The sequence below is a fragment of the Haliotis rubra genome, unplaced genomic scaffold (genome assembly GCF_003918875.1).
Source record: "Haliotis rubra isolate DU_JTF1 unplaced genomic scaffold, ASM391887v1 Scf1782, whole genome shotgun sequence".
NCBI lineage: Eukaryota > Metazoa > Mollusca > Gastropoda > Lepetellida > Haliotidae > Haliotis > Haliotis rubra.
In genome coordinates, this window is record NW_025765761.1 from 4937 (window position 1) to 77025 (window position 72089).

The window sequence follows — 72089 nt, forward strand, 5'->3', positions numbered from 1 at the left end:
AAACCACGACGTTTATGAGTTCAAACAATAATGTCTTCTTCATCATCAATGCGCCCATATACCACCAACCTATGTCAATATCAACGTTCATAATATATCGTCGTCCAATATGATGGTTGATGATTCGGACGTTAACAGTTCGTCGATCAATATAACGCGTCACGCACGTTCCGGTAATATGCCGTTCTTCTTCAATATCAAACAATGTTCAAACACGTCCAGGTAATAATGTTCCATGAAAGCATGTATCGATGACTTGATATATTGGTCCGATCAATTATCGGTATATCGCCGTTCATGGTAACAATACCGCAGTCCCATTAATTTCCAGGAAGTATGGTATTAATAACGTTCCATCACGCACTATCATCATCGCCAGTCTCCAGGAACATACAACAGCGAACATGTTCCATCATCGTTCAGCGTTGAATAAATATCGTTCCATTTGTTAATCATCGTTCCATCAGTCAATGCACGTTCGGGTCATCGTCCTCATTTACCATTATCACCGTATCGCCCATCGCCCGTTACATAGTATAATAACGTTCCACGCCCCATCGTCAAAGCCATATCGTCATCGTTAACGTCACACGAACAACGTCATCATCATATCATTATCAACCATACCGTTACCACCACGCATATCGACGTTCCACGTAGTACATTTATCCATGGACGTTCAGTAAACACTACGGTACGTCTTCATCATGTTCATCTACGGCACGTCATATGTCGACATTGTCGACGCATTCTCAAATATTAATTGACCGTTTCATATCATGTCCATACCACCAATACGTTCCGGTTAACGCAGCAATACACCCGAAGTCAATGACGAAGTACCAATAATGTTCATCGTCACGCATCGTTCAATGTTCCATTACCATCGCCGTATTTAACCATCACGCAACGTTCATCATCGGTACCGGTATCATCAATGCCTGATGTAGCATAACATACCACGTTCCATCAATTCATTTATCGCAGCGGTAAACCATCGAAGACCTAATACTGCGTAGGTGCCGAAAGATTAGGATCTTCAGCATCAAAACGCCCCGAATAAGGAAATATCGATCAATTACGTTCTGTAATGAAACAATGCATCAAAGTTATTGATCAAAATGTCGCTGGCAATGAGCACTGATAATCGTCAAGTTAATTGATATTTCACAAAGACACGTCAATCACAGCGATCACCTACCACTATCATACAATATTCCGCAAAACAACCGTCTTCACCCGACGCAGTGGAATAGTCAGCTAATGAAACATTATTCAGTAAATCTAAATAAACAAAATATTGCCCAAAGTAGCACGTTAGCATACGTAAGATTACATCTGGGCATACCGCGTTATCAATATTTCATCGACGCACAAAATAGCATATAAACGTACGACGTCATCGCAGCCAATCATGGAATAGCTGGTCATTAATATACGGTACCAATACAATCATTGCGGTATGGGTATCAGCACCACGTCAGTATATAACAGCGTACGCAGTCAATGCAACGATATTGTGTAAAACAATTTCAAAAACAGAAAATGTACCATAAAGCAACGAATAAAACGCCTGACGTGTTTCACCGTTTCATGAAAGTCTCATGGCGTCATGTTTGAACATCAACAAAACGCGAAAATTGAATCGTCAATCGTATTGATTAATATTTCAGAAAACCGGTCTGGTATTAGCGGCGAAATCAATGGCGCTATTCCATGGTGTCCCAGTAGTTGCGTAAAGTCGCCTGAAAGTCTTCATCGAGTCATTGCAGGTCTTCTTCCAAAGATAGCCTACCTTTATTAGCCCGGTGAATGTCAATGTCAGTGCCTGTTCGATAGCTCGTTAAATAAGGCATGTTTCCTTTCCAAAGAAAATCAGTAAACACCAGCTTCGCTCATCATTACCGTTACGCCGCAGTTCTTCGGCGTTGTTCTGAACACTTCGAAGAACTGGTAATAGCAAAGACGTGTTTAGAATATTCGCGGGCGAAATGACGTTAGCTCAAGAAGTTAATTACGAGGGTTACAGTCGGGCACAGAAGTGGAATCCACGACGATTGATTAAATGCCTGGGCGGTCATTAGTCAAAGCCGCAACGTTCGCGGCGCCAGCTGATTTCAGCCGAAAATGATTTGCCGAAATCGACCGCACGAATGCTTCCAAACACAGAAGTATCTGGATGACGGCAAAACAGCGCTTCCAGCCATGTAATGTCGACTGAATTTCATATTCCACCGTCAATAATTAACCGATGTTGCTGGCAGCACAGCGGTAACGAATACGTATAAAAATAGCGACAGCAGATCCTCGATGATATTATTCGTACAGAAGCGCCAGGTCAGCGCCTTCAATAGTCACTTCCGTTTTGGTAAAATCGATTACTGAGTTATCGTTACAGTGTAGATCTTCAGGCCGAATATTCCGTGGATCGAGTGCCAGGTATCACTGACGATAGCAATCGTATTTGCATGCACGCAAGCCGAAGATAGAAATATCTTCGTCGACCTCTCCCGTTATTGAAATAGCGCTGGACTGAACCAAATACTGTCATCGCCATGCGCATTACTCAACCTCGTTATTTGTCTACGTTGTTGTCCCCATCATTGCTAGCGTTAAAGATCAGTACGATGATTTAAGAAGAGCGAAGCAAATATTTCAGAGCAGTTGAACAAGGATCATCGGTGGTGTCAGTTGCAGATTGGGGCGGAACAAGAACTTTGAACCACCGCGCTTGTTCGAACTGGCAAATGAGGCATTGTTATCATTTGCGCGCAGTTCAGAAATTGACCGCGAAGTGCCTTCCGGCATTTCCAGCCTTCTAAAAGAAAGGAGTCGAAATTGCGTCGTATTGGCGATTGATACGTATCGTTCCGAACAACCGAGCCGTACGCGGTCATGAAAGTCGATAATTTCCGTCGATCATCAAACTCCGAACAGCGAAAGAAGGTCACCGGCGCCATGTTAATGTATCGGGCGTGACTTTTCTCAGATGAAAGCCTGCGTAAGGTTTCTGGTTACCAAACAAACCGAAAACCTTTAATAGCGCCCAAAGTCCTGAACGCGGATTGTTACAGCCCGTGCCAGCTTATCGCCTCGGTACCTCGAAGGGAACAGCGAATAGAGCGAGCGCACAATAAGAGAGTGAAACATTGTCATCGCACCCTATCTAAAAACGTTTCAGTATAGCCTATTCAAAAGAAGGACCAAATAAGACATTGAGCGATACCGGTCAGTATAGCCCCGGATTCAGCAGAAATGCTCAGACTTCATGAAGTGAAAAGCGTCGACGTTAAAATTCAAATGGTTACGAAGTAGCAGGGTATTGTATCAGCATGACCACGTCTTCAACTTTCGATCAGTAATGCCGCATATTCATGGTGACTTCGGCGAAAATACCGTTCACTAAAGTCTGAATCTGAAGCCATGTTCACATTTCAATACGTGAGTACTATTGAAAACATACAATTTAAATTACTCTCTGGTTGTACTGTATACAGCCCGAATGAGCGTGGCGATTTGTGAAAATAACTCGTTATGAAACAGATTTATTAGTCATTAATCGTCGCCACCGTTGTTACATGCAAATTAAAAGTCGATCATTTTTTATCAAATCAGCCGTTCGCCGATTGTTCATTCTCGATGACGAGGACACACCCAGACAAAGCTTGCGTCAGCCAGGCGGGCGATATAAGCTACAGCGAGCTGAAAGAATCGCACTTTTCTCGATGTGATTTCTGCTTCAGCGATGGCCTGAAACCGCGAGAAACTGCTTGAAGCGAAGCGCACGAATTCGAAATCGCGTGCGCTTTAGAACCTCGTTTATCGACATTGCCGGTAAGAATGTCGGAGACTGAAAGTTCACGTGGCTTTCAGGTCATCGTTCAAAGTCTGACGCCGACAATATAGTTTTGAAATAGCGAATTTAACCATAGAGAGGATGTCATCGTTAGACGTCAATCCGAGGTAGATCATAACAGGACCATGTATCGTTCGTTATAGACGCTTCAGCAATCGAGGGTAGATCGATAGGGGATCATGGGGCCTGCTGGTAAATATAATAAATACGTATGATAGACGTCAATAACCGGTAAACAACATACAGGGGAATCATGGGGACTTCATTGAGCATCAGTATATAGCAGATCGCCGTTGAACCGAGTGGTGTAGATCACCGATACTGTGAATCATGGGGACCACAGCATTGATATATATAGATCATGGCAGATCACAATTGAATCATGTAGACTACTCAGCCACCCGTATAATCCCTTCCGATTTAGACCCCAAACAGTCGCCGGCGATCGTAGAAATGTTTGAAACATATTTTACAAAATAATACGTTTAAACGGGGTAAGTTTAGATTAACTTTCGAAGTTTCAGATCCTTTGCTCCATTCCTTCAGTGAGAACAATAAGTTGACGATACCCGTCATCGCAGCCGTCAATATCAACATTTCATACAAAACATATCAAAGTCATGTTCATATTTCCTTAACACCAATCATTAAACAATAATTATGTTAGCAACAAAGATCCTCAATCGTTTCGACATTGAAATATTATCCCACGTGATATGCGACACCGGGAAACATGAAACAACCGACCTTCAGGTCAGGTTAACCAACCAGCCCTTCATTGCGTAACAGTTCAAATTACGTCAATAGCGATGATCATCATTCAAAGCGATATCGAACAGTAGTCATCAATCCATATCAACTGGTACTTCATGCCTGGCTTTTGGTCAGGAGTGAACATTCCTGTTATAGTAAAGCCTAAGGATAAACATAAAACGCCATAAAAGGAAATCAACTGGTTAACAAAAAATAGCAGGGAATCACTTCGAGAAAGTTCAACGGAATCACAGAAATCACACTGAAACATGGAATTGTAAGTCAAAAATATCCATACGATACGTTAAAAGATTATCGACGGAAAGCGTTTATTAGCAATTCAGTACTAAGACATCGTTACGTAAACATCGTTCCTTTCATATTGTTTATCGTGCCGTTTTCAGCAGTTGCCCTTCCAATTTGAGTATAACTAACACTGGCTCTGAGTCAACTGATAGCCGATATCTTTATATATTCACAGGTGTTTCTTCCATCGATATGGTGATATTTTCGATTTTGAGTCGGTTGACGACATTTTAAAGGCATTCTGTTATCTCAGCCTACATAGCCTTCAGTGTATATTGTTATAAACACATTCGTCTTTGGTTTGTTCAGCAGGGTAGCGTCTGATAAATACAATTACGAAAATACTTCATGGTTTCGACGATCGACATTGCAGCTTCATTCCTCGGAGAGTATCTACTGATCCGGTTCAGTGAGCGGTTCACTAGAGATCAGAGTTATTATGTTTACCTTTTGAAATGATCGCGCCTTCAGCTTCCGTGCCGTAGTAGCACCGATGTTTGAATCAAAAGACGTTCAGCGTCCAACGATCGCATTTTATGCTCGCGCCTGCGTCTGCGTTATGCGTTGCGTGGTGTTGCGTATCGCGTCGCGTTGCGTGCCGCGTTGCGTGTTAAAAGTTGCGTGCCGTAAAAGTTATACGTTGTTAAAAGCCGCGCGTCAGCCGTATGTGTTGCGCAGTTGCGTTGCTGTTAACATCGTTGTTGTTGTGCGTATGAAGAAACAATATATTGGTGAAAGTACCATTCGCCATGGCAACAGGTGATCTACGGCGTGATATACGTCGGTAAACAGAACAACAATTATTTATCAATATGAGGAGAGAGAGCCAGCAACCAACTGAAACAGCGTTGATTGTTGTCATATTGATGATTACCTCTCCGGCAGAAGAGGATCATATTGCGTCAGCATTTACAGGCAGTGTGTTCGAATATTCGATACCTATACTTCCAGTAAGACGTTAAGCCGATATAGTCTTTCTTCTTTCAAAGATACGGCAGATTGCGAACAGATTATCAGATAAGATAACGTAGCTCGGTTATCAGTTATACCCCGACAAATTTTAACATCGTCATCAAGATTCGTTCACCGGACACAAGCATAACATAACGTCCAGTTGAAGATCATCGCTCGTTCTTCTGTAGAATATTGCCATTACGCTCCAGTTCAAGGATATGCTGTGCCAATACCCACCTTGCCAATTTGTCTCTATGTGCCGCGATTATGACAGGCATATGCCGAATAAAACATCTTAAAAGTAGAACATAACTATTGTCTTTCAAGCACGGACGGTGGTTGCAAATTCCTTCACGTATTCTTTCGGATAACACAATATATGCATATTAAAAACAAAGAATACAGGAGGAATACCCGTCAATCCTTAGTATGTTAGGAAAGTTTAATTGAGGATCGCTCATCGTCTTCACTCCATTGTACGATTAAAATGCAGTAATAAACGTTTCAGCAAGTCGTCCATCATCACGACAGCTTCCGATTTTAAGCATATTGCTTGAGCTCCCAGGGAGAAACATATACGCGATTGAAGGATTACATCGACACAATATATTATTCATATATGAACATGTTAAAAAATGGACCAAACCATCAGAACATACAGTTTACCACTAGTAAGAATTCCGCAATTCAAATAATCTATGAGGAAAGCAACCTATGACAGTACTCACAGTTTCTAAACACTTTCCGCCAATAATACAAATATATTACTGTTTCATTCAAAGCGAATTATTTCCGCATCGTCATCAAGGTGTCGTTATCTTCCTTCCTTGCATCATCTTCGGCATATGCCAGATTCACTGCATTATTATCTGTAGATTAGCATATCTATTGCGCTACGAAATCATCAATAGGCCAAACAGAGTGGCGAGCAAACAGCTCGGCCAAACCGCAGAATATCGTCGTGGATAGGATCATCATCAGATTTATGATGTAGTTTCAGTACGTCAAACATTTATGCCTTGTGTTGTTTCTCCCGAACGCTGATTCATGAACATAGGCTTTTAAAAATCATCGCTGCTTATCGAGTTACGTATCTTCTTCATCTTTGCGCAAGCTCTTCTATATCGGACGACATCGTCCACTTTCTAGAAGGGATCTGTTCTTCCGTGAAGTCCTCTGCGAGTCACTGAGTCATCGTTAAAACAGATGTTTTCGCCCGACACTGATGGAACGAAAGCCAGAGAAAACATCGATTGTTCATAGAACAGTGCGTCAGTCTCGTTGGGGATCTGGTGTCATGCTTTACTCCTTGTTATTAACAATGTTTCGTTCGCTCATCAATAGATATAGTTGAATCTCCGAGACGATGAGATTATTACTAATATCGGTTATTCCTTAAAAGATTAGAATACGCCGATTGCGCTTAAAAGGTTTCATCTTCGTGATATATTTAAATGCACACTTCATGCGGTTGTTCAGCCCCGCTATTGGTTTCAAATTCATCCGAATTAACATAGCATGTTCACGTTTGAATTGTTATTCGAGAGTTCTTCGTCGATACGCCGTACGCGGCTTGAAAGTCTCCTTTCATAGATTAGTTGTTGATTACTCATTAACTCATGCCAGATAGTTCACTTTTCGATTCTTGGATTCGCGGGAGAATATACACTTCCGATGACTTGGGAGTATCGTCAGCACAGATTCAGAGAATATCGACGAAGTCATGAAATATCAATTTTTTCGCTTCGCTCATTCGCTGCGGAGATCATCGTTTCAGGCATGTTATCGTCGAGTTTCAAACAAGCCATTTGTTCATATGCGACAGAGATATCTTCAGATTATCGTAAATGACGGCTCTTTTGGGGTTCCTGTTCATCTGGCCAGACAAATCCAGATAACTCTGCGGAACGAACGCCGTCGATTTTACGTACGTCTCCCAGAGGAACGTCGATTGCATCAAATGTCTCAGTATGAAGACTTAAACGAACTTAAAGTGACGTAAGGAACCGACCCACCGAAATCGCCAATTGAGCGACCGCGTCAGATCAAAGTGAACCGCCAATCTACCAAATTCAGACCTTCCGACCGGCAACTAACACATGAAATCCATTTAAATCTCCGTCTGGCTTATGCGCATTTGGTTTCAGCGGAAAAATTATGACGCCCAATCTCTGTACACTTTCACACCATTCGATGTCTCTGAATATATTGCTGACATTACGTTTCTCGAATCTATATTTAGAAACGTATCCGAGTGAGATGCATAGAACCTTCCACCAGACCGTGTTAGCTGGGTGGAGTCCGTACTAATAAGAGACGAAGAAGTCGAAAGAATGGTGGACTAATGAACTATCTATAACTATGAGCAGTGGAATGAAATGTGCTGAGAAGCAGTGGTAAATGCAAAGATGTATAGAGGAGACTTTTAAACACGCGTATATCCAGCAGCGTAAATATTTCTGACAGACGAAGAGAGACTCAGATTAAACAATTCAAAACGTAGACATGCTATGTGGAAAATAATTGCATGAAATTTGGAAACCACCAGGTAAGGTTGGTGGGGCACGAGAGATAGAAACAGATTCCTATGGTGTGCTCAAAAGACGGGTCTATATGCAGATGAGAAACCTTTAAACACCTTGGAAATCAAAGTGTATTCTAATCTTCAAATTGTAATGTTATGGAATCCTCATCGATATCCCTGTCCTGAGGGGAGATTCGGAACCAACCTTATATCTATTGGATGAGGCGTGAGGCATTGTTATTCTTAAAGGGAGGTAAAACATGGCCTAGACGAGATCCCAACAGAAGGACTACTGAAGAATGACAACACTTTACTGTTCCTACATAGACTTTTAATCAGTGTTTTCTCTATGGCATAGTTCCATCAGTGTATGAAGAGCGTCATAACACCCATGCCTAAATCATCAATTTACACCCTAGGACCCCCGGCCAGAGGCATCAACCTTGTAAGTTCTTTGTTGCAAACTGTACGGTGGTATACTAACAAATAGACTTTACATTTTCACAAAATAACCAGCTAAGTTAGTGACTCACAGAACGGGTTCCAGGAAGGGTAGATCCAAATTCCAACATGGATACAGTGTCACATTATAGAGAAAACACGGCAGCGGGATGAAGAAATCAACATATGTCGCTTTGTATTGATTTTAGAAAGGCCCATGATTGCATTAGATCGAAACGTCTGCTGTGGGAGAAAACCCAAAACACAAAGGCATAAATGGCAGTATGCGGAAATCTCTTCTATCCTTTGTATAGAAATGTGCAGTGCTGTATCCGACTTAATAAGTTCTTCTGACACGGTTTCGAGTTACTTGTAGGCTGCTCACCCTGTTTATACCTGTATATTGGTGATTTGTGACGCACAATAGATGCTTCACTAATGGGCACAAGATACCAATACAGTGGAAATCTAAGTATATGCGGATGATATCATTTTTGTTGTTCAAAAGGAAGAAGATCTTAATATCCTACTCTGACTGCTTGCGTAGCTAGTGTGTTTCAAACAGAATGACTGTTAACAGTGCAAAAATCGAAAGTAATTCACTTTAGATCACAGACTATACCAAAACAAGTATCATATTTATGTGTGGGAGAGAGTGTTTTTAGAAACTGTGAGAGCTACTGTCACTTAGGCCTTGGTTCCTCATAGATTATTTAGATTACGCAAGGAAAGCCAATTCTGCAGCTAATTGGGCCAGTAGGCTTTGGCCTTTGATATCTTAAATACAAATTGCTTGGTGGAATGGAATATTGCTAACGTTCACACTAAACTGAAGCATAATAATGGTTTGGTCCATTTTGGACTATGGTTCATGCAAATGGGCTCTTATAATATGTCTTGTGTCAATGCGTTGTCAATAATCAAGGGCCATGTGTTTCTCCCTTAGGTCACAAACAGTATGCCCCAAATCAGGCTGTCAGTGGTGAAATGGCATGGATACTCCCCAAAGAATGCCACGGAAGCACCTTAAGATTTTATAAACTGCTTTATGTAACCTGCATTTTAGTCATTAGCCAAAGAAATATTTTTATGGAGGAACGATGTACATCCGCCCATGTAATTTTAAACTTCCTAACATACTAAGTTGACGGAGTTGGGACTAGCCCATTTTATCCCCTGTGAATAACTGTTTTAATATACATATAATTTCGTCAGAGGTATCCAGCTGTGTTGTATCAAGGACATGTCACACAAAGTGAGATGTTACATTTTACAAGGTCCGTGCCGAAAGGAAGGTAATAAGCTGAGATTGGTATTCTACTTTTAAGACACAGTTTTATTCCAGCATACATTATGCCTGTCATAGCATCAACACGACACATAGAAGTGCATTGGCAAAATTTAGTTGTGGCACAGCACCAATCAGTATTGAACTGGGCAGATATGCCAATATTCCTACAAGAGAGAACATGTGTTTTAATTGTGTGAATGTAACTGAGGACGAATGCCATGTTGTACTTAATTGTCCAGTGAACAGTGTCGAACGAAAGAATCTTATTGATAATTGTCTTAGAATTTGTCAGGATTTTATGAATATAAGCAATGCTCGGAAAACTGCATTTATCTTATCTGATGAAATCTCATGTTCTGAAAGTGACCAAACCTGCCGTAATATTTTGAAAAAGAGAAAATATGTTCTATATCAGTAACATGTACAAATTAGGTTATATCGAGAATATTCAGATTTTACCACCTGTAAATACTTGTACAAATATAGTCCCTCATAACTCTGTACGGAGTGGCCCGTGTATTGATGTTTTTATAATGTAATTGTAATGTACCTTGTAACGGGGTGAGACGTAAACAAAATCTCTCTCTCTCTCTCCTCTCTCTCTCTCACATATTGTCACAATAATTGGTATTCTCTGATTCTGTTTAGACCTGACGTATATCACACCATAGGTCACCTGTTGCCATAGCTAGTGGTACTCACTAATGTGTACGTGAATTTGTTTCTTACTCACATACACACACACACACACACACAACAACAACAACAACAACAACAACACACACAACACAACACACAGCACAACACACAACACATACAACACAACACACAGCACAACACACAACACATATAACACAACACACAGCACAACACACACAACACAACACACAACGCAACACAATACACAACACCACACACACAACACACACTAACACAAACACAAACGCGAGCACGCTAAAAGGAAATACCAGTCCGTTCAGACACTGAACATGCTTTATTCAAACACATCGGACATACTGCAGCACGAAATTTGAAACATTTCGGAATTTCTGACTCGATTAAAATTTAAACATAATGCTCTGATCTCTAGTAGGAATTGCTCCACTGAACCGGACTGTAATTAGATCTCTCTCCGAAGTGGAAATGTAAAGAGCTGCCTAACAATATGTCAATCATCAAAGTACAAAGCTAAAGTATTTTCATAATTGTATATATTTATAGACACACTACTCTTGAAACAAGATGGAAATATGACAATATCAACTGAAGAAAGGTAGATATGTTTATAACAATATACACTGAAGGAAACTGCTCTTAAGACAAGATATGAATATAACAAAATGTCAGTCAATACAACTCAAAATGTCAAATATCACCATTACAATATCAATTAGAGGAAACACCTCTTGAATATATAAAGATATCAATATCAGTTGAAGTCAAATTATTGTTAGTTATATAAATTGAAGGAGCAGCTACTCTAAGACAACACGATGGCAATATGACAATAGAAAAGGCAAGTATTTACATAGCAATGTCACCTTAAGGAAACACTGTTCTTAATAAAACACTCCATCAATGTCACAACATGTCAGTATAGATGTACAGAAACACAATTCCATGTTTCAATTGTGACTCACCTAGTGACTCCATTTGTGACTCTCGAAGTGACTCCCTCTGTTCCCTACTATTTTTTTGTTAACCAATTTGAGATTTCTTTATGCGTGTTTTATGACTATCCTTAGGCTTTACTGTCTACAAATAACAAAGTGTTCACTTCCTATTAAAATGATTAAAACTACACTATATTGGGCACCGTGAAGTTCCCTCCCAGTTATTGAAGCATACTTAGTTGAAGGAGATAACTACTGATTTGTCTCCCTTTGTGACCCTCACCCATTAAGTCAAGGTGTCAGGGATCTCTTGAGAAACATGAAGATTTGAAGACAATTTTATATGAAAGGGCTGGACCTAGTTGAAGCCTGACCTGAAGGTCAGTTTAACCATATTTCCAAGTGGCCACTATCACATGGGATCAATATTTCAATGTCAAAACAGTTAAGGATCTTGTTTATAACACTAATTATTATTTAATAATTGAATATTTAAAGGAAATATGATTACTTGATAACTTTTGAATAATATGTTTTGTAAATAGATAAATGGTATTTTAAACATGGTAGTATAAATTAGCAACTGCGATTGGTAAGGTATCGTAAACTTATTGTTCTCCTGAGAGGATAGGTAAGTCCCAAAACTTTCAAAGTTAAATCTAAACTTACCCCGATTTTTAAAACGTAGTATTTTTGTTCCTTAAAATATGGCTAAACATTTCCTACAATCGCCAGCGGCTGACGGGACGCTGTAAATCCAATTAGGGACCATACAGGTAGCAAAGGTAGTCCCCATGGTCCCTAGTATGGTGATCTACCCTCAGTTCTTGGCGATCTATATATATAATACTGTAAGTCCCCATGGTCCCTAGTATGGTGATCTACCCTCAGTTCTTGGCGATCTATATATATAGTACTGTAAGTCCCCATGGTCCCTAGTATGGTGATCTACCCTCAGTTGTTGGCGATCTATATACATGTATATAGTACTGTAAGCCCCCATGGTCCCTAGTATGGTGATCTACCCTCAGTTGCTGGCGATCTATATATATATATAGAACTGTAAGTCCCCATGGTCCCTAGTATGGTGATCTACCCTCAGTTGTTGGCGATCTATAGCCTGCTTTTACATTGTATCCTCCTCTATAGTTTTAAATTCACTATTTCAAAACTATATTGTCAGCTGTCAAAGAAGACTTTTGAACTTATTGTACAAACCATAACGTGAACTTTCAAGTGTTGATCTCCATTCTTGTTTAACAATGTCGACTAAACGGGTTCTAAAAGTACACACACACGGTTTCAAACAGTTCGGTGCACTCATACAAAAACGGGTTCTAAAAGTACACACACGGTTTCAAACAGTTCGGTTCACTCATACAAAACAGAATCCATCAGAAAAAAGTACAATTCTGATTTTCGAAGCTCATACATAGCCAAAATTGTCCATATATAACAACATGACACAAGCTTTATCTAGATAACTGTCCCTCATTCATCGAGAATAGTTTTAATCGGCGAACAGCTGATTTGATAAAAAAATGGGGAATCGACTTAGTTTCGCCATACTCAATAACGGGCGTCTGAGCTCTGACGGTTAGAAATAATTTACAAACTAATAAATCTATTTTCATAACAGAGTTATATTTTCTAAATCGCCACTCCTTCGAAACATATACAGTACAACCAGAAATTATTGAAAATTTAAATTGTATATATTTTTTCACTCATTACTCACGTATTAAATGTGAATATTAGCAGAACATAACTCCAGATTCAAAGACAGGTGAACAGTAAGTATTTTGCCAAGTCACCATGGGCAGCAATGCAGGCTCTAATGCGGCGGGGCATACTACTGATCAAAGAAGTTAGAAAGACGTGGTCCATGCTGTCCCAATATCGGACCACCTCTTCTTTCATTTCAGCAATATTTGTCAGATTTTTCTTATTGACACTTTCCTTCATAAGTCCCCAAACATTTTCTACTGGATTTAGGTCAGGGCTATACCTTGGCCAATCTAATAATGTCATATTTGGGTCCGAAACCAGGCCTGTGAATGCTTTGAACGATGTTTTGGGTCGTTGTCCTGCTGGTAAATCCAAACATTTTGATAGAACACGTGAACAGATGGAAGTAAATGTCCCTCTATAATATCTGTGTACCGCTCACTGTTCATATTCCCTTCGAATACACAGAGGGGCGTCGCCCCTAACACAGATATGCCATCCCACACGTTAAATTTCGGACTGTACTTTGGGCGCTGATACAAAGGTTTTTCAGTTTGTTTGGTCCAGAATTTCAGTGTATTAGGAAACCGCCACACAGAACTTTCATCTGAGAAAATCACATTGTCCCAGTAAAATGTGTATGCTGTAAGCACCAGTTCAACCTTCGCTCCTTTTGTTCAGGTTTGATGATCGGTGATGGAATTCCTCGACTTTTCTGCCAACCCATTGCATGCAGCTCAGTTCTAACTGTCTCCTTACAGACAGCCACAGTTCCTCTATCAATCATATCCAGCCTTAAGTTTTCTAAACTCCTTCGTTTGTTTTTAGAAACAAGAATACCAGGCCGCCTCCTGTCACTGACAGTCAATTTCCTGGGCCTACCTGCGCCTCCGTGGTGCTCAATGCCATATCCATTTGCAATATTTTTCAAAACAAGAAAAACAGTGGACAAAGGGATGCCTGTTCTACTTGAAATCACTTTAACTGACCTGATGTCCTTGTTATAATACTCTAAAATAACCTTCCTCTTCTTTAAATCATCCATACTGAGGATCACTGAAAATGTCGTCTGCTAGCAAGTAAACAAATGGGGACAACTCTTCACAAGCTAATGACAAATGATTAACGGAGTTGTCTCTCTTGAATGAAACCACGCACTTGATAGCTGATAGCTGTAAGCTTAACATTTAGTTCAATTAGCGCTATTTCCCTATGTAAGGAGAGGTCGACAAGTGCCTTTCCCAAACTGTAACTACACGTGCATACAAAACCTGACCTAACTATCGCATCAGGTTGATATACCTGGCCTCAATCCACAAGGATAATCAGCCTAGAGACATCTACACTGTAACAATGTCACCTCAAGCCAAATGAGGTTATATCGATTTTACAAAACAGGTGACCTATGTAAGAGAGCCTTATTTACAGAAAGCCCAATATTTCTCCCTTCCTGGCTACGAAGGTCATAGACTCATCGGATCATATGCTGTCACTTCTTTTTGCCACATGTGAGAGTGTCATTGTAATATACCCTTAACAACATCAGTTGGAGTGAGTGAGTGAGTTAAGATTATAAGTCAGATCGGCAGTACATAAGCTGGAAAGCTGTTTGTGCGTCCGCTCAAGACACATGCCTTCTGTGTTTGGAAACATTCATGCAGTCGATTTCAGCAAATAGCATTTTTCTACGAGCTGAAATCCAGCTAGAAATTACCAAACAGTTTACAGCTGACTAATGACCACCCAAGCGACTAGTGTCGTCATTAAAGTTCCCACCCTACTCTAACATTTATATGTACCCGACTGTAACCTACATGAATTGCTTCTTGAAGATATAGCCTTACATCGGTCTACGCCCACGAGGATGTCTAAACACGTCTTGCTAATTACCAGTTCTCAGAGTGATTCCGTCTTGCGAGAAGGACGCAGCAGCTGTGACAATGGAATGACTGATGAACCAGAAACTGAAGTGATCGACTTTACTGATTTTCTTTAAGGAAAAGGAAATATACCTTATTTATTTAACAAACTATCAGGCAAGAGCATGCCACTGCACGTTTAGAACGTGGCGATTTTCACAGGCTAATAAAAGAATAAATATCACTGATGAAGAAAGACCTACAATGGCTTCAAGTGAAGGCTTTTCAAACTGTATGTACCAGGTGACTACACCTTCTGGGACCATGGAGTGCAAACACCATTGGTTCGCCATATGCGTGTTTCAATAGACCAGTTTTCTAAAAAAAATAATAATCCAAGGTCCTGGACTATCTGATTCCCAACGGATGGTGCGTTTTGGTGTGATGTTTCAAAACATAAACACCATAGGACTCATAAACAGAGCAAAACCTTTTGTCAAATGATATACGTTTTAATTCATTGCTACATGAAATTGCAATTTTCATTATGCATTTCTGTTTTTGAGAGAGTATGTTTTACATAAATATATGTTGCATTGTGTACCAGTACACTAGTATACTGGCGTGAGTTTATTCTAACAGTAGGGTATTTTATACCACCATGGTGCTGTAATTTGTACCATGCATGTGTAGTATGTACATGTATTAGCTATTCCATGATTGGCATGATGCAGTAATGTGTATCATGCATGTTTATTATAATGTCTAGTTTCTATATGCATATTTTTGTACGTGTTAGAGTAAATAACTATTGATGTGTACGGTTATGCCATTTAGGACGTATATCTGCATATACTAGCAGTATACTTAGGCAATATTTTGTTTATTTAGGTTCACTGAGAATGAAATGTTTCATTAGCTGTTGGCCTATTCCGCCTGCGTCCCCGAGACGAGGTGAGGTATTTTTTGCAGAATGTGATTGTAAATATTAGTAATTATAATTGTTATATATGTGAGTGATAATCAGAGTACATGTCTTTGCTTAAATATGGATGCTTGACAGTTATCAGATGTACTAATAGTATAGCGGTAACGATTTGAATGTATAACTTGATACGTATTTCATTACAAGAGACATGTATTAATTGATCGATATTTTATTATTCAGGGCGTTTTGTTACTGGGAGTCAGAATAAATCCCTGAAAACCTACACAAGTGTTCGTCTTCATTGGACTACCATATACGAATACCTCTGTTATATGTGTGTACCATGGAATGTGTGTGACGTGGAACATGTGTGCCATGGAACGTGTGTGCCATGGAACGTGTGTGACGTGGACCGTGTGTACCATGGAACGTGTGTGACATGGAACGTGCGTGACGTGGACCGTGTGTAACATGCAACGTGGGTAGTAATGGAACGTGGGTGCCATTGAACGTCTGTGACGTGGAACGTGTGTACCGTGAAACGTGAGTGACTTGGAACGTGTGTGCCATGAAACGTGTGTAACATGGAACGTGTATGACGTGGAACGTGTGTACCCATGGAACGCGTGTGCCATGGAGTGAGTGAATTAATATTTAAAGTCACATCGGCAATATCTCAGCCATATAGTGACGGTGTGTGCCATGGAACGTGTGTACCATGGAACGTGTGTGGAGAGGAACATGTGTGACATGGAACGTGTGTGACGTGGAACGTGTGTACCATGGAACGTGTTTGCCTTGGAACGTGTGGTCCATGGATCGTGTGTACCATGGAACGTGTGTGCCATGGAACGTGGGTGGCGAGGAACGTGTGTGCCATGGAACGTGTGTGACGTGAAACGAGTGTGCCATGGAACGTGTGTGACGTAGAACGTGTGTGACGTTGAACGTGTGTGACGTTGAACGTGTGTGCAATGGAACGTATGTGTTGTGGAACGTTGTGCCATGAAACGTGTGTGACGTGGAACGTGTGTGCCATGGAATGTTTGTGACGTGGAACGTGTGTAACATGGAACGTGTGTGCTATGGAACATATGTGACGTGGAACGTGTGTGTCATGAAACGTGTGTGCCATGGAACGTGTGTGATGTTGAACGTGCGTGACGTGGAACGTGAGTGCCATGGAACGTGTATGCCTTGGAACGTGTGTGACGTGGAACGTGTTTGCCATGAAACGTATGTTCCCTGGAACGCGTGTGGCATGGAACGCATGTGCCATGAAATGTGTGTAATATGGAACGTGTGTACCATAGAACGTGTGTTCCTGGAAAGTGTGCGCCATGGAACGTGTGTACCATGGACGCGTGTACCATGGAGTGAATGAGTTAATATATAAAGTCACATCGGCCATATATCTCAGCCATATAGTGACGGGGTGTGCCATGGAACGTGTGTACCATGGAACGTGTGTGATTTGGAACGTGTGTGCCATGGAACGTGTGTGAAGAGGAACATGTGTGACGTGGAACGTGCGTGACGTGGAACGCGTGTGCCATTGAGTCAGTGATTTAATATTTAACGTCAAATCGGCAATATCTCAGCCATATAGTGACGGCGTGTGCCATGGAACGTGTGTACCATGGAACGTGTGTGACGTGGAACGAGTGTGCCATGGAACGTGTGTGGAGAGGAACGTGTGTGACGTGGAACGAGTGTCCCATAAAGCGTGTGTCACGTGGAACGAGTGTGCCATGGATCGTGTGTACCATGGGACGTGTGTGACGTGGAACGTGTGGTCCATGGATAGTGTGTACCATGGAACGTGTGTGGTGAGGAACGTTTGTGCCATGGAACGTGTGTGACGTGAAACGAGTGTGCCATGGAACGTGTGTGACGTAGAACGTGTGTGCCATGGAACGTGTGTGACGTAGAACGTGTGTGCCATGGAACGTGTGTGACGTGGAACGTGTGTGCCATGGAACGTATGTGTTGTGGATCGTGTGTACCATGGATCGTGTGTGCCATGGAACGTGTGTACCATGGAACGTGTGTGACGTGGAACGTGTGGTCCATGGATTGTGTGTACCATGGAACGTGTGTGCCATGGAACGAGACGTGACGTGTGTGACGTGGAACGGCTGGTATGCCATGGAACGTGTGTGACGTGGAACGTGTGTGCCATGGAACGTGTGTGACGTGGAACGTGTGTGCCGAGAACGTGTGTGTGACATGGAACGTGTGCCATGGAACGTATGTTGTGGATCAGTGTATCATGGATCGTGTGTGCCATGGAACGTGTGTACCATGGAACGTGTGTGACGTGGAACGTGTGGTCCATGGATTGTGTGTACCATGGAACGTGTGTGGCGAGGAACGTTTGTGCCATGGAACGTGTGTGACGTGAAACGTGTGTGCCATGGAACGTGTGTGATGTAGAGAACGTGTGTGCCATGTGACGTGGAACGTGTGTTCCATAGAAAGTGTGTGACGTAGAACGTGTGTGCCATGGAACGTGTGTGACGTGGAACGTGTATCCGATGGAACGTGTGTGCCATGGAACGTGTGTGACGAGGAACGTGTGTGCCATGGAACGTATATGTTGTGGAACGTGTGTGCCATGGAACGTGTGTGTCATGGAACGTGTGTGCCATGGAGCGTGTTTGACGTGGAACCTGTCTGCCTTGGAACGTTTGTGCCATTGAACGTGTGTGACGTGGAACGTGCGTTCCATAGAAAGTGTGTGACGTGGAATGTGTGTGCCATTGAACGTATGTGACGTGGAACGTGTGGTCCATGGATTGTGTGTACCATGGAACGTGTGTGGCGAGGAACGTTTGTGCCATGGAACGTGTGTGACGTGAAACGAGTGTGCCATGGAACGTGTGTGACGTAGAACGTGTGTGCCATGGAACGTGTGTGACGTAGAACGTGTGTGCCAGGGAACGTGTGTGACGTGGAACGTGTGTGCCATGGAACGTATGTGTTGTGGATTGTGTGTATCATGGATCGTGTGTGCCATGGAACGTGTGTACCATGGAACGTGTGTGACGTGGAACGTGTGGTCCATGGATTGTGTGTACCATGGAACGTGTGTGGCGAGGAACGTTTGTGCCATGGAACGTGTGTGACGTGAAACGAGTGTGCCATGGAACGTGTGTGACGTAGAACGTGTGTGCCATGCTACGTGTGTGACGTGGAACGTGTGTTCCATAGAAAGTGTGTGACGTAGAACGTGTGTGCCATGAAAAGTGTGTGACGTGGAACGTGTATCCGATGGAACGTGTGTGCAATGGAACGTGTGTGACGAGGAACGTGTGTGCCATGGAACGTATATGTTGTGGAACGTGTGTGCCATGGAACGTGTGTGTCATGGCACGTGTGTGCCATGGAGCGTGTTTGACGTGGAACCTGTCTGCCTTGGAACGTTTGTGCCATTGAACGTGTGTGACGTGGAACGTGCGTTCCATAGAAAGTGTGTGACGTGGAATGTGTGTGCCATTGAACGTATGTGTTGTGGAACGTGTGTGCCATGGAACGTGTGTGACATGGAACATGTGTGCCATTGAACGTGTGTGACGTGGAACGTGTGTTCCATAGAAAGTGTGTGACGTGGAACGTGTGTGCCATGAAACGTGTGTGAGGTGGAACGTGTATCCGATGGAACGTGTGTGCTATGGAACGTGTGTGCAATGGAACGTGTGTGGCGAGGAACGAGTGTGCCATTGTGTGCCATGGAACGTGTGTGTGACGTGGAACGTGTGTGCCATGGAACGCGTGTGTGTGGAACGTGTGTGCCATTGAACGTGTGTGACCATGGAACGTATGTGTTCCATAGAAAGTGTGGAACGTGGATTGTGACGTGGAGACGTGTGGTCCATGGAACGTGTGTGCCATGGAACGTGTGTGACGTGGAACGTTTGTGCCATGGAACGTGTGTGTGTGAACGTGTGAATGGAACGTGTGTGCCATGGAACGTATGTGTTGTGGAACGTGTTTGTGCCATGGAACGTGTGTGACGTGGAACGTGTGTGACATGGAACGTGTGTGTTCCATGGAACGTGTGTGGCATGAATTATTATTGTGTGCTATGGAACGTATGTGTACCATGGAACGAAGTGTGCCGTGGAACGTGCGTGACCATGGAACGTGTGTGACGTGGAACGTGTGTGCCTTGGAACGTATGTGTTGTGGAACATGTGTGATATGGAACGTGTGTGCCATTGAACGTGTGTGACTCGGAACGTGTGTTCCATAGAAAGTGTGTGACGTGGAACGTGTGTGCCATGAAACGTGTGTGAGGTGGAACGTGTATCCCATTGAACGTGTGTGCTATGGAACGTGTGTGCCAGAGAACGTGTGTGCTATGGAACGTAGGTGTTGTGGAACGTGTGTGACATGGAACGTGTGTGACATGGAGCGTGTGTTCCATGGAGCGTGTGTGACGTGGAACCTGTGTGCCTTGGAACGTGTGTGCCATTGAACGTGTGTGACGTGGAACGTGTGTTCCATAGAAAGTGTGAAACGTGGAACGTGTGTGACGTGGAACGTGTGTGCCATGAAACGTGTGTGCCATGGAACGTGTGTGACGTGGAACGTGTATGCCATGGAACGTGTGTGACGTGGAACGTGTGTGCTATGGAACGTGTGTGCAATGGAACGTGTGTGGCGAGGAACGAGTGTGCCATGGAACGTGTCTGCCATGGAGCGTGTGTGACGTGGAACCTGTGTGCCATGGAACGTATTTGTTGTGCAACGTGTGTGCCATTGAACGTGTGTGACGTGGAACGTGTGTGCCATGGAAAGTTTGTGACGTGGAACGTGTGTGTCATGGAACATGTATGGCGTGGAACTTGGTTAGATGGGTCAATTTTCGCGACCAACCACCCGTATGAACCTAATTTCAACAGCACTGGGGTTGTCAAAGTTCAGTCTCACTGCATCTGTGCGAACGGTCAGCATCTGTAAAGAAGACATCTCAGTGTTCAAAGAGGTTCAGTTCATGGTGATTTTTCAAGGTGCAATGACAGGTTTAGCAAAAACGGTACAGGTTTAGCAAAAAAAACAATGGGGGCAAATAAAGTTGTTTTACAACACTTCGGGCGTGGAACGTGTGTACTATGGCCTTTGTAAGCATACTACATTCTGATAAATCGTATTAGTAAAATCCAAAAATGCTTGGTGTTTTGTTTTGTGATTCACACCCACCAATAAAGCATGGTAAAAGTTTCATAAGGAAAAACTCACTCGAAAGTGTGGAAAAAACCAATCAGACTGAGCTGACCCCCCGTCGCCTCTCGTCCACGTTTTGATCCAGAGCCCACTGCCATCCCTGAGCCAGACACTCGTCGTGACGGAAGACATGTCCTTGTGGATTCGAAGTTCAACAAGATACAGAGAGCGACGCACCCCAAACTGTTGGCGACAATACGGTGGGATATTTTGAATGTGTCACTACCGACAAGCACACATTACAGAAACTGCTTGTACGTGTATGGTCTGTTATAAAAGACCAGACAAAGTGGAGAGAACAGCAAACGACATGTACAAGAAAGGTATGATACTTTATGGATAACAACTTCTTTATTATATTAGGATGCGACGTTTCGGTATATTTTCTCATACCGTTGTCAAACAAGAGTAAAGTAATACACCACAGAACCGACTTATGTACATGTAACAGGGATTAAGTAAGACAACATGAGGGTGTGTGAAAGGGATTGACAACAACAATGGATATTGGTGATAATGCAGTAACGATTGCAGGTAGCCAACTGTGTTAGTCGTGTCAAATTTATCATTTGTGTCAAAACTTCTTGAAAAAGTCGTCATGATGCAACTGATTGACCATTTGCAAAAGCATGACTTATTTGACAAACACCAGTCCGCATATCGGCCAGCAAATAGCACCGAGATTGTCCTTAGCTGTGTATATACAAGATACGTGATTCTGTTGACAGGGGAAATGTTGTTGTGTGTCTATATGTGTGTCTATGCTTGCCTTGCTCGACATATCCGTAGCTGTCGACACAAATGACCACACCTTGCTTCTGAGTCATTTGAAACGTTTTTGCTTATCCAATACTGTCTTGCAGTGGTGCTCATCCTCCCTGACTGACAGATCACAGTCTTTTCAGATTGACAAAGTTCTTTCTGAACGTCTTACTATCGAGTTTTGGGTTCCACAGGGTTCAGTGCTTGGGCCGATTTTGTTCACCCTTTACACAAGGCCGTTAAAACATCTTATCACAGGTCAACAAGTTGCTCATTACTTTTACGCAGACGCTTCACAACTCATGAAACACTTCAACATTCTGCTCGAGAGTCAGATGGCTGCTTATATTACCAAGGCCAGAACCTTCTCCTATACAGCAGCCACACTGTGGAACTCGCTTTCCGTTAACTTGAAGTTAACCCCTACCTTGCAAGTCTCCAAGTCCATACTTAACACCAACTTGTTTCTTCGCTATCAAAATCTTCCCTTTTCAGTTGCACAGGTGTATATATCTACTTAATTTCTTTTTTTTCCTTTTTAATGTTAGCACTTTGAGCGTGCCCCTCCTTGGTGCGGGACTCAGCCCACTATTCATGTTCTTACTATATTTTTTTACAGACTGACGTGAAAATGCAACACAGAGGGCGCGGGTGATCCTAACATAGTCAGGTGAGCTGCACCTTCAACACACAGCCCAGACTGCTTCTATCAGGAAGCGTTGCCGAGTCGAACCCACAAGAACTTTCTGGAGAATATGAAGACTCACCAACTGTGCAGCCTTCTGCATTACCCAGAGTGTCAGAAGGGATGTGCTCCCGATGGAAACCCAGGAACACCCCTGATCTGCGCCAAGAGATCAGGAAGTACCAAACCAAGGGCAATCTCCTGATGTACTGTTTTAATCACGATATGGCCGAAATATCTCCAAACTGACATTAAACTTTAAACGCACACAGTCACTCACTCTCCTGATACATGGGGAGCCTGAGATACAAGCAAGACATTTCAAAGGCGAGGTCCGCATATTCAGCATGCTTTTCCTTAAACTGTTGAGGAGACGGAACAAAGCATACATAGCAAACAGGATATATTTGGCAGTGATGGCCGGAGTGCTCTGTATATAAACACACACACATATATAAAGAGAGAGTTCTCGAAGGATAGATAATGCTAACGAGCAGATTCACCTCAATCCAGGGATCTGCATCATCCAACCTTGGTTTCCAGGCAGCAGCAGATCCTCCAATGGCATTCGTTTCTGGAAAACTGAAATATTAAACGTGATAAAGCGATCCTAACTATATAGACTTGGGAAATGTGAGCTTCATTGTTGCATTGACAAATGCGTACTCATATTGAAGTTTGATATTAACTTCCAAAGTTTGATAATTAAAAATGATCATGCAGACCTCAAAAGCTCATGGGGCTATGAGATAGTGATGACACGAGACTCGTCAGGTAAACGACCTTACTATAATTCGGGTTGTACTATCAGCATTTCGTTTTAGGCTTTACCAATGTGTCACGATATCGTGTCGCACTATCGCTTCGTCGCCATAAGGCATGACATAGTATTCAGAGCGCTGCGCGATGTTACAAATCAGCCTTTTAATTAATCGAAGTAATGAGAAAATACTCAAATCTATATACGAAAACGAAAACAGTTTTTGTTCAAGGAAACTTCATGTAACAACAACATATTCGAAGAAACGGGAAGAACTTTCGCTGGCCAAAAACGTTTTGCTACATAATTGGCAGCATTAAGTTTTCGTCCAATAGTGGCCTAAATGTCGACGCCATGATGACCCGTGAGACCCTGTGTATGCTGGACTCCCTGTACCTAGGTGTGTTAACTGTGTACAATAGTGGCCTAAATGTCGACGCCATGGTGACCTGTGAGACCCTGTGTATGCTGGCCTCCCTGTAGCTAGGTGTGTTAACTGTGTACAATAATGGCCTAAATGTCGACGCCATGATGACCCGTGAGACCCTGTGATGACTCCTGTACCGTGAGACCTAAATGTCGACGCAATGATGACCCTGGACCCTGTGTATGCTGGACCCCTGTACCTAGGTGTGTTAACTGTGTACAGTAGTGGACTAATTGTTGACGCCATGATGACCCGTGAGACCCTGTGTATGCTGGACTCCCTGTACCTAGGTGTGTTAACTGTGTACAGTAGTGGCCTAAATGTCGACGCCATGATGACCCGTGAGACCTTGTGTATACTGGACTCCCTGTACCTAGGTGTGTTAACTGTGTACAATAGTGGCCTAAATGTCGACGCCATGATGACCCGTGAGACCCTGTGTATGCTGGACTCCCTGTAGCTAGGTGTGTTAACTGTGTACAATAGTGGCCTAAATGTCGACGCCATGATGACCCGTGAGGCCCTGTGTATGCTGGACTCCCTGTACCTAGGTGTGTTAACTGTGTACAATATTGGCCTAAATGTCGACGCCATGATGACCCGTGAAACCCTGTGTATGCTGGCCTCCCTGTACCTAGGTGTGTTAACTGTGTACAATGGTGGCCTAAATGTCGACGCCATGATGACCCGTGAGACCCTGTGTATGCTGGACTCCCTGTAGCTAGGTGTGTTAACTGTGTACAATAGTGGCCTAAATGTCGACGCCATGATGACCCGTGAGACCCTGTGTATGCTGGACTCCCTGTAGCTAGGTGTGTTAACTGTGTACAATAGTGGCCTAAATGTCGACGCCATGATGACCCGTGAGACCCTGTGTATGCTGGACTCCCTGTAGCTAGGTGTGTTAACTGTGTACAATAGTGGCCTAAATGTCGACGCCATGATGACCCGTGAGACCCTGTGTATGCTGGACTCCCACTAGGTGTGTTAACTGTGTCAACATTTCCAGGTACAAGGACACCTGGTCAGAAACAGCCCAGGTTCGTCAGCCCCCGTTAGTTACTTAAGTTGATTTCAATCGAGCCGTAACCCAGGGGTCACCACTATCAACCAACGTGTCAACACGATTGCTGACTTGCAGGTGTTCCGTGGATGAATGTGACAACACCTGTGTCTGCTGACATGCAGGTGTAAGGTGGGTGAGTTTGACAACATGTGTGTCTATTGACATGCAGGTGTTCCGTGAGTGAGTGTGTCAACACGTGTGTCTGCTGACATGCAGGTGTTCCGTGGGTGAGTGTGACAACACCTGTGTCTGCTGACATACAGGTGTTCCGTGGGTGAGTGTGACAACACCTGTGTCTGCTGACATACAGGTGTAGTAGTATATAACATGCAGGTATTCCGTGGCTGAGTGTGACAACACGTGTGTCTGCTGACATACAGGTGTTCCGTGGCTGAGTGTGACAACACGTGTGTCTGCAGACATACAGGTGTTCCGTGGGTGAGTGTGACAACACGTGTGTCTGCTGACATGCAGGTGTTAGGTGGGTGAGTGTGACAACTCGTGTGTCTGCTGGCATGCAGGTGTTAGGTTGGTGAGAGTGAGCACACGTGTGTCTGCTGACATGCAGGTATTCCGTGGGTGAGTGTGACAACACGTGTGTCTGCTGACATACAGGTGTTCCGTGGCTGAGTGTGACAACACGTGTGTCTGTAGACATACAGGTGTTCCGTGGGTGAGTGTGACACACGTGTGTCTGCTGACATACAGGTATTCCTTGGGTGAGTGTGACAACACGTGTGTCTGCTGACATGCAGGTGTTCCGTGGGTGAGTGTGACAACAGGTGTGTCTGCTGACATGCAGGTGTTCCGTGGGTGAGCGTGACAGCTTCTGTGTCTGCTGACATGCAGGTATTCCTTGGGTGAGTGTGACAACACGTGTGTATGCTGACATGCAGGTGTTCCGTGGGTGAGTGTGACACGTGTCTGCTGACATACAGGTATTCCTTGGGTGAGTGTGAAAACACGAATGTCTGCTTACATGCAGGTATTCCGTGGGTGAGTGTGACAACACGTGTGTCTGCTGACATGCATGTGTTTCGTAGGTGAGTGTGACAAAACGGCCTTTATACCAGCTCTTTACACTCCAGCTCAGAACTTCCCGTAAGCTGGCTAAAACATATGGTTGACTCGATGTGTTCAAACTCTGACAGGTGTGTTTTGGAATACTGATATCAGGTGATCCACACCAGGCATTTCAGATAAGATCTAATTCAAATCTAGGAGGTAAAACAAACACCTACCCGTCACGTGTTGACGAAACTCCTAACACTTCTTGTATCTGCATGTCAACCAACTCTGTCAGAAAAACGGGGACAGGTAAGTTACAACAAAGTACAATCATTATAAAGTGGAGCATGCTCGACATAGATGTTAGAAAATATATTTAGAGAGAGACAGTAATTGTAAATGCAATGTTGCATGTTTTTTCATTCCATGAAATTATATGTGCTAACATGGTTTAACGTTTAAACTTAATCTTAAACTTAAGTTTATTAAAATTACACATTCAATTCCCTTAACTCAATGGGATAATGGTTAGGGCTGTAGATTTGTAGCCCAAAGTGGGCAGGTTCAAACTCCACATACACCAACTAAACATTGGAACCAAGTTAGCTAATATACATACTAGTACTGTATTTAAATTAGCCTCATTTCTAGCACGTGTTTATCACATGACCTCTCTAAGAAAGCACATGGTTAAAAAAGCATGCACATCAGTCTGTACCTGACCACCATGCTAGAAGGTTGCTTCACCTCACTGTCTGAGAATCACTGCATGTTAACGGAGAATACGAGTGAATTGCAATAATTTGCTGGATGAAAGATAACGTCATCAGAAACATATTCCCAAATTTTCAATTAAAAATTATGTATAATTATGTTTTAATCGCGAAAACAGTTTCTGTAAATCTCAGCTTCGGCCATTATGCACATTTCGTTGGAACCCACGTGACCTTTCCGCTCGTGACGTCAAATGTGCCTGGAGTCCGCCATATTGCCAAAGACCAAGCGCTACAGTAGTACAAATCGTGTTGTTTCTGTTGTTCTTTTACATGGAACGATGGTGTATTGCGTTGCCTGGGTATGCACGGCACCACCATTTCTTCCGTTTTCCAAGTGAAATGACAGATTTCGGCAGGGGAAATGCGCCGATCATTCTGAGTCGGACGCATATGAAGATGCACGCATGGGGTATGGAAATCCCAAGCTAGGCTGAAGAAGGAAAAGTATCCACGAGATTCATTTATAATCCATCATTCCCTGTAACAACTTACTGTCAGTGGTATTTTAACATAAATTAAATTAAGTCCGGTTGCCAGTCGAATTGCCCCCGCTACAAAATGACCCAGCAAATTTGGTCAAATTGTCCCAGTGGGGTAGTCAAAATGCCCCCAATTTATTTAAAATGAATAAATGTATAATAATGATAGCTTTATCAACTTTGATATTATGTTCTTCATATAAAAGTATATACATAGTTATGAGTTTACTAATGGAACATTTTTCAGAAATATCACTTCGTAATAACTTTTATATGGAGGGCATAATATCAAAATTGACAAAAACTCTGCATTTACGGCATATATTTAATCATTTTAAACAAATTTGACCAAATTAGAATGAATGACCACATTTGTCATGAGCTTGAACATGTTTCGCTTTACGTTCTTTTCGGTTTGGAGCTCTAAATGCTGCAGACTACCCGAAACATTGCCCAATACAACGGCAAATCACAATCAAAGCATACTCGTTGCTTTCATTGTTTTCCATTTCGTCCAATTACGCATGTCGGCATCAGACTCGCTATTGTCAGTAGTGTGTGCCGTGAAAGTTGTTCTGTATTCTAATTGGCTGACACGATGTCATTCTAAGTCTATGACCGAGCACCATAACTATTTCCGTAACCAAACACTTGGAAACATACTACACTGTCCTGAATAGTGTTTTATAATTCATTGGTTTTCGGGGAATAACTTATCTGAGAACTAGAATACTGAACAAAATAATTCCAATGTAATGTTTGTAGCAGATAATTTCTATGTTCCCCCGTCTGAAGCATATATATTTTGTTTTAAAATCCCAGACACCCTACAGTCACAAAAGGAAATGCGATCACATTTAAAAAAACATAATTCTTAGTGACTGGTCATGTATCTATAGGGCTGGGTTTGCTGGTTGGAACTGCCTCCGTTTCCCTTGATTCTTCTTCTTCATCTTAAGTGGAAGATTGTTTTGCAAGATGTAAAATCGGATCGTATTGATACGGTCTAACATCCATATCAGAAATGACATCAGCAACATCTTTTAATGCTTCAGAATCCACTGTTAAGTTGTGAGGTAAAGCAAAGAGGAAGCCATTAGCAAAAGGCACTTATTACGTCATGTCACGTGATACCCCCTCTGCTCATTAACTGTCGGGTGTTTCCGTTTTAAGCGGACATATGAGTACGTTTGTGTTTTGTATTGCTATTTACAAACATCTTGTTCAATTTTAATCACGGAATGTGACTTTTAGAATATCCATTACAATATATCAAAAGTTTTGTTTTCGTTCGTATTCTCCTTTAAAGGTCACATGCAACCAAAAAATCAAACATTATCAAAACACAATTATCACTTATTCATGACATATAATATACATTGCTGGTTATGAAAAACATAAAAACAAAATTAAAAGCGTACAAGCGCAAATCAAAAGAGTAATACATGACCGATGCCCACGCTGTTGATCACTGGATTGTCTGGTCCAGACATGATTATTTACTGACCGAAGCCATATATCTGGAATATTGCGTGTGGCGTTGAACTAAACTCACTCACTCACTAATAATACAACGGAATCGTTTACTTGCAAATAAGTACTGAAAGGTGTCTGCATTAAATTGTTCTCTGAAACTTTGTATTTGTAAAATACTAACAGGAATAGTTCTTACATTCTGAAGCATAATACCTACAGATCATACGCAAGAGCCCACAAATATATACATTCATTTGTTGCTATTCAAAATGTCTTTTTCACAATATTAAATATATCTAAATATCATCAAATAACAGCAGTATAACAATGCAATTTCTGAATATTTTGGTGGCCATCTTGGATTTTCATCACCACCAGGTGGCGCTGTGTAATAAATTGGGAATATGTACCTCGCTGTTCCAATTAATCCTCTATGAAATACGAAATTTGACAAGATAATTATGATATATGGAACATTGATTGCATTTTAGTCGAAATGGCGGCCATCTTGGACTTTCTGCCAGTAGAGGGCACTGCTGTGGTGGATCCATATCCAGAAATGTTCGGAATGGTTCAATATATAAGTGTGCCAAGTTTGGTGTTTTTAACCCAAAGTGCACAGTTTTTGCCTTTATCGCCCCACTATCTGATGAAATACAATGTACACCCGTCAAGATCCGCGAGCAGTGAGTACAAAGGTCATATTATCACGCCACGCCTCGGTGACCACGCGAAGTGAGAAAAGCGTGTATCGCCAAGCCTTTAGTTCGATTGTTTATTCAGTAATGTATTATGTATTATTTAGTAACGTGCGCTGCATTGAGGTCAATCAATCAGCTGTTGTCAACATGGCTTCTCACAAAGCAAGTCGATTCGATGCGTATTGTTTTCTCCAGCTCGGGGAATACAACCTTACTCGGGACTGATAAAACCCCGTATTTCCCGAGACACGATGTGATAACGCATTTATCAAGCCGAATGTTTTTGACTAAATCAAAAGAAAACAATGCTCATCGAATCGACTTGTTTTTATTTAACTTATAGAGATTGTAAAGATCAATGTGTTTACTCGCAAAACTCATAAAGGAAGGATAAACTTGTGATAGTCTCACCTGGTGAGTTGTAGTAGACGTAACCCGGTGCATTGACAAGTAGCCAGGATCGAGGGTGTGCCAGAGGACAGATGCAGTCCTGGGTGCCCTGGTTGAAGAACACATTACTGATGGCAACACGGTTACAACAAGAGAGGCACTTCAGCAGACTTGTCACAGTGCAACGCTGTCTTATTCCGACGTTGACCTTCTTCCCCTGATACTCGCCGAATGGAGACTGAAATTCATGCACATAGCATTCAGTGTCAGCCAGACCCTGCCCGGATGCTATAAACATACAGACGGCAGCTGCCCACACTGTCCAGTAGCGGTCAAACATGTCTGTAGGAAGTTTCAGCTGACACGTCGACAGGACCTCACTCCGGCTACATGCAGTGGCGTTTCTGCACCTTGCTGTCAATCACAGGCACTAAGTATCCTCGCTAGGGGAAACAGGTATGTTCTTATTGTACAGACAGATTCAGTCTCCTACCCTGCATCACAGTAAGCTGTCAATCACAGGCAGTAAGTATCCTCGCTAGGGGAAACAGGTATGTTCTTATTGTACAGACAGATTCAGTCTCCTACCCGGCTGTCAATCACAGTCACTAAGTATCCTCGCTAGGGGAAACATGTATGTTCTGATTGGCCAGACATATTGAATCTCCTACCCGGCTGTCAATCACAGGCAGTAAGTATCCTCGCTAGGGGAAACAGGTATGTTGTTATTGTACAGACAGATTCAGTCTCCCGCCCGGCTGTCAATCACAGTCACTAAGTATCATCGCTAGGGGAAACAGGTTTGTTCTTATTGTACAGACAGATTCAGTCTCCCCCCCGGCTGTCAATCACAGGCAGTAAGTATCCTCGCTAGGGGGAAACATGTATGTTCTGATTGGAGCGACATATTGAGTCTCCTAATCAGCTCCTACTTGGACAGGCACATAATTATCTTGCTAGTGAACATCGATTTACTGTCCTGGGATTTTTTCATTGATGACGTTGGTCTATTCATTTCTTGTCGTGCATTCCCTGTGACGTTCATTTCTTGTCGTGCATTCCCTGTGACGTTCATTTCTTGATGTGCATTCCCTGTGACGTTCATTTCTTGTCGTGCATTCCCTGTGACGTTCATTTCTTGTCGTGCATTCCCTGTGACGTTCATTTCTTGATGTGCATTCCCTGTGACGTTCATTTCTTGATGTGCATTCCCTGTGACGTTCATTTCTTGATGTGCATTCCCTGTGACGTTCATTTCTTGATGTGCATTCCCTGTGACGTTCATGCATTCCTGTGACGTTCATTTCTTGATGTGCATTCCTGTGACGTTCATTTCTTGTCGTGCATTCCTGTGACGTTCATTTCTTGTGTGCATTCCTGTGACGTTCATTTCTTGTCGTGCATTCCCTGTGACGTTCATTTCTTTGTCGCGTGCATTCCTGTGACGTTCATTTCTTGATGTGCATTCCCTGTGACGTTCATTTCTTGTCGTGCATTCCCTGTCGCGTTCATTTCTTGTCGTGCATTCCCTGTGACGTTCATTTCTTGTCGTGCATTCCCTGTGACGTTCATTTCTTGATGTGCATTCCCTGTCGCGTTCATTTCTTGTCGTGCATTCCCTGTGACGTTCATTTCTTGATGTGCATTCCCTGTCGCGTTCATTTCTTGTCGTGCATTCCCTGTGACGTTCATTTCTTGTCGTGCATTCCCTGTGACGTTCATTTCTTGTGATGTGCATTGCCCTGTGACGTTCATTTCTTGTCGTGCATTCCTGTGACGTTCATTTCTGTGCATTCCCTGTGACGTTCATGCATTCTGTGACGTTCATTTCTTGTCGTGCATTCCCGTTCATTTCTTGATGTGCATTCCCTGTGACGTTCATTTCTTGTCGTGCATTCCTGTGACGTTCATTCTTGTCGTGCATTCCCTGTGACGTTCATTTCTTGATGTGCATTCCCTGTGATTCCCGTTTCATTTCTTGATGTGCATTCCCTGTGACGTTCATTTCTTGTCGTGCATTCCCTGTGACGTTCATTTCTTGTCGTGCATTCCCTGTGACGTTCATTTCTTGATGTGCATTCCTGTGACGTTCATGCATTCTCGTTCATTTCTTGTCGTGCATTCCCTGTCGCGTTCATTCGTGACTAACAGTTTCAGAAATTCCAACGCCGCAAATAAATATTCATTTGTGGTTCATGCATCTTTGATCAAATATCAAACAAATATATATGGACCATTGCGCGAACAACTGTTCAGCGATCATCCAATATAGATAACGGCTACTCAAGAGAACCTAACGAATGAACCTTGCCAATAAGTTTGCACTGTTTAGTATCTTAAAAAGAGATGTTGACTTTGTCGTCAGTTGTGATGACTGTCTGTACCACAGCATGTTCCATATAATCCGTTTGGCTCCGATGAATCTTACTCGAAAACTACTAAACATATAATACTCAATGAAACATTGATCATAATCAAAACATCAGACCAACTCTGTGATTTATTTGCAAAATTTATGTCCTAAAGAAAACAAAAATTTGTTTAACAAACTATCATTAAAATTTTGACACAGTTTACTATTTGTTACGAGGGAGGGGTGCAAAGAGAGGAACAGCCAGGTGTGCAAGACTGACTGACTGACTGAGTTTGGTTTTACGCCGCTTTTAGCAATATTCCAGCAACATCACGGCGAGGGACACCAGAAAGGTGTGCAAGAAGGTTAGCGACAGCACAGCACGGGTAAATGATTCATTAACTTTGTCGGCACTTGTACAGGTGCTCCGCGTACACCTGGCTGTTTTCTCTTTGCAGTCTGTGTAGTATGATGTGATGGGGCTATTCTTTACACCTAAGTATGCTATTCCAATATGTTTGCCATTGATAAAGACGCAAACGGGTTTTGTAAATATAGTCTTATCATCAAAAGGCTTTTTTAATTATTATTTTATTTATTTATTTATTTTTATTTTTTTATGTGGAATATGTGAGGTAGGTTCAAAAGATTTATATCGGGCGCCACTGACAGCCATTTTGGCTCGTATGGTGTTACTGGTTCTTGTGCTCTTGGTCAGTCGCACAGTCAATATTTATGCATCCACCATCTGAGATATATGTGGAGCTCCATGTTGTAGTGTCTGTAGTTTGCTGTAACGTATCTGCCCCTGTTTCTCTGATAGGTTTGGTTGACTCGCTAATAGAAGAAGTGTTCGGAGTTTCATCAGAACAGGGCGGGTAGGTGTTTGACTTCACTCGTACATTTGACCTCAACACCATCTGACAGTCCCTGTGTGAAAACACGTGCATGCATACTGTCACCCACAGAAACCTTATTTGTTTAAAACAAAACAAAAAACTTACTACACTTAGTGTCAGAACATGTGATAGTGCTGAAAAGTTCTCCACGGATGACCCATTACCATTTGCATGATGCTTACCGAACCATTTTGAGTGAGTGAGTTAGTTATATATTTAACGTCACCCCTACCTTGACGAGAACAATCTGTGTATTAAAACGAAACATATCTGTACCATGCAATCCTGTCGCCGAAGGACAGTAAGATTTCCAGAAATATTATTTTGGTTTAAACCATTTTTTTAATAAAGGGTATTAGCAGCAGCTGAAGGTAGATCACCATACTAGGGACCATTGGGACTCACAGTGCTATATATATATATACATCGCCAGGAGCTGAAGGTAGATTATGAAGGGACCATGGGGACTTACAGTGCCTTTGCTTCCTGCATGAAACCCAGCTGGATTTACACCATCCATCAGATGTTAGTGATTATTTAAAATTTTTGTCTACCATTAAAAGAACATATTCTACTCTTAAAAGGATGGTAGATATAACAATATACAGAATGACATGGGTCGTCTGTACCCTATCAGGTTGACAATACTTGTATGGTACTTCAACCCCCGCCGAAAGTCCAGCCACAATCAATCCCTCTTAATCATTATGTATCACCAGGTTATAAAAGACATCACTTTGTAAATCAAACTCTATTAATCATCTTAATTCCATGTCGTCAATGCAGTCATTTTGGAAGACACCTTACGGACAACTGATCTATTGAGACGCACATATGGCGAACCTATGTCGATGACGCCCCTTTACCCAAGGATTCCTGGAGGTCGCAGTCATCGGGTACCGACAGCAACTGTTTGAAACACCTTTTATTGGAATACATTGTGGGTCTTTTCTCATCTGTGACGTTAGTTTCATTTATTTATCTTTGTCACGTTTTGAACTTGTAATGACATTGTAATGCATGGTAGATTGTTTAATAAGTAACGTATCTTTCCCTTTGTGTAAAGAACACAAGTACATGCACTGTCAAGCACTACATTTTCTGGTTTATGAATGACTAGAGGTTTAAGCTACCGCGTCTGTTACACAAGATTGGATCACTTTGAAGTACTGTTTGTGTGAGTTGTTTCTCAAGGGGTGAAATATTGCTGGAAGTTACCAAGCATGAGATTAGCTGAAATCGATTTGAGAATGTTTCCAAACATTGAAGTAATGTGATTTGACCGGATGCATATACACCTTTCAACTGATGTGGGTATGGACATCTATAAATGCGTCTGTGGCAGACATAAACGTGTCTCTGAATGTGGCATATATCAGAGAGGCATTGTGTGTTGCATCCATAAACGTGTCTGTGTAATATACTTTTTTGTACTGTTTTAACCATTACATATAAAGGATTTGTGGCTAGTCTTAAGCGGGGCACCCGTGAAGAGCCACCTCCTCATGGTGTATGTATGTTATCAGCTCCTGAAGCAGTATCATGAGCCTGGTCAAGAGCAGTATGAAATTCATGTATCGAAAAGGTTTCATTGTAGTCTTCCCCATTATCTGAATTAAAATTAATTGATTAACATACTCAGGTAAATGTCTTTAAAAATTGAACACTTTGTGTAGGTAACTTCGTGATCATTTGAAAGAGAAATCCATTTACCTACTCAGATTTACTACATCTCCGAAACTACAAGATACAGTCAAATCCCGATGAGTCGAATGCCGGTGTCTCGAATATTATGCATAACTCGAAGTACCTGTCGGTCCCGACCATTCCCTGTTATAGTTGTCATCATTTGGATACCGGTTACACGAATTCGTCTTATAAATACACACGATGCCTCGAGAAGGAAATTTGGTCCCATGAGATTCAAACAACAGCAAACTTGTATACATAAGCCGAAGTCAGTCAATGAGAAGTTGATTGGTGTAGCAAACTGATCAAATTAACAAACCAGCGCAGCTCACACCTTTCCGCCATTGACGGGTGAGTTCAAAAGGCAGATTAGTGATTTTACGGAAATCACTGTCTGTACTAATCAGACTGGAACTGATAAGGTGCCCCTATTAGTGATAGGGAAATCATTAGATAAACAAATGCTTAGGTGGGGGAATTAGGACTGGATCATCTTTTTTCTACCCTCATAGACATACCTATGTCTCGAATACATCGATAAGACGAATTTATTACTTGGTCCCCAGCGATTCGACTCATCGGGATTTGACTGTATAGTTAACGAAATAACAGTCGAACTACCTCTTATGCCAAACCTTTTTACCCGACACTACCCGTTATAACCGGGATACCATTTTGAACGGAAAAAAGAATTTACTCCTGTGTAAACCAGAAAATAGTTGAATCCGTCCGCGATTATATCATCAAGACACAACGATTCAATTTTTCTCAGGAAAATACGTAAATCAACTCAACAACCTTCTCATGATTGATTTATATTCCTACAATAGCTTGTTAGACACACACAACTGTAACTCTCTAATTATGACTACTTAGAGAATAGTTGTATTTGATGTAATATGTATATATTTATATGTACTTAAAAATAGATTATGCAATAGTTAATATCGATGACGTCACATCCTCCATTTCATTTTGTATTTTATGTTGCATGGGAACGGTGTTAACATAAGCAGTAATGCTTGTTCACCAATCCCAATTCATTTTCATAAATAATAATAAAATATGTTTAAACCAAAATGACTTTCAAACTTCATAATAGTCAATACAAATGTGTTATCATAATTACTTATTCTTCTGAATCAATAAAATATTTAATGAACTATTTCTTCTGTGTAAATATAAGCTTAGATAATCTATTTCATTAATCTACTCATCAATGACTCCTGTGGGTACTCTTCAACAACTGGGCTGATCCCACTTTCATTGTAGGGATGTGGAAACACCACCTGTGTGCACTGAACCATTAATTAATGTGTCTCACAACTGGGAGTTCTCACAACTAGGAGGACACCATTGTACACAGGCCAAACCGAAACATGAGTCTCATTAACCTATTCAGACAATGACCTACTGTTTCTCGTGTGAAAGTGAAAATAGACACCACAAACAACTATGGTTACACTGAATTCCAATTTCTGGTTTCATAAGGAAAAATTATTTCCAAATGAATTTTAATTTTAAACTTTAGTAACATCGTATTTCTATATTTTATGGCGAGATTTAGGCAGCATGACTTAACTAAGACGTCACAGACTGCCCCTGTTTGATGAGGTCGTAAAATGATTCACAATGCATCTGGCTCACTGGTTACACCTGTTATGTGCTTTTTTGAGCTTTTTAGTATAGTTCTTTAACGCACAAAGTGATTTATATAATATCAAGTCCGTACCAGACATTTCTAGCGGCAGAGACTCGTTTTGGGATTTTCACGATTCCCAGGTTTCTGTTTCAGAGCTCGCTGTATGACAGAGCACGCTACACGACATGTTTGCAGGGATTGTAAGGAGCGTGGTGTTGCAATATACAAGTGCTTAGATGTATCGAATAGAGCTGATTAATACGCAGGGGCGTGTCACGCTTAGAAACAGCGTTAGAAAGGCATATAGGTATATAGACCCTACCCTAGTACTATATAAAAGGAAAGGGATGTAACGACGGAACCAGCCCCTCCTCAAACAAAGTTAGATTTCACCACGTACACTATTTTTAAGACCCCATCGAGGCATACGGATGGAAAACGAGATGATTTCCCTACAAAATGAGCTATAAATGGTCACAATCAGATTATTATTGCAAAAGTTATACGCCACGACTCACCGAAAACAGCTTCCTCCGCTATTCCAAGTAAAAATCATGGATCACCTAAGACAGCGAAAACCCACCTTTTAAATTCGTTTATTAATTCCAGCCACGTTGACAGCACCTATGTAGGGCTAGATTCGATCGACAGCGGCATTCCACGGGTCTAAAAGCTTATTGCAACATCTACAAATCATTTCCTCGACAGTAAGCAGGCATTTTCTCCAAAACCATCGGCAATCATACTCACTTGTCGGCCATAGATGGCCTTGACATTTCAGTGGTCGTATCAGGTCGTAGCTACCATTAGATCGAACATTCGTGATCTGATGCAGAAGAAGTGGGACACTCAAGTAGGTATTAATAAGTTACATGAAATAAAACCCTATATTGGTTATACCTACTTGGGTTGTCAGTCCACATTTGAGGAGGTCATCATGCAACGTCGTATTGGCCATACTAGATATACTCATGAATATTTGCTCAAAGGCGAAAATCCTCCGTTTTGTATTTTTATAATGTTAATTATCGTTTAATAATTGAATTTTTAAAGGAAATAGAATTATTGCATAACTTTTGAATAATATGTTTTGTAAATAGATGGTATTTTAATCATGGTAGTATGAATTAGCAACTGCGATTGTAAGTGGCTGTATCGTCGAAGGGGGTTAAAGTATTGTAAAAGTATTGTCCTCCTGAGAGGATACATAAGTCCCAAACAACTTTCAAAGTCAATCTCGCTCAACCATACTTTTAAATCGTAGTATTTTTGTGATTTTAATTTCGGCTAAATCTTCCTACCATCGCCAGGGGCTGACAGGATGGTGTAAATCCAACTAGGCTCCATGCAGGTAGCAAAGGTACTGTAAGTCCCCAAGGACCCTAGTATGGTGATGTACCTTCAGTTGTTGGCGATCTATATATATAGTACTGTAAGTCCCCAAGGACCCTAGTATGGTGATCTACCTTCAGTTGTTGGCGATCTATATATATAGTACTGTAAGTCCCCAAGGACCCTAGTATGGTGGTGTACCTTCAGTTGTTGGCGATCTATATATATAGTACTGTAAGTCCCCAAGGACCCTAGTATGGTGGTGTACCTTCAGTTGTTGGCGATCTATATATATAGTACTGTAAGTCCCCAAGGACCCTAGTATGGTGATGTACCTTCAGTTGTTGGCGATCTATATATATAGTACTGTAAGTCCCCAAGGACCCTAGTATGGTGATGTACCTTCAGTTGTTGGCGATCTATATATATAGTACTGTAAGTCCCCAAGGACCCTAGTATGGTGATGTACCTTCAGTTGTTGGCGATCTATATATATAGTACTGTAAGTCCCCAAGGACCCTAGTATGGTGATGTACCTTCAGTTGTTGGCGATCTATATATATAGTACTGTAAGTCCCCAAGGACCCTAGTATGGTGATGTACCTTCAGTTGTTGGCGATCTATATATATAGTACTGTAAGTCCCCAAGGACCCTAGTATGGTGATGTACCTTCAGTTGTTGGCGATCTATATATACTGTAAGTATGGTGTATATATAGTACTGTAGAGACCCCAAGGACCTAGTATGGTGATGTACCTTCAAGCGATCTATATATATAGTACTGTGACCCTAGTATGGTGATGTACCTTCAGTTGTTGGCGATCTATATATATAGTACTGTAAGTATACCTTCAGTTGTTGGCGATCTATATATATAGTACTGTAAGTCCCCAAGGACCCTAGTATGGTGATGTACCTTCAGTTTTTGGCGATCTATATATATAGTACTGTAAGTCCCCAAGGACCCTAGTATGGTGGTGTACCTTCAGTTGTTGGCGATCTATATATATAGTACTGTAAGTCCCCAAGGACCCTAGTATGGTGATGTACGTTCAGTTGTTGGCGATCTATATATATAGTACTGTAAGTCCCCAAGGACCCTAGTATGGTGATGTACCTTCAGTTGTTGGCGATCTATAGCCTGTTTTTATATTGTGTTGCCCCCTATAGTTAAAATGTTTTAGATTAAATAACTAGTTTTACATGTATGTCTGTGATATTCTAGTTGTTTTACTGTCCTTCGTCAACAGGTTTTTATACTATCTATATATATTGTATTTCAATGTCAAATGTTCTCGTCACGATATGGCTGAAATATTGCTGATGTGACGTTCAATATTAACTCACTCACTCCAAAAAGTCTTTTTAGCATATATGTCAGGATGTTTAACATCGAATACAGGTCTGAGACTTCGTCTCCACTTTGTCCAGTCTGCAGCGTCGAATTCCAGATCACCAAATATGTCATCTAACATAATGACAGGATTAGGACAGGCCATAGTGACCTCATTGAACTCTTCTGGTGAAACCACTTGCTATACTTGTCTCCCCTGACTGTGTAGGTCTTTGAGAGCCATGTAGGCTGTTGTGGACTTCCCCTTTCCTGGTCTTCCTTTAATTGTCACCCATGTCGCTCCTCTGTCCAGCTTCTCTTTTACTTTCTTGAGGGCGTCTGTCTCCACCATGTCTTTAGTCCATGACTGTATCCTGGATGTCGTCCTTTCTGTGGACACAAGGGACATTTAACACATTAATGAATAAAACATGTAAAAGTTAACAAACTTAAGATTAAAACGTCTTACTCCAGAAAAGGGTTCCACACAGTGTTCCCTCATGAGGAGTGTTTGGCAGGACGAGCAACGCTTTAACCACCCCATGTAAGGTAACGCAAAATTGTGTTAAGGCTCTTGAAAGATAACACCCAAATTGGAGGCATCTGTTGAAATAGCAGGTGACAAAATTGTATAAAGAATAAACAAAGGTTTGATTTCATGTGAAAAGCAATAACAAGACGGAGCCAATAATCAGTCAGATCACCCATCAAAGGAGAATATCTCAACAAAACTGAAGCAAACAAAGTCAAGCCTCAGGGAATGTGACAGATGAAGAGATGTAGAAAGAGCAGCGTGACGTTGCTCGTTGATTCAACGTCCATAGATACACCACTTGGTTCGTAATGCGATGTTTTCAAGCAACACAATCAAGATATAGACTGCCCCCCATATTAGCCGCCCACGAGAACTGTAGGAGTCGGTTTTGGATGACAAATCAGGTAATCGATGTTTTTGTGTTTGTTTCATCTAATAAACATAACCTACTGTTCGTACGTATAACTGTTGATTGCAGATTTCAAATGAGTGCTTCTGTGGTGATGTCATCAGAGAACGGTCCACCAAGGTATCTGACACTGATCCAACATACGATGTGTTGGCGACAGGAGTGAGATGTGTGGGGGGATCTACCATGCTCTCCATCTACAAGATGGTCTAGAATACAACAGCTGTCGGTCACGTGTCTAGAATACAACAACTGACAGGCACGTGTTTATGAATGTGTTTGATAACAAGGACGCTGGCCACCATTGCTATCAAGTTCAGAGTAGGTCAGTATCAACAAGTCATCATAAGCGACGTGTACGTCTAATGACCTTCTAATGATAAGTGTCATCAACTATTTGAAGTAGTGTCAGCTAACAACACAGTCACTGTTTCAGACTGCAGGAATAACTTCCAATCGTGCTCTGCTTGTGATTATTTATTCGGTTTTCTTGACTCGCGTATAGTCCTGTTTAAGGACAGTTCCGTTGGCTACTCACTCGTTGCTATTACGCAGAAAGTCAATACTAGTAAATGATTTTGCTTGTACATTGTTTAACACCTCACTCAGCACTATTCAAGTGATACAGCGGCGCTCCATAAATAAGTTCTGGACCAGACAATTCTGTGATCAGCACATCCAGTCAGCGGGCCTGACCACCTGATCCCGTGAGTCGCTTCATACGACAGCCATGAGTTGCCGAAGACCAGTTTTTTACCCGGATTGTCACGGGTATGTCAACCAATGAAGGACCATGGACATTTCCAGTGTTATCTGGAATATGTGTACTCAGGTCGAGTCCTCCAATGCAGTTTATTTCACAACCGATGCGGGAGATCAGATTCCCGCACACACAATCAGTAACCACGTTCTGGTATATGTACACGTTTTTTAAGAAGAGTTTCAAATAATATTTCACAATCGTTAGCAAATCTCAGAGTCGAACATGGCGGAGGAATATAACCCATTCAGATTTTAATGCACTAAGTACTGTGAGGTTATTGTCAACCAGCAAAGTTAACCAAAAAAACAAGATTATGTTAGCAGCATCCGAGTTTAAAACAACTTAAAAATAGATTAAAATAACAATTTTAAACATTGGTTCCCATACCTTCTACAACCAGGTTTTAGAAATATTTCTAAAGATAGGTTTAGGTTTTGAAGTACAAACACCCTCAACTGTTTAGTTGATACATTCCTGCGCGACCAACCACGCGAGTTTGAAGCAAACCTAATTGCCTTGGAAATGCAACTTCTTTCCTTTGATAATTTCCTTATCAATTATCTCTCTGGTAGTTTTATCACCTGTAAGAGCACAGGTACACGTTACAATAGCCTTTAAAGCGACTTCTTCATGGTGTGGTATCATGATTACTCTAGTGGCTGACAACAGGTCAATTTTCTTACCTGTAAAGTGTCATCACGTTCAGGCGATGGTTAACACAACCATAAATGTCATTACGAAATTAGTAATCTTCTTGTCACCAATCAAAAACTTGTTAACATTCTGTTGTTTCTATTTTTTGTGACTAATTAATATAGGCAATCCTTCCGAAGGTTTGAAGTTCCTCCTTTAATTAGTCAATTCCGTCGATGGTCTAACCCTCACTTTCGAGCATCTAGTGACGATTTCATATTAATTGATTAATTAATGCTGTCATTTTGTGAAACAAGTGTGGCTTCTTGTTCCCTTACAGTTTTGAATGAGTGAGTTCAGTTTTACGCCGCACTCAGCAATATTCCATCTATATGGCGGCGGTCTGTAAATAATCGTGTCTGGACCAGACAATCCAGTGATCAACAACATGAGCATCGATCTGCGCAATTGGGAACCGATTACATGTGTCAACGAAGTCAGCGAGCCTCACCACCCGATCCCGTTAGTCGCCTTTTACCACAAGCATGGGTTATTGAAAGCCAGTAATCTAACCCGGACCTTCACTGGTCCCTTATTGTCATCTTATGGGTGATCTTATTATATTGTGATTGTGATTTGTTTGGTGTTCTTATTACATGTTGTTATTTAAATCCAAGTTTAATCACCGCCTGGCTTGTGAGTAAATGTCTTTTAAAAGTTCAAAGTTCACGTATGTCAATAAATCAAATCTTCGACTCGCAGAAATGGGGTTTTACGTCTTTTAAAATGAATATTCATGTATTATGGTTTGGCCTTTCCAGGTCGGTTGGTAAGCATTCTGTGAGTGAGTTTAGTTTTACGCTGCACTCAGCAATATTCCAGCGATATGGCGGCGGTCTGTAAATAATCGAGTCTGGCCCAGACAATCCAGTGATCAACAACATAAGCATCGATCTGTGCAATTGGGAACCGATTACATGTTTCAACGAAGTCAGCGAGCCTCACCACCCGATCCCGTTACTCGCCTCTTACGAGAAGCATATTCGCCTTTTATGGCAAGCATGGGTTGCTGAAGATCTATTCTACCCCGGATCTTCATGGGTCGGGGGACGCAAGTAAGGAATGAACACCTTACAAAACAGTCTGTCACTAGTTTGACACAGTCGAGGGAATAAATACAAGTCTTCATGTGAGTTGTTTGATTTCTCCCTGACAGCAACAACACCAGTTCATCTGACCAGAAGACAGGTATTAAATGAACACACCGAACGTTTAACCTTGATGCTGACCATTTGAAGGAGGCAATCTTCTCTCATGTTACTAAACATCCGGGAGTTTGCTGTTGTTGTTGATGTTGTTGTTGATGTTGTTTTTGATGTTGTTTTTGATGTTGTTTTTGATGTTGTTTTTGATGTTATTGATGATGATGGTGATGATGACGATGATGATGATGATGATGATGATGATGACGATGATGATGATGATGATGATGACGATGATGATGATGATGATGATGATGATGATGATGATGATGATGATGATGATGATGATGATGATGATGATGATGGTGGTGGTGGTGACGCCAACAACGAAATGGATTCGTTTCACTGAGACCTCTGTATTAGGTATTGTATGTCTCTTGCCAAGATCCAAAGTTAGATACCGTCAGGCGTCACTGCATCTATGTTCCGCCATGATAATAGAGACTGCATCCAAAGCTCATGGTAATTGCAGCCGGGGCCCCGGTGTCATACTACTGCTTGTGATCTGCCTAGGAAAGGAAACGAGATAAAGTATTAAGTTTAGATTTATACTGATTATAACGTTGGATGTATTCATATAATTGAACAGTTATACGGATATATACGGTAACACACAACGAATATTTTGTTGATACAAATCTTGTTCCACACTCCACTCGTCCAGCTGGAGGGTGTCAGCTTGTAAACAATCAAGTCTCGATCAGACAATCCTGTGATTGTTATATGACGACAGTGATCACATCTGGGGTACGAAGACACCCAGTCAACCCATCCACTGAGCCTGATCACCCACTAATCTGATGGAGATCATATCATGATCACTGTAGGTCGTCAGGGTGAGATTCGAACCTGCTTTGACCACTAGGCTCCCCCATCGCCTCTACTCCAGAGTGTAATTATCCCAGGATCCATTCTCAGAATCAACACTCTCCATTCGGGACAGAATCAGGCCCCTGAAAACAATTGGTTGAATTTATCAAGGCCCTCGTCTTTGATCTTCTGAAAAATGTCCAATACGTTTGATGATGTTTGTACGTCAATTGATCTTTATACGTAATCTCGACATGATTCCGGAATCGTACTTGGGAAGGAATGTTATCAACATTACCAAACTGTGGACGATAGAATGGAGACAAAAAAAAAATTCAGCATTTTTGATTGCCTGCCTTGTGCTGTCCTTGGTAAATCATAAACTACAGGGCAAAAGAATGTTATCACTTTTAAAGTAACTTTTAACAAATGGTACTTTGGTATGGTGCATAAAGGGGACAGTGTACTGGTAGTGACAGGTTACCGGTGTATGAAGGGGGGAAGTGTGCTGGTAGTGACAGGTTACTGGTGTATGGAGGGGAACAGTGTTCTGGTAGTGACAGATTAAAGGTGTATGGAGGGGAACATGTACTGGTAGTGACAGATTAAAGGTGTATGGAGGGGACAGTGTACTGGTAGTGACAGGTTACCGGTGTATGGAGGGGACAGTGTTCTGGTAGTGACAGGTTAAAGGTGTATGGAGGGGACAGTGTACTGGTAGTGACAGATTACATGTTTATAGAGGGGTACAGTGTCCTGGTAGTGACAGGTTAAATGTTTATAGAGGGGTACAGTGTACTGGTAGTGACAGGTTACCGGTGTATGAAGGGGAACAGTGTCCTGGTAGTGACAGGTTACCGGTGTAGGGAGGGGACAGTGTACTGGTATTGACAGGTTACCGGTGTATGGAGGGGACAGTGTACTGGTAGTGACAGGTTAAAGGTGTATGGAGGGGACAGTGTACTGCTAGTGACAGGTTACCGGTGTATGACGGGGGTAGTGTACTGGTAGTGACAGGTTACTGGTGTATGGAGGGGAACAGTGTTCTGGTAGTGACAGGTAACCGGTGTATGGAGGGGAACATGTACTGGTAGTGACAGATTAAAGGTGTATGGAGGGGACAGTGTACTGGTAGTGACAGGTTACCGGTGTATGGAGGGGACAGTGTTCTGGTAGTGACAGGTTAAAGGTGTATGGAGGGGACAGTGTACTGGTAGTGACAGGTTACATGTTTATAGAGGGGTACAGTGTCCTGGTAGTGACAGGTTAAATGTTTATAGAGGGGTACAGTGTACTGGTAGTGACAGGTTACCGGTGTATGAAGGGGAACAGTGTCCTGGTAGTGACAGGTTACCGGTGTAGGGAGGGGACAGTGTACTGGTAGTGACAGGTTAAAGGTGTATGGAGGGGACAGTGTACTGGTAGTGACAGGTTACCGGTGTATGACGGGGGTAGTGTACTGGTAGTTACAGGTTACCGGTGTATGGAGGGGACAGTGTACTGGTAGTGACAGGTGACATGTTTATAGAGTGGTACAGTGTTCTGGTAGTGACAGTTTATCGGTGTATGGAGGGGGTAGTGTACTTGTAGTGACAGGTTACCGGTGTATTGAGGGGACAGTGTACTGGTAGTGACAGGTTACCGGTGTATGAAGGGGAACAGTGTCCTGGTAGTGACAGGTTACCGGTGTAGGGAGGGGACAGTGTACTGGTAGTGACAGGTTACTGGTGTATGGAGGGGACAGTGTACTGGTAGTGACAGGTTACCGGTTTATGGAGGGAACAGCGTCCTGGTAGTGACAGGATACAGGTGGATGGAGGTCGCATATCATATGGCCTTTCGGATTGATGATTAAAAATGATCACCGAAATTAATCATTTATTTGCTCAACTTACCAAATTACTCTATTTTTCTTTACACTATTTAATGAAACTGCGCCACATAAAGTGGTAATCCCAGTCTTCAGCAGTTCAGCTATTTCTGGAAAGACTCTAAAACGCAGCAAAGCAAAGAACAGGTTTTGGATGTCATTCCACTTTCATTTTTACAAGCTGGACAATTTGCTCACTTCAGGTACTGTCTTTAACAGCAGATGAGCGTTATGAATCCCCGCATGAATAGTTTGTTTGGGGGTCAATTAGCACAAGCTTCAGGTGTTTCAATAGGATAGTGAGTGAGTTAAGTTTTACAGTCACTTCTGCAGTATTTCAGCCGTATCGTCACTAAACAAGACTGAAGAAGTAGTAAACAGTTAAATTATCAAAACCTGTCACCGAAGGACAGTAAAAAACAAATACATTATCATAGATATAAATATAGAAATAGTCCTTGAATCAAAAACAAGTTAAGTATAGGGCGTGAGTGAGTAAGTTGGAACTTATCGTCACATCAGCAATATTTCAGCCATATAGTGACGAGAATAAATTATACGTCAATAACAAATATATGAAAATATGTTAACGGTATCAAATCCTGTCGTCAAAGGACAGTTTAACAACAAGATTACCACATTTTTTTTATAACTAGTTTGGGGGGACATGTAAAATGGTACATTGTTAATTAACGCAATAATATATAGGGCTGTAGATCACCAGTAGCTGAAGGTAGATCGCTGTACTAGGGACCCTGGAGACTTATACTGTTTGCTTCCTGCATGGACCCAAGCTGGATTTATAGCCTCCCTTCAGCCACTAGTGATCGCAGTCAAATTTAGCCACAATATAAAATGACAAAGAAAAACTTTTTAAAAAAGTTTAAATTTAGTTCTAAGAAGGATAATATTTTCACAATACTTTAACTCCGCTTGAGGATACAGCCACTAACAGACTCAGTTACTAATTTAAACTTCCAGGTATACAAAAATACGTATATCTACAATACATATTAATCATTTTTTTTTCAATTAGTTCCATTTCCTTTTACAAATCTATAACTAAATGATAATGTATATTACTAACAGATCCGTAACTATTTTTGCCCTGAAATACTTATCCCTTGTGATGGAACAATTAATAAGGTCAAGCAGGAAAATCATGTTCGGCTTTGTTCCTACACTTTCTGACCTGTTGACACTCGTTATTAAACCATGATTTACAAACATGTGGAATTTCAGAGGACTTTAGTATAGTTTGGTAAGCAGTTTTGTTAAGTGATCCCCGTTGTTTGCAAAAACAACCATGTTTTGATGTGATCAGTACATAGTGCCCTATATAATGACCAGTCAGCCCTGGCGCAGTTCCGTCGTGATAAAGCTGGATCATCACCAGGGTGGATTGTTTTGAGAATGCTTGGGAAGTGATGAATCCCACATAACGTATCATGGACCATCCTTTCAAGTGTGTTATACAAGATGCAGTAGGCGAGTGCCAGATCTAAGGCAGAATATGTTCCCGTAACTGGATATAAATAACAAGTGGGATCGTGAGAATGTGAGCCGTCAGCGTTTGTGCATCTGTAGTCTCTTTCACAGTCTGGACCCTCATGGTGGTCTCCACTTTGACGACACAGGGCAGAGTTTTGACATGAATACATTATGTGTCGAAATGTTAACATTTAAAACATCATATTGAATTTGGAACATTCACATCCACTTAGATGTTAAAATAACCTGCCTTGATCGACGCGGGAATGAACATCTAGCAAACGTCACCATATATGTGTTTGTTTGTGTTACAGTGCCCTCTTTCCTGATAGTGAAACGTTTCACTGCCGTAAAAACCTGATCTACAAACGTTGCAGCAATGTTCATTTAGGCGCCTCGTCTTTTCTTTTCGAGATGAACCAGCTTGTATTTGTGACATGGTGAAAGGAAAACGATCCAGCACTCCTGCTCCCTGCCACAGCCGAGTGTCAACAAGGACAGAGTCAAATAACACCGGGTGTTCAACATGCTGACACCGGGGTACAGGGGTGTTATACTCCAGAGAATATATCACGACTAGCTGTATCGTTTACCAATTCAGAGCCAGGCTGCTTCAGCCCATGGTCAGAAATATGAGGCATACATCATTCGGAGGTTAATATCTCTAGATGAGCCGCCGCCTTCTGGCATAGGACTCCAGGCAAACATACGTATGTGTTATAATTTGAAATAAATACATTCATTGTCAGAAAAGAACAACAATGCAGGTTAATTTCCATAAGAATGCTGCCCATGCACAGGTTATGGCATGAGCAGAAGACTGATCAGATAAGGATCGAACTGGTTTGTTGTGCAAACGGAACATGGGGCCTGACTCCTTTACCCTCAACCACCAGAATCCCACCGACACAAGGGCGCAACCCACGGCTAACAAGTTGCCCAATTACCCAGATCTCACGACAAGGAGGTTGTTCTTCAGTTTTACATACGTGCAGAAAGTTCATTTTATTCTGTCAGGCTCCGATATTGTACATTTCATAGCCATGCAAATGTGCAGATATATTATGGGGAAAAGGAAGATTTAGATGTAAATGTATACAGGCTGACTTTTCTCTTGTACGTTTTAAGTGTTGCGATATATATTTGGTGCAGTATTCTGCAATATTTTCTTTTCATTGGTAGTGTGAATATTATTGTTTAAAGCGTCTTATTGCCAGACACATCAAAGCGCAACACTCACTTCTAATGGTTTCCATCAGTCGTTGCATGTGACTTTTGTCATCTGAGGCAGGACTTTTAAACACCCTATCTGTCTGTCTATGTATGTCCACGCAGATAACGCTAACAGAGGTCTCCGGGGTCGGTCTGCAGAGGAGAATCTTATTGCCCAATAGCTAGGAAGGTCCGGTGTTCCGACAAGAAGTGCACATGTGAAATAGGGAACCACTTCAATCATTCCTAAGACAGCTGGGTACCTGGGACGTAGAAGTCATTTCTGTCCAGGCCTTGTCCAACTCCTTTGGCTTCATACTAAAAATAAAATGCGGACATGATCTTGTCGGATTCATGATTTTGTAAAGTAAGCAAACACGGTCCAATGATCATGTCTTGTCTTAGCGAACCCACTGACTGGGTTGGAATTGATCTTCACTAACCTATGCTTGTCGCAAGATGCGACTAACGAATTGGTGGTCAGGCTCGCTGACTTGGTTGACACATGTCATCGGTTCCCAACTGCGTAGACCGATGTTCATACTGTTGATAACTGGATCGTCGGGTCCAGATTTGATTATTACAGACAGCCGCCATATAGCTGGAATATTGCTAAGTGTGGCCTAAAATAAACTCACTCACTCTAGACTAAGTGGTTAAGGCGTTTTGCTGGCCACGCTGAAGACCAGGCTCGATTCCCCAAATGAGCACAGTGTGCGAAGCCATTTCCTCTGTCCTCCACCATGATATTGCTGGACTATTACTGGAATTGACACAAAGCTGAACTCACTCACTCACTCGCTCAAAATGCGAAAATATGTTACATGAAGAAAGAAAATATCAATTTCTCTTTCCAAATGTACACATATTCAATTTTATACGCCTTTGTTTACTTTGACTAATGGGACTTGAAACATTGACAGTATAAATTCCAGGTTTGCAGCGTGTATGGTCGCGGATATTCTGAGTACATCGATGCTGGGATCACAGCACGCAACGATAAACATACACAGGCTAAAACCTGGACGGAGTGTTGTGAACTGTGCACTTCAGAGAAATCATTTACTTGTATTGCCCTTGAGTACAGCCGTGTGACTGGAACCTGTTCGCCAGTAGAGAGTTAACCATGCCACCAAAAGTAACTCTCAAAATGTCCGACAACATAGCTGTCAAAACCAACTGTCAAAATGGCAGTTGTGATACCGATTCGAGACATCCCCGATGACATTCGCCCGAAATATTTGCCTTATGAACCGACTTTGCGGCAAAAACAACGCGGTGTGGCTTTTAGTTAGGGCTCTTACGTTCATTCTGTTACTTTTCATTCGTTACGTGATAATATCGGGTCAATTTGCGGCAATATTCCGAAGCTCCTCATGCAAACAACTTATCCGTTGACAGAATACACCAATCGTTCACTGACGCCCACTGTAGCTGTGCATGTGGGTGAGTAGTACTTGTAATAACTTGTAATAACTTGTAATAACTGTTTTTCCATTTTTATCGCATGAATCTGTTGGGGTTTTATAAGCAGCATTTATAGATGGAATTACAGTTTTTGTTGACAATAAAACCCATGTTATCCAGCATTAATTACGTTAAATTTCTATCATCGTGTTAGAAACAGGTCCTTTAATAAATGTAAGAGGTAAGTGTATCTGTTATTATGCATAGCGGGGAAAATAATGTCAATGTATTTTCTTCTCAATTATATATCTAAAATGTAAAATACTTCCATGCCAATAAATCACAGGTCTCTAACAAATTTATTAACATTATTCTCTTCAGTGCAAGTGGAAAGTGTTGTCATGTACTGGCACCTGTGCTGATACTGGAAGATATCAGGCTATCAAGCCATTCCTTCACAGCCCTCTTCCACTAGCCTGCCTCAGCAGTGGGGTGAACCAAGGGGTACCAACGATTGAGTCTGTAGCAGTGTCACAGATAGTTAATGCTAGGCCTGGAAATCTCAATAGGAAAAGAAGACCTGTGATGGCTACATTCAATGACAGCAGGTGATATTATTAGATAATTACAGTTTTATTTCAGATTCTGAACTTGTTTTATGAAATTGGTGATTAATGATGCAAGCATTACTGAAACATTTTTACTCCATAATCATCAGATATTTCCAGTGTAGACAATACTTATCACGGTTTATAAAGCAATATCAGCTGACTATTCAATCAAATCAGATCAGATCAGTGTATAAATTGAGCACTTGTTGTATAAATATTACAGTTAGGTGAAATTGAACAAAGAAACTGAGCATGTGCAAAATATATGCATCCGCATTACAAGTACATAAACATTAACATAAACAAGTACAATATTTTTTTGTGACAGACATTTTTTGTACTTGTTCTGGTATAGCAGAGCGTGGTGGTGTAACTGAGTGTGGTGGTGTAGCTGAGAGCGGTGGTGTAGCTGAGTGTGGTGTAGCTGAGAGCGGTGGTGTAGCTGAGTGGTGGTGTAGCTGAGTGCGGTGGTGTAGCTGAGGTGTGGTGGTGTAGCTGAGTGGTGGTGTGGTGAGGTGGTGTAGCTGAGCTGAGTGGTGGTGTAGCAGCTGTGGTGGTGTGTGTGCTAGCTGAGGTGGTGGTGTAGCTGAGTGGGGTGGTGTGGCTGAGGTGTGGTGGTGTAGCTGAAGGTGGTGGTGTAGCTGAGGTGTGGTGGTGTAGCTGAGTGAGTGGTGGTGTAGCTGAGTAGTGGTGGTGTAGCTGAGTGTGGTGGTGTGTAGGTGGAGCAGCAGTGTGGTGTAGCTGAGAGTGGTGGTGTAGCTGAGTGGGGTGTGGTGTAGCTGAGTGTGGTGGTGTAGCTGAGGCGGTGGGAGCTGCTGGTGGTGTAGCTGAGTGTGAGGTGGGTGTAGCTGAAGGGGTAGGTGTAGCTGAGAGTGTGGTGGTGTAGGTGAGTGTGGTGGTGTAGCTGAGTGTGGTGGTGTAGCTGAGTGTGGTGGTGCAGCTGAGTGAGTGTGGTGGTGTAGCTGAGTGTGGTGGTGTAGCTGAGTGAGGTGGTGTAGCTGAGAGTGGTGGTGTAGCTGAGTGCGGTGGGGTGGTGTAGCTGAGTGTGGTGGTGTAGCTGAGTGTGGTGGTGTAGCTGAGTGTGGTGGTGTAGCTGAGAGCGGTGGTGTAGCTGAGTGTGGTGGTGTAGCTGAGTGATGGTGTAGCTGAGGTGGGGTGTGGTGTAGCTGAGTGTGGTGGTGTAGCTGAGTGTGGTGGTGTAGCTGAGTGAGGGTGGTGTAGCTGAGTGTGGTGGTGTAGCTGAGTGTGGTGGTGTAGCTGAGTGTGGTGGTGTAGCTGAGTGTGGTGGTGTAGCTGAGTGTGGTGGTGTAGCTGAGAGTGATGGTGTAGCTGAGTGGGGTGGTGTAGCTGAGTGTGGGTGGTGTAACTGAGTGAGTGTAGTGGTGTAGCTGAGTGAGTGGTGGTGTAGCTGCAGAGAGTGTGGTGGTGTAGCTGAGTGTGGTGAGGTGAGTGGCTGAGGTGGTGTTGGTACAACAGAGCATGGTGTGAGTTGTGGCTGAGTGATGGTGTAGCTGATGGTGGTGGTGTAGTGGTGGTGTAACTGGTGTGGTGGTGTAGCTGAGTGTGGTGGTGTAGCTGAGTGTAGTGGTGGTGTGTAGCTGAGGTGATGGTGTAGCTGAGTGTGGTGGGGTGTAGCTGAGGTAGTGTGTGGTGGTGTAGCTGAGTGGTGCGGTGGTGTAGCTGAGTGTGGTGGTGTAGCTGGCGTGGTGGTGGTGTAGCTGAGAGGCGGTGGGGTGTAGCTGAGTGGGTGGTGTAGCTAGGAGTGGTGGGTGTAGCTGGTATGTTTGTGTGTGTGGATGTATGTATATATATATATATATATGGTGGATTGTAGCTATATTTTTCTATATATAGAAGAAGTTTCTGAAATAATCACACGACACGGATCTTCTCCTTCTTCTTATATATGTACTACTGTACGCTCATTATTCTCATCACTTTTCTTTGTATATATATATATGTCTTAATTACTTAAATGATTGTTGAATTTTCACATATATATATGCAAGAGCATTTGTGGTATATGATTTTTTTTCTATATCATGAGCGCAAAATTTGCTTTGCAGACATTTAGCCAACAAAGTTCATTTGGAAATTTACATACTATGCGTTCGATTTTAAATCAAATGTAGAGCTATCATCATTGTGTTATATACCTGGTTTCTCCATCACAGCATGTTTATCTCCATTCTACCATAACCGCGTTATTAAGATTTAAAACAAATAGCACAGCTTAATAGTCCAGCAACATCATGGCGGGGCACACAGAAATGGGCTTCACAATGTACCACATGTGGGAATCGAAACCGGGTCTTTGTCCTGACAGGCCAACGCTTTTAACCGCAAGGCTACCCACCGCCCCAAATAAACACAAACTATTCATTGCCATATATGCCGAAGAAATGGTATTATTGGCATAACCTTCTGAAGAAATATTGAAATGACTAAAAGGTTTAAGAGTCCCCTTTTGAACCAGCAAAATATAACACAGACAAAGTCTAAAATATTCAATAATATATTGAGCAAACAACGAGCAAACTACAATGAATGACAATACAGATGTTTAGTACAGTGCAATTGAGTCACAAATCTACAGTAATGGGCCACAAATATAAGATTGTAGGAAAAGTGCGTTTAATTATGTGCGTAAGCAGGGGCTTCATAACGTGATATTCAAACAATACATTACCACATATATGGAGAATAACTGTCTACCAGTCTTGTAGCATTGTTTCACTTGCTCTACTACAGGACAACTTCTTGACCGGGGTTACCGTTCATCGTAGCGCTAGATACATTGAGTGGTAGGCCACGTGGTGGGTAGAGCTCTGATTGGCGGAGACCCATGTCAGAGTTCGTTCTAGAGCACTATATACATTGACCTGGCTCTCTGGATTCAGTGTCTAGCTTTCGGTCATCAAGGCATCAGGTAATATATCTCTGTCCCGAGGTCCTGTTTTCAGGATCATTCCCTCCCCGTTTCAGAAGTGGAATGTTAGGTTTTGTGTAGGGGTGCTAAAGTACTGTCGGAAATGCTAGAAAAATGCTTTTATGACTTATATTTAAAATTCAAGAGGTATTACAGTTACTTAAATAACAAATATCACTTCAAGAAACATCTACCTAATGTAGACCGAGGAAATAAATTTTTGAGACATGCTCTAGAAATGTGTTTTACTGATGAAAATACCCAAAACTTAGAAAAAATAAGGGAGTAGTGGGACGTTATTTGATACAAACATTAACTGCCTGTGTTATGTCATCAGCATCCACGGTATCGACAGGTGAAATTGACACCTCAGCACACGCTCGGGGGAGGGGTCATCTCAATAGATGTTTTCTGCAAAATGTTGAATATGTGTACGTCTAGTATACGTATTGGTTATGTAAGGGATCATTTGTGTATGTGTGTTTGTTTTGAAATAAACATACGAATTATACTGTACATTGGAAAGAATCCTATCACATGTGTTATCTTATCGATTGATTGTACAAATGTGCAATGTATTAATAAATGTTTTGCATGTCAACAGTATATTTCAATGCAAAAATATGGATGTAATTCGGTCAGTTTAATCTAGTTGTGAACATTAGCCAAAGATTTAACGAAGTCACTGGTGTAGCTTCTTTAGAATATATATATTATTCTTCTAAAGTTTGTAGACCGCCCGTCTCAGTAGTCCCTTGTCAAAGTTGTCAAGGACAGTTTTACGTCAGTTTTGCTTTTGACACGGCCCCTGTCTTATCTGATTTGTTTACAATATTGTAAACTTGTTCGTAAGACATACCAACAGCTCTACAAGTTCTGTCATAAACCCTTTCTAAACTAATGAAAGGTTTACCTCTGTCTTTTTCAAGCAGAAAAAACTTATAAACCTTTGCAACAATCGACTGCAAATCGTTGGCCATAGTGGATGCTGTGCATGCATGACGGGAAACTTATTTATCAAGACTTAACATTTATATTAATATTTCTTCAATAAAGACATGATAATTAAGTAAAGTAACACAAACTTTCAACATTTATTTGTTTAGGAAATACGTTTATTCATATTTTTACACCACCTGTATTATTAGCGCGATAATCTTAAGACCTATTTCAGATTGCTGTTAATGAAACTCTACAAAATCTGAAGTTGCTGTTTTGGTACCAAATTCTCTCCTGTAAACTGCCTTTAAATGCATGTGGGAATGTTATTAAATCGATTGAAAAAATTAGGTACACTATAGGCGAGGGTTGATATATTAATACATGGTACATTTTATCACCTTTATAAAAAGATATTGAAGGCTAAAAAGCATTTTCTAACATTTCCGACAGTACTTTAGATTCTGTTATATTAGTGTTAGAGCTGATTTAGAACGGTGAAAAGTAGGAGTACAAAACAGGAATGGGCTGTCTCGGCTTAAGACCTTGGGTAATGTCCAGTTAAACCGGGTTGAGTTGGTTCAGGAAGGTTTTATGCTTGAAGAGGTTTGTATTGTTGTTTTACTTTCTCACTGGTTTCTTAAACTTAATTATGTGAGTGAGAGAAGTGTAGTTACAGACTGTTAAAGTTTTTGTTTGTCATTTGTAATAAATTATTATCAATATTTCTCTTGTCTTTGTAATTTCCCAATAGTGGCTTTATGCCCGATTCACGACACCTGGTCCTGGTCACTGGGTAAGAACAGATCTAACCCGAACACACCCATAAAGTGCACAACGCAAAGTCCAAACAAAGTTGATCCAGCATCATGTTCCTACATACTACTTAACTTAACTCAGCTGTCACTGGGCGATGGTAGTCTACTGAGAACCGCCTATTACAAGATATTAACTCACCCACGAGCCTTGACATTTTACAATGAGGGCAGAGATTCTAGTTGAAGGGTGTTTACAAGTCAGTAGACAATCGGTGCTTGATGATGTTGACAGACAGACGACGCAGTGGTGAGGCGAAAACGGCAGACAGATGTACACAACTCAGAAGTGGAAATCGCTGGAAGTAAATACATAATTCCGTGTGTGTTCAATCAACACAACAACCAACTGCTGTATATCACTGACGCAAGCACTAGAACATTTACTTTATCACTCAGAAGATTCACGAATCCTGTTGAATTATGCGGCATGACAAACAAAATAAACAAATAGCAGGGAGGCAACTCTGAAGTGCATTCAAAAAGGCGTACCGCTAAAATACTATTGTGCGACCCACACTCAAAGGCGACATTTGTGATTTCCTGGTAACATCGTTTTATAGTGCAAACCGCAAAACTGCCTCTCATTAACGGTATAACTGGTGCAAAGTACCGATACGCGCCCTGAATTAGTAATATTGACAAAAGCCAATGCAGGGCGGCAGCCTATGACCATTACCCGAGTTTTGTTTACGGTATCAAGCGCTCGCGATACTGAATGGAACTGGCAGCCTGCAATGTAAATCTGCCTCTTTTTGCGAAAATTTCTCTAAAACCAGTATTATACATATTGTTTTCCTCTGGTACAATTCTCCGAACAAACTATTTCGTAGTAAAGCCGTATCAGTTTTGCTTAGGGGTACGTATTCGGCAAAATGGATTGGCAGGTTAGGCGGCGGGACAAACTCTATGTCGGCTTTACCGACATGTACATGGCGCTGCGTGGCTGAACACTCGTCCACTGGATATTAGTTTATCGGCACATCATTGCAATCAATCTCACAAACTCACCTGGGGATGACTCTTGCGGTCACTATGTGCACCGAGTTAATGGCAAACTCCCATCGCCTGGGTATCCATAGTCACAGTAACATTGTTTGTTGCGTACCCGCAAACTGGGTGTTTTCGCGCGTATTCATGTGGCAGCTAACCATCTCACCGTTGGCGCGGGACGATTTTGTACAGGGTTTTCTCGATGAAGTCACTGGCATGTTGACTCCAGTTTTACACCAGGTCACAGGCGAACCGGTCTACATCTGGATACGGATGCGGTACGGGTAGACCAGCTCGCCCACCCTGACCCTGGGATACAATGTCGCGTGGTCGCATGTTTGGCGAAGACATTGAGTGATACCAGAAGAGCGGCTTGTATGCCATGTGTCTGAATCTAGACACATTTATCGCGGTTTGCATTGTTCGCTGGTATTGATGTTCGGGTGACTGTGCATTGGTGGATTCGTCCTGCTGCCATTTTATTTTTTTAGCAACACTACTACCTAACACTACTACTGGTAACGCTGCTGCTACTACTGCTATTACTACTACTACTGCTACTGGTGCTACTACTTCTTGCCTATTATTATTGCTACTATTATTGCTACTTTATCTTATTGCTGCCAGCGTACTACTACTACTACTTTCTAACGTGAGCCTGGCTGGCAGGAGGGCGAACAGCCACTCAAACTGCACGGTTGGATAGAGATTGGTGTTTGAGCTGAACCAATTGCGTCAGGCGTTGTACCGGAATTGACTGAACTCAATGAGGCGACGTTGCGCAGGTCGTAAATCAGGTGTATACGCGCGGCTGAGGAGTCCTTTTCTTTGTTCGGGGGCTACTCCGTTTGGCGGACTGTGATCAATTTGAACGTATTGCAATTCAATGTCAACAGCAACTTTCGGCTGTTGCGACATTTCTGGAATAAATGATTAGACATTATTTTGAATATTCTTCGAAACTTGATAAAAGCCAGACTTTCTTTTGCTGTTCCGGTATACACCCCAAGCGTGCGGGTTGGTGGACCAGATCAAAATTTGGGAAGCTGGTTTTGTTTATGACAATATCTCTTTCGCGAATTTTAGCGATAGAATCGACGGGTACTTTTAAAGTCTGCTAAGGAGTCAACCATTATTGGAAAACCAGTTGCGGCATCGTGTGTGCATGCGGCGTGGCGAATAGCAATCCACCGACTCCTTTCGCCTGGATGATCGGCTGGTCTTGGTGTGGGGGCTTCTTCGCGCTTCAGGACAGATCACTCACTCGCAGTCGCCAAAATGTGATTCTGCAAGAATGTTTGGACGAAATGTCGACTTTGCAATGAATTCACAGAGACTGCACAACGCACGCGGCAATTGCGGCTGCCTGTATGTTTGACAGCATATCTTCAAACGACGCGCGGATGGCATGGCTCGTTAATTCTACCGTCTCCGCCATGTGGCTTGACTCCGAGATCCATCCATGTTTGATCGAACTTCCAGGGCGTCATGGAAGGCGGTGTTTCGAAACTCTTTGGTGGGTTCGATTAGGCGAGTGTTTCCTAGGAGAGTCCCCGTTGGCATAAATCTCTGGGCTGCGTGTACTACTACTGCTACTACTACTACTACTGCTGCTACTACTACTACTACTACTACTACTACTACTACCACCACGGTTTCTATATTGCTGCCATTATAGTTTGACGCCATACGTGTATACTCTATGATGTAACTATTGACAAAAGAAACTTCTACAAAAATGTAATTTGATAAATAATGAATAATATTTCTCTGATGAGTACATCTCATATCAAAATAGGATCTATATATAGACTCTATGAGTAAAACGTTAGCAAAACCGCCAAACCCATCCATTCGTCGTTACCAAATGACGTTAGTGTAAAATCAGGTTTTGCACGTGCAGTTGATCACGTGATCTTCGCATCGAGTTTTCCTTAATATGCACGTGTGTTTGCATTAGCCTCAGAATTGAAAAAACACTTTTAAACCACAGTTTCTAACGGGCGCGGGAAATGCCACGATTGTCAGAGTAGTCACAGCGTGAACGTGCCCTTGGCATGTTGCAAGCGGGAAGATCAGTTATTGACGTCGCGAACGTGGGATAAAACCGTCGTACTGTATATATTTAGGTCTATTACCGGCTTCATAGCACCACTTCTGATCGCCAAGGTCGGGTCGTCAGCGTGTGACGTCACGGGCAGACCAAATCAGAATCGTCCTACGTCACCACAAACGGCGGGTTTCTGCCGTTACACGAACCGGGCGGAATGTTTAGGGGATTTGGTATCTATCTGGCGGACATTCAAAATCGGTTTCGGCTGCGCCAATCATTCTCGACGTCCGGATCGTTTGGCCAATATTGACGCCGTTTCATCAACGTCAGCGTCTGCTGTGGAGCGCAACGTCACCTCCGATGGACCCAGAGAGACGGGTCGATCGGGTTACCCTCAGATTGCAGACAGCGAGCACATGGGTTGTGTGATTGCGGTATGCCCAATGTTTGTGCTGAAAGTCGACGGATTAGGGGATTGGGGTTTGCGGTGTGGGGTGGAACGACGTTTACGACTTCTGGTCATCCGTGGAAACCTCGCGGCTGCGTGCGGTAGGATTTCACCCTGTACTCGTTCGCTCGCTGGCGGCTCATGGCCCGGGTCTACAGTTCCAGCATGATGGTATGGTTATATGCTACGCATGTTGTTTTGAAATTTCTAAACAAACTTAGCTCGATCAACGTCATGGACTGGCGTAAAGAGGTCCTGACCTCAATCAATAAGAACGCGTTTGGGGTTTACTGGCGGAGATTTGCAGGAACTTGGCGCTGCGCTTCCAAGAGCAATGGCGCAGAATCACAACCACGTGTTTCTGGCGACAGGTCGATGAGGAACGCTGTTTGGCGGTGGTAGGACGACCGTACGAAGAATCAGTGAACTGTGAGAGAATTTCGCATTTTTATTCTTGTGACTTGACATTCTTCTTTTACATGTTTTGGAACGGTGAATTGGCTAATGGGACTGGATATGGCACTATCAGTGTATCAAATTATCCATGATCTCCAGCAATCAGCAATTGCGCCATCTGCAATCTCTTGTTCTAGCGCTTTATAGTGCCCTGAAGAATGTAGAAGTTTCTATTTTGAGCTTTGGTATATATTAAATCCCGGGCGAAGGTCAAAGGGGTATCGTTAGCTGCTGATTCTCTCTTTGATGTTTCAAATTCACAGCGACATGACATATTTGCATACCTCAGAATGCTCCTCCCCTGACGAATTAAGATCAACTTTACGTCTTCATCTACGAGCGAAAAAGAGATTAGCTTCATTCTTTACCATCAGTTTCCACCACTTCTTTATGTCCGTGATTTGCTGCCACCATCACTGGTGTCGCACTGCTTTATTCATGCTGTTTATGTCTACCGAGTTCAAGAAGCATATATTTCACGACATCAAACTGTCCTCCACCATGCCTGGGCGCAATTGAAGCGTGATGTCCCCATGTTTATCACGTAGTAACATATTAGCTCCATGTTTAGGAGTAGTTCCACTACTTCCTTGTGACCTTTTTCTGCTGCTATCATCTTCAATTATACTCACCACCAAGAAGTTTGAAGTCATTTCACAACATCAAGACCCTGTCGCAGGCACGGTGAAGGGTGTTATTTATATTTATCACTTAGTAACAGATTAGCTCCATGTTGTACGAGTAGTTCCACCACTTCCTTATGACCACTTTCTGCTGCTTCTATCCGCAGGTCTCAGCGCCCTCCGTTCCGCTTTGTTCATGTCCACCGAGTTCAGAGGATATGTTCACGACATCAAAATCTGTAGGCGGTGAAGGGTGTTAATCCCCATGTTTATGTAATGCCGATCTATCCATGTTCTGCGAAGTTCCACCGATCATATGACCACTCTCTGCTTAAGCTACGTCCACAGGTCTCTTTGCGTATTCCCGATCACCGCAGTTTGAGGATATGCTTCGACATCAAGATGTCCTCTGTGTCACAGGCACGGTGAAGGGCGGTGTATATGTTTATCGCGGCGTTCGAAACCTATTTTTGCGAGTAGTTCCACTATTTCTCACCACTACCCTTTTCTCTGCCATCATCACTGGTGTCTTCTCTTTATTTATCCATTGCTTTTTATGTCCACCAAGTTCAGTGAGAGGGACAAATTCCACCTACATCAATTGTCCGCGGTAGCGAGCTTTTTGAAGGATGTTCGCACCCTTTTACTGAGTGACAAGATCAGCTCCATGATTTACCAAAGGGGTACCGCTTCTTTGTAATCCCCGTTCTGCTGCTATCATCACTGGGTCATCCTCTTCTTCCAATACCTGCTGTTTTATGTCCCACGAGTGTTCGGTAGAGAACGCAATTTCGCACTCCATCGGAGGTGTCCGTGGTAGCATGCGTGAAGGTGATGTTTCCCAATATTGAGTTGGTGACAGATCGGCTCCATGTTTTACAGTAATTCCACCATTTCTTTGTAATCCTTCCTGCGCTACCATCTTCTTCTTTGAGGCCCATACCTCAATGATTGCCAAACCATTTTTCAGGGATAACTTGCTGCCTCCATATCTCACTATGCGACGCGGTGAAGGATGTTGTTACCTGCTTACTTACGAATTGACGCATCTTCACGTCCTTGTGTCCGTTCGCTTTCTGCGCCAACATCACTTCAGTCTTCACCGTACTCTATTGATGTCTAACATGTTCTGCTTAGAGAGGACCTTAACCACCCTCATCTCACCTCAAGACAAAGCTGAGTGAAGGATGTTGATGCCGGATCTGTCTATGAGTGACAGTTTCGCGCCTATAGTTACAAAGTAACTCTACCACTTCTCTATGTCCTCCCGGCTGCCCATGCGGTAACACAATCCACTCTTGACAATTAATTAATGTCCGTCCGTCCCTGTGGACAATAGGGAGTTTCACCTTGACAGGTCCCCAGTCTTTGAAGAAGGCGGTATGGAGGCTGTCACACAGTGTGAGCACGAAAAAACAAAAGTTAAGCTATATAATTAAGCATATCTAAGTTTATAAGAAGTTTGGAAGGGACAAGATCAAGGTTGATCATATCCAGAGATCAGGTGCACGAGTGCTTCATTAAGGATGATGCAGCGTTTATGTGACATATACCGTTGTCTGTCGTGACAAACTCTGACTTCTGCGGTAATTCAAGGAATTGAGCCACGATTCTGGTGTAATGGTGCCTAATAAAATAGGGGCCTAATAGACAGTATCAGCAGTTGATACCTGTTATGTGGTTGTTGTGCTTCTCTGAAGAAACCAGAGGAAACCATAAAAATCGAATGTGACAAGCGCGGACGTCAAGATTATTTCGTATCTTCATTCCTGTTTTACTCCAATTCAGCATTTACAGCTCGGCAAGACGATCTTTGTACGTTCGAGAACCAGCGGAACTGAGGCGCAGTTTGTTTGAGTGGCATTTTTTAAATTTAAATTACATGATATGTTTTGTTTTGTTTTTAAGTTTAGTCACCCAGGCAGGTCCGAACCATGGATACTGCCATTGATCGGAAATGATCGATGAACGTCAGCTATATGCACCGCCTCTGTCTTGCCCTCAATGGTAGTGTCTTACAGGTGGTAGGCCCAAAATCAATCATAATGCAGGGCTTTGAGCAGGGTCTGTTCACTGATTTTTTATTTATAATTAGAGTTGATAGGTGAGGGTGAGGTGAGGTGAAATTGGTTTAACGTCGTGCTTTGAGAATATTTCGCTCTCATATGAGCGATGCATGCTGAGTAATATGTAATATGTGCGGCTGCTTATTACTAGCCAGACTTTAGCTGGTTTTATGTTCCCGCTAGCCCACTGAGATACCATGCCGCAGTGAAAACATGAATACCCACTCAGACACATTATCTTGACTCCGACCGACCAGTGCTTGTTGCCGGGCTGTGCCAGTGCCAGGCAGGGACCAATGACTGCTGTTTAATGCTGACATGACGCGGTCGGGGATCAGACCCTGGCAGCCTTCCGCTCTCACCGGGTGGACGCTCTAACTTTCCTTTACGGAGGCGGTCGAGGTTGATAATGAGTGAATGAGTGAGTCAATGATTTAGCACGTCACCTCGTTCGTATAAATTCAATGGCGTGGCACGAGGTTTTACGTGTCAATGTGCCAAAGTTAGTGACATAATCAGTCATCGGTTATCACTCACCACGGAATTTAAAACAAGCAATCTGTCATTCACATTTCTGGTGTAGCACGATAACACGACGCAGGATGAAAGGATTTTTAACACTGTTCTTTAATTATCCCGGCATATATCGACGTCGTAATTACGGCGCAATAGATAATAGTGGGAGACGAGGCCGGAGAGCGGTTCCGACGCTGACCAGGTGAGACCAGGGTTGTTCTTCGGACTTTCTCTGCTCGGCGGTCTGCTGAACCTTGGCTGTTAGTGCTGTCCGTTGGTCTCTGTTTTTGAAAACCAAATCTGTTTTCAACTGTCTTCCTCTCTGCGTGGCATCTCTGTCTCTGTCTCTGTCTGTAGACTACCTTGATAGTGCTTTTATATAAGGGCTTTCGCCACAGAATCGCGTGGCGGCTTCAGTCAACATTTCTCTTGACGTTTGGGTACACGTAGTGACCAGTCAGCATTTCGCTGGACAGTTTGCCAAAATCAGCACAACAATGTTAAATCGTTATCTGTCAATTAGTCAGTCATTAGTGGTGGTCCAGTACGATGTATATTTATCTAGATCAAATTTGCCTCATCACCACATTGCTGTCCATACCCCAGTCGGCACTCTTCCACATGGAAAACATGCCTGCCGTCTACACAGCCTCCAACCATAGTGTTTGTTGGCAACATACATTTAGAAATTTCTTTGCATAAAAAAATTTCTAGCAATCAGATGCAAAATCACGATTAATAACAAACACCATGCTAACAAGCATTACGGCGATTACCGCGTGTTAATCAATAATCATTATATTCATGTAAATAATCATTATATGGGTACCTAAGTACATTAGTAGTTACAATTCATGATGCTCATGCCAGCAATCATTACATGGATACCCGTGTACATTGTTGTATGTACAATTCCTCGACACCTATTATTGTGCGTTAATGCGCAACACTCGACAATTCTGGTCGTACCATACTATGCGTAGTTTGGAAGCGCTGCTATATGTCACAAACATGTAAACTGGCTATTGACCACATGAAGTTTATAATGTGTGTTGCACCACATTACCTGCCATTGTCCGTTATCTTCCCGAACTTTGGGCTGAACGAAAACGTGGCAATCCGCATCATGATTCGTGGACTGTTCGTCTGGCGACTTTGCGGGTGACCGTCAGCGTCGGATAGATGCTTATATAGCGGTCGTTGGTGGAAGTTCGCTTGCTGGATCGGAGCCCTGTGGGTGAAGGTAGTGGTCTGGCGGTGGCGTCTGCACCACCCCAGCGTTAACTGGCACCATCTCGCCTCGGTTTGCAGCCGAGACTATTCTCCTTCGTTTGGCGAAGCCAGGAGTCCTATTATTCTTATGTGCAAGAGTATCTTTCTACGATATTCCCTGCCGCAAATGCGAAATTATCCGCAAATTGTTTCAGTCGAAGATCGTGATGCGGCATCATGTTATGTAGTTCATCAAGCTTATCAATAAGATGATCCACCGGAATTTTCTCCAATATCCCGAGTTTATCAGGCGACCTAGTCAAGTTCAGTCTTTTGGCGGACTTTCCTCAGGAGTTTTCCCAGAGCAGCATTCAAGGCATTCCGCGGTCATCACTAACTCTGAATTATCTGGATATGACTCAATATGATAATAAAGGAAGTAGGATCAAATGGTCGTAGATGCTGGAACACGAGGCGTTCGGTATCTTAACGGACGGCGAGACCGTTATAGTATGGAGAAAACCAATTATCATATCACATACCGCTACCAAAATCTAATTTCTTATGGTGGGCTGCTATCAGCGAGGGTATTCTGCCATGGGGAACACGTTTGAATCCTGATTCTCCTCGACAGGTCTTTTGGACTTTCGTTTCATCTTTCATAAATAGAGCAACTACGCATGGAGTGAGCGGACATGAGTTGGTGAATGGATTCCTGGATGGCAATAACCCGTAAGGGGTTTGTGCATGCGTAACGCGTATTTCGTAAACTGTGCGGCGCAGGCTGCAGCACATCAGTTTTGAAACGATGATACCATATGACCCGATACCATCTGGTTTCGTGTCTATGCCATTCCCGATCAGTGGTATAGGTAGTTATGGTACCTGAGCATCATTAACATCTAGAAGCGGAATGGACGTAATTACCAAAGATCTTATTTTCGAACTCTTTGGTGGTAAATGCAAGAGGATATAGAAATACATAAGTTGTCTTCTGGGGATCATTTGCTAATCGGAAACCTGTCGGAAGACTGGAGCTTTTGGCATCCTTTAATAAACTTAGTAACTGTTTTTGGCGTTATTGTACTGGAGTCACCGCAAGATGTCCTAAGACCAACATAACATTAACTTGAAGTTGGAGTGTTCTAGATAGGATAAAACGGTTTGTAACATGCCTCGAATATTCTCAATGACAAGATGCCTGTAAGTAGGTGCGTGACTACCTAATTTTGCATATCGTTTCTAATATCATTGTTCACATTAGCAATTTCACGTTCTAAAATGCAGAATCATAATAAACTTCATTGGTAATCTGTCTATTCTCCGAGACTTGAATTCGTTGTATTTAGGATAGAGGAAGCCCCTCCTGTATTACGTGTGTCATATCTACTTGGTTTTCTGCACCGCTCCTTTCCGTGTTGGAGTCAGCATCGAACCGTCACCAAAACGAACTTAAAGCTTTTATATCGGCTTTGAGTCGGCGTGCAACCTGCTATATTCTGCATGAAGGACTGCGCAAGATTATTGCGGGTGACTTCGTATTTCTTAATTGTCTAACTTTATATACATACTTAAAATTCCTGATTTATGGAGTAAAACGACGGTTCATAAATTACCCCACAACAATCAGTGCAACTTGATCAATGTCATATCTGCATTGCTCAATGATTATAACGGTTTTGGAATCGATAACACAAAGTTCGCAAACTTCATTTTGACCTAGTGGTAAGATATCATATATCTTTTTGGAAGATAACAGTTTCATACATTACGGTACCTGGAGCCAAAACCAGAAGAGGAGAACCGGAGGAAACATGTTCTCCTGAGCATAAGGATATCGAATAATAGACGATCTGACGCTAATCTGGATAACCTATAACGCTTAACCATTGCTTGAAGCAGCTGTTTAACGGGCCTACCTCTAACGTTTGTATGTGTGTGTTTCTAGGTAGAGATTCACAGATGATTTTCGTTCAATAGATTCTATTAACATGTCTTCTTCGTCGTTATTAGCTGCAGAATCATGGAGCTCCACGTTCGTCAATGCTCACCATTTTCGAATCGTTTAAGTGGTTGATTCCTGAAGTAGTAATCGTTTCTGTAATTCGCAATGGTATGTAGTCCTCTTCTTCCCAATCAACTATTTTTGCTGTATCCGCAAATGTTCTGCATGTGCTTTATTTACTGTCCCATCTAGTTGATTGGAGCTGATGTACTGGGTGATATCCGCTCAATTACTCGGTGAACATGGCTTCCATTTTGGATTTGGCAATTTGCTTTTCGTTGGTGATGTGCGCAATACTTACGGGATCACCAGCGTTTATCAATTGACTTGCTGCATCTGTCAGCATATTTTGCCACTATCTTTTCTTTACTTCTTTTCATATGTCTGTGTAACTTCAAGATTTGTATGTTGCTGTTTGCCAGGGGCAATTTTATGTTCCTCCTCCCCGTAGTGACATATGGTAAGGACAACAGCATCCCGGTTAATATAAGAGGAAAAAGGGTGAGAATTTGGATGACTCACATATGTTGAACCGGATTGCTGGGTCTGGTTCAAACACAAATCCCAAGTAGTTAGATCATCATCCAATTTCTTCGCCAGGACATCATGCAGTGTAAAAAGTTCTCTCCGTGGCTTGTGGTGGTAGAAGAAGTCGTCATGGTGAATTCCCAATGTGGCGGGAATTAATACCGCGACATGGTTTATTTCCGTACCATTGTCGGGCGACAATCTCTAGTGGAGAGTCATATCAAGGAAATATTTCTTCAATTGGGTGTGCGGTGGTTTCAGCAGTCTTGTCTGGTACTGCAAAAGCCTCCGGCCAACCACTATAATGATCTACAAATCCCACAATGTACTTGTTTCGAAGCAGAGTGGTTGGGTAAGGGCCTGATAGATCCATGCTTATTTTCGCAAATGGATAGGAGGTACATCAGTTTCTTGGAGGGTAGCTTCTGTTTGCGTAGAGATCGGAGCCTGGCTTAAGGAAGTGATGCGAAGGCGTATCATGCAGGAAATCCTTTGTACATGAACTTCGAGCGGTAATATTTCGTTTTCAAACTGCATCCAAACGTTTTATCGATTCCCCATATGCCCATTCTTATCATGGTGCCTGATGGATTGGTTGCCTTTTAAATGGAACATGCCGATGGGATGGTTCCATCCTTCCATCGGTGTGCATGTGCTGGCTGACATATCAACAAGAACTGGCGGGAATGGCGACCATCCTGACCTTTTCTAGCAGGTCTTCGTTCTTTATTATCTCTTCATCTTTTGACTGTTCTGTTATTTGTCATATCAAGGGTTAAAGTCTGTGCCTTTTCCGGAACATCTAATCCTGGACCTTGACAGCGAGCATATACCTTGGGAAATTGACAGATGAAACTGAACAAGCGTATCATTCTCTACAGATTCAACCATCTCATCAGGCGCGAACGGTGCCTGCATCGGCGGAACCTGGAATACTTTAAGGTATTTTCTGTACTGTTGAACCTGACAATATATCCTGCCATTCCGAGGTGCTGGGCACTTTCTTGTTTTGCATGGGTGACTCAACAGATAACTAACGCGATCAGTTTTGATCACAAAATCTAAGCTTCGCATCGGCGGATGAGGTTTCTGTAAGCTGAAGTGTATTAGATAAGCCTCTTTCTCCTATGGTCGCCCAGCGTGTCTGTGTGTCACTCAGCTTGTGTGACAGAAATGAATGGGTTTTCCTTCCCATCATCGCTTAATTGGGCTGGAATAAACTTCAATAAAACTTCATGCGGCATCTGTGTACACAGGATATCTATACCGGTTTATTGGGGTCTGGATAGCTAATCGGTAAAGGTACTGTCGGGGCTTTGTTTTAGGAACTGGAAAGCTGTTGACATTCATCTGTGGCATGGCTATTCGTTAACCCGAACAATTTGGTTCAGCAATTTTTAGAAAATTTGGAATGGAAGCGCCGATAGTAGTTACACATCCGATGAAACTTCTGACGCTGTGAAGGCAGATGTTGGGCTCCGACCATATGGCTTCAACTTTGTTTCAACACAGTGATCACTCAGGTTGATCACGAATCCTAGATGGTTCGTTTCAGATTGGACAAAACGCCTACACTTAAAGTTTGGCTTTAAGCGAATGCATCTCGGGCGATCAAAATAGTTTGTGCTCTTGAAACCATATGATCACGCGGGATTTTTAGAAGATCAGGGTATCATCTAGAACATTACGTCTTCTGAATCATAATTACTATATTCATGGTTGCTTGGATCGTAGAACATTAAGAGGCCGAAAGAGCATAACAAAATTTAGTGATCCGCGGCATAACGTATTTGTTCATCATCAAGATTTGCCATTTTACCCGATCGAAGGTGGAGAATGTTTTGAATTCCCCCAGTTGTGCTCAAGATATCAATGGAATTTATTGGAGGCGGACTGCGGTCGGGTAATCTTGTTTAAGTCCGGAATTCGCGCAAAAAAATCCGTTACTTCATCAGCATCACCGCTACGTACGGAAAGCTCCACGGTGATCAAAGACCATTTAACGTAATCTTGGCGCATGGCATGTCGTGATAACGGCACGGCTATGCTACTTTTATTAAGTGGTGTCGGTATAACTTCGGCTTGATAGGTGCATGGTCACCGAAGATATCAATGCCATCTGTACTGGCCAACGTATGTCCTAGATCCAAGTCACTTGCGGCAAAGAAGTCCTTGTACCCAACACTAAATTCTGTATCTTCTCTTTATACTCTTGTAGACGTAACGTCTAACAATGCATCGTCCACAGGTTGGTTTGTTGAACGCCCTCATTTCTCACCAAAGTGTTACTAAGACATTTTGCATATCTAATCTTTCCTAACGCACTATCTTCTTAACCCTGAATCTTTTGTGGCGTTCACTATCATAGTGGGACATTCTATCTTTGCTCATACACGCTAATGAGTTAATTACTATGAGTCCTGGTTCCAGATAAATAGCGAATTATCTATTTCCATTAGTAAAGGTATCATGGAAAGCATCTGGCCTTGTTTACTTTGCTCTGCACAGACTTCTGCTTTGTGGTTTTAAAATAGTGTCCCAACTGGAGGCGATACAATGGAGGCAATGTGCGGAGTCATCTTCCAATGGTACATAGGTTTTTCTATCCTTAAACTTCAGGTAAAGTAGTACAGTGGGACTTCCTCATTGTTTTAATAATCTCTTCCCAAATCATATTCCTATTCATGTTGCCTACCACGCGTTGACGCGTTAATCCTCCTCTCATTTGAAAAGTGATGTCTACACAACCATCTTTACTTCTAAACCATTCCCATTGACGAACTGTAGTGAAACCTTCTTTTACTTAACTTATAGAGTCCCTTGTAGTTTGTGAAAAACCCTTCTGTGAATAATAGATACTTCAGCTCCGGATGATCATGAAACATCTATAATGTTGTTTCCCTATCCTAACAGTACACGAACTTGGTTTCCCTGCTAGAAATTATAAATGCTCTCACTATTTCTCTGCTTCTTCTGCATGGTTCATCATAGAAAGGGGACTTTATAAAGGTGTTCCATTTGGTGTTCTCCTATATGGTCCATAATTCTTCCCATACATTTTTTCTCTCTGTTTGGGCAATCCCCTTTTAAAATGCCCCGGTTGGACACACCTAACTTTTAACGTTGCTCTGCGTTCTGTGTGGGTTCCGCCTCTTTTCTGTGCATCACTTTTGTGGGCACTCTGTGCCTGACCTGCAGATTACTGCACTCGCCTTGTGGCCTGATTTAGCATTTATAGCTTTTTACTACCGGCTCTTGGTAGGTAATGGTCTACCTCCATGGGTTCTTCTTCCATGCGTTGATCTTCAAATCCTCTACCTTACGCTGCTGGTATAAGGTTAAATCCGAGTTAAGTAAATTCTGTTCATCGTTGCACATGCAACAGCTGCGGCAATGTTTGGAGGGTTTTCTCTCATTACTTTCATTTTGAGATAATTCATGCATAGGCAGCCATCTGTGAAAGGCTCCTATGATGAACTGGCAGCACCACCTCCATCCCTACCTAATCCTGTATGGGCTCCTTCGACACAGTTTAGCAGTCGTTCAGCAAACAACTGTACACTTTCGCCTGTCTTCAGTTCTCAAACATAAAGGCATGTTGGGCGTCAGTTATTCAGCAAATCTGCAGTCAGTTGATGCTTTAACTCCGCTTGCTTTGCTGATCATGGTCTTTGCAAATAAGATGAACAGAATAGCGGCACTGGAAGATGGGGCGGCGCAAACATGATTTCCTATCTGACCTGAGTTGATGGCTTTGTATTTTCAATACTTTTCATCATTCTTCGCTTCCTGGCGAGCTCCCCTCAAATGGTTTTATAAATTTTAGGGAAAACATACCCACTGCTTTAACGTCGGCGGTGAACGGCTAACGTGCCCTGTTGACGCACCGTTCGGTCAAAGTCACCTAAATCCTGAACGCAGAGAATGGAATGCCGAAAATTCGAAACGCAGGCTGATCAGGGTCCAGTCCACGGGCTCGTGGAAGGAAGGGGAATCAGTGCGGCGAAGAACCCAACGACTGGCTGCTGGCTTTGATAACCTGACGCAGGATGAAAAGTTTTAACACTGTTCTTTAATTATCACAGCATATCGCGATATCAGTCAGTAATTACAAGCAATCGGAATATAAAAAAGGTGGGGGAGGCTAGGCAGTTCCCAAAGCTGACCAGGTGAGACCAGGGTTGTTCTTGGACTTCGCTCGGCGTCGCGCACGTATGGCTGGTGCTGTCCGTTGGTGTTCAGCCGTCTGTGCCTCAAGCTGTCTTCTCTCTACGTGGCTGATACCATATGTCTGTCTGGCGGTACGCCGATAGTGCTGCCGCTATGAACTTCGCCACAGGAATCCATTCGGCGACTAGTCAGCATTTCTGACAGCCGCGTTCAGGTACCGCGCGTAGTGACCAGTCGGCATTCGTTGGACAGGTTTGCCAAATCAGCACAACAATGTTAAATCGTTATCTGTCGAATTAGTCAGTCATTGGTGATGCAATCGGCATAACTATCTGGTCGATTTTGCCCGCCTCATCACCGTGCGGGCTCAGCACTGGCTGACTTTATCTTCATGGAAAACATGCCTGCCCGTCTACGGCATCAACGCCAGATATTACTGTTGCTGCGGCACAGGTCGAAGCTTTACTAAACGTTTAACAAATAAGTGCACGCCATTAGGAAAACGGTCTTTCTGCATTTGCTCCATAATGTGAATGCCTTGGGCTTTGAAAAATCCACACAGTTAAGCATAATATGCTTGATGGTGGTGCTTCATCACAAGAGATACACATAAAGATCCATCGCCACCATCGTTTTTCAGCACATAGTCTATTTCTTCCCTGCCTCGGTGTCCCACGTTTCGTGCACTTAAAGGTCTTGAGTCCACCCTTTTGAAGGTTTGAAATCACAATACAGGACAGGCAGTGAGAATAACTTGGTTTGTCAAAGAGCATCGGCTTTAGTATTGCTATGGTGGCGACGATGTCACGACTGACAAAGTAGAAAGAGCGTTATGCGAACATCCAGAGGCTGTTTGGATGACGAAAGGTGACTCGAAGTGACTTCGTTATCGTTGGATTGACGCAAAGCCCACCAGCGGAATTCAGGCTGAATGAAGTTTCTGCGGTCAAAGTACGTGAATAATGTTAGCCTCAGCGGTGGCTGAACCACCTGCCAGGTTGGCAGAAGTCGATAAGCTGCAGATATGTGGCCGGACGATTCCCGATTCCCGGTGGTGGAACCGGAAGAACTGGGCAGATTAGGTTTTCAAGGAGAAGTTTAAACAATGGCATGTTGGTTGGACTGGTTTGGGCGTAATTTGGTGATGCGTAGTGAAATACGCGTTGTTTCAGGAGAGGCCGGTTTACTATCAGGTATAGACTTCACCGGCGGAGATACGAGAGAGCTCCAAAGACAAGGGTCTAAGGCCAGTCGTGGATAGAATCTATTTTTCTAAATTGCTTTTGCAGGCTTGCGACAAATGAATAATCTGGTGTTGGGTAGTCTGATCCCTCCCCACTCAGTACTGACGACCGCTTTAGTGAAGAGACCTCACGCACTTTGTTTAAAATATTTTATGTGTGGTAACGCATCCGTGACGAAACATGAGTTCAAACCGGTGGCCTCTTCCTACCTTGATGGGAATTACCATCTCCAAGAATAAATCGATCCTTATTCGGTTTGTATTTAAAGGTCAAAGTAGATACAATTGTTTTTGTTTTTACGAAAACTTAAAGCCAAGAGCTTAGGAGGATGCCCTGCCTCACCAGGATAAAGTACCTCTGCTTTAACAGACTATAAAGTTTTAAAATATCAATCAATAACTTTGTAGTTCATTTTGAATTATTCTAATTCTTCTGCAATTCATTGCTATTATGGTTTTATTCATCAATCCTTTGGAATCCCAAAATCTGTACACGAACTTACTAGATGTTATTTTCTCTCTAATGTCCCAGTCTTCTATCAATGCATTTTTATTGTATTACATATTACCGTTAAAATTACACTAATAACACTTTACAGATTAAGATGAAAATCTGAAAGGTTCGGTTGACCTTCTGTACAGATAAAGGCTGAAATATCATGGCGCAGAACCACTGCCATCTACATACATGGAGCAGCAGGACTTCCGGGAAGCATGCAAGTAGATTCCACCAAAACTTTCAGGAGATGCCGAAGAACCACAACACCAAATACGTTACCCCAAAGGTATTCAGAGAAGGCTGTGTTCCGGCGGGGAGCAGGAGCACTCT

At 42.4% G+C, this 72089-nt stretch overlaps 1 protein-coding gene across 1 annotated transcript; it reads right to left on the reverse strand.

Moving 5' to 3' along the window:
- Window positions 1-21063: 21063 nt before the first annotated feature.
- Window positions 21064-30453, reverse strand: LOC124273235. The gene is made up of 5 exons (XM_046708449.1): window positions 30034-30453; window positions 26424-26478; window positions 23433-23511; window positions 21498-21665; window positions 21064-21212 (listed from the first exon to the last, which is right to left on the reverse strand). The coding sequence occupies exons 1-5, from the start codon at window positions 30350-30352 to the stop codon at window positions 21117-21119; spliced, it is 717 nt and encodes a 238-aa protein (XP_046564405.1). The 5' UTR covers window positions 30353-30453; the 3' UTR covers window positions 21064-21116.
- Window positions 30454-72089: the final 41636 nt, after the last annotated feature.

What these genes read in the sequence shown, in the direction of transcription:
- LOC124273235 (XM_046708449.1), bottom strand. Translation starts at nt 30,352, where the DNA reads ATGTTTGACCGCTACTGGACAGTGTGGGCAGCTGCCGTCTGTATGTTT. An exon ending in ATGCAGATCCCTGGATTGAG is followed by an intron (nt 21,666 to 23,432) that starts GTGAATCTGCTC and finishes TGTCGCCAACAG; the next exon opens with TTTGGGGTGCGTCGCTCTCT. An exon ending in GGTTTTTTCCACACTTTCGA is followed by an intron (nt 21,213 to 21,497) that starts GTGAGTTTTTCC and finishes TCTTCTTTACAG; the next exon opens with ATGCTGACCGTTCGCACAGA.